The sequence below is a fragment of the Hoplias malabaricus genome, chromosome X2 (genome assembly GCF_029633855.1).
Source record: "Hoplias malabaricus isolate fHopMal1 chromosome X2, fHopMal1.hap1, whole genome shotgun sequence".
Lineage (NCBI taxonomy): Eukaryota > Metazoa > Chordata > Actinopteri > Characiformes > Erythrinidae > Hoplias > Hoplias malabaricus.
Window position 1 is genome coordinate 9,245,630 of NC_089819.1, and position 61,350 is coordinate 9,306,979.

General features: G+C 38.1%; 3 protein-coding genes across 5 annotated transcripts; 1 reads left to right on the forward strand and 2 right to left on the reverse strand.

The window, feature by feature from the left end:
* Positions 1-14,684: 14,684 nt before the first annotated feature.
* On the forward strand, positions 14,685-36,741 carry LOC136677538 (sperm flagellar protein 2-like). 2 transcript variants are annotated; one of them, XM_066655112.1, is made up of 36 exons: positions 14,685-14,836; positions 15,000-15,102; positions 15,746-15,998; positions 16,299-16,448; positions 17,154-17,282; positions 17,999-18,078; positions 19,270-19,438; positions 19,706-19,894; positions 20,243-20,430; positions 20,739-20,913; positions 21,026-21,248; positions 21,392-21,495; positions 21,785-21,857; positions 22,097-22,140; positions 22,293-22,396; positions 22,526-22,779; positions 22,915-23,014; positions 23,272-23,426; positions 23,905-24,015; positions 24,363-24,475; positions 24,990-25,117; positions 25,424-25,562; positions 26,631-26,768; positions 27,066-27,217; positions 27,963-28,056; positions 28,207-28,348; positions 29,607-29,735; positions 29,874-30,012; positions 30,459-30,688; positions 30,947-31,053; positions 31,472-31,654; positions 31,781-31,876; positions 32,229-32,402; positions 32,808-32,978; positions 33,573-33,695; positions 34,093-36,741. In XM_066655112.1, the coding sequence occupies exons 1-36, from the start codon at positions 14,779-14,781 to the stop codon at positions 34,153-34,155; spliced, it is 4,983 nt and encodes a 1,660-aa protein (XP_066511209.1). In that variant the 5' UTR covers positions 14,685-14,778; the 3' UTR covers positions 34,156-36,741. The 2 variants fall into 2 exon arrangements, with proteins under 2 accessions (XP_066511209.1, XP_066511210.1); XM_066655113.1 differs by having other exon boundaries at positions 32,229-32,354.
* Positions 36,742-37,395: 654 nt separating this feature from the next.
* On the reverse strand, positions 37,396-41,533 carry LOC136677057 (serine protease FAM111A-like). The gene is made up of 4 exons (XM_066654433.1): positions 41,458-41,533; positions 41,056-41,168; positions 40,345-40,398; positions 37,396-40,253 (listed from the first exon to the last, which is right to left on the reverse strand). The coding sequence occupies exons 2-4, from the start codon at positions 41,107-41,109 to the stop codon at positions 38,472-38,474; spliced, it is 1,890 nt and encodes a 629-aa protein (XP_066510530.1). The 5' UTR covers positions 41,110-41,168; positions 41,458-41,533; the 3' UTR covers positions 37,396-38,471.
* A 2,812-nt stretch (positions 41,534-44,345) lies between these two features.
* Positions 44,346-59,169, reverse strand: LOC136677096 (G-protein coupled receptor-associated protein LMBRD2B-like). Of its 2 annotated transcripts, none has more exons than XM_066654502.1 (18): positions 59,133-59,169; positions 57,986-58,184; positions 57,256-57,356; positions 56,614-56,712; positions 54,567-54,734; positions 54,233-54,443; positions 53,925-53,999; positions 53,595-53,708; positions 53,090-53,273; positions 51,627-51,808; positions 51,324-51,457; positions 51,022-51,127; positions 50,445-50,542; positions 50,093-50,196; positions 49,805-49,851; positions 49,539-49,614; positions 47,706-47,805; positions 44,346-47,572 (listed from the first exon to the last, which is right to left on the reverse strand). In XM_066654502.1, the coding sequence occupies exons 2-18, from the start codon at positions 58,157-58,159 to the stop codon at positions 47,509-47,511; spliced, it is 2,037 nt and encodes a 678-aa protein (XP_066510599.1). In that variant the 5' UTR covers positions 58,160-58,184; positions 59,133-59,169; the 3' UTR covers positions 44,346-47,508. The 2 variants fall into 2 exon arrangements, with proteins under 2 accessions (XP_066510599.1, XP_066510600.1); XM_066654503.1 differs by lacking the exon at positions 59,133-59,169 and adding an exon at positions 59,030-59,110.
* Positions 59,170-61,350: the final 2,181 nt, after the last annotated feature.

Consider the following 61,350-nt stretch of genomic DNA (forward strand, 5'->3'; position numbering starts at 1 on the left):
ACAGGGAGGCAGTTCTCCTGCATCAAAGGACTCTACATATACAGCTAAAAGAAATTGAGAAATTGTGTCCTTAAAGAATTTATAAAATTCAAAGGTTAACCCATCATTCACAGGTGATTTATTGTTCTTTATCTTGTTAATTAATTAATTCATTCATTATCTGTTGGTGGCACGGTGGCGCAGCAGGTAGTGTCGCAGTCACACAGCTCCAGGGGCCTGGAGGTTGTGGGTTCGATTCCTGCTCCGGGTGACTGTCTGTGAGGAGTTGGTGTGTTGTCCGCGTGGGTTTCCTCCGGGTGCTCTGGTTTCCTCCCTACACGTTGGTAGGTGGATTGGCGATTCAAAAAGTGTGTGTGTTGCCCTGTGAAGGACTGGCTCCCCCTCCTTGCGCCCAATGATTCCAGGTAGGCTCTGGACCCACTGCAACCCTGAATTGGATAAGCGGTTACAGATAATGAATGAATGAATCCATTATTAAACATCCATCCATTATCTGTAACCGCTTATCCAATTTAGGGGCGCGGGGGGTCCAGAGCCTACCTGGAATCATTGGGCGCAAGGCGGGAATACACCCTGGAGGGGACGCCAGTCCTTCACAGGGCAACACACACACACATTCACTCACACCTACGAGTCGTATATGTTATCGTATCTTACACTTTCGAGTCGCCAATCCACCTGCAACGTGTGTTTTTTGGACTGTCGGAGGAAACCGGAGCACCCGGAGGAAACCCACGCGGACACGGGGAAAACACACCAACTCCTCACAGACAGTCACTCGGAGCGGGAATCGAACCCACAACCAGGCCCCTGGAGCTATGTGACTGCGACACTACCTGCTGCGCCACCGTGCCCATGAATTATATAATTAATTCATTACCTGTAACCGCTTATCCAGTTCAGGGTCACAGTGGGTCCAGGGCCTACCTGGAGTCATATCTTGTTAATGCTATCTTTAATTTCTTTGACTGTTAATGGTTTTTAAACACTGAGTAACTCTGCATTATTATGTGGAGTACCACAGTTGTACAAATTACTAAAAAAAACTGTACAATTTTAAGGTTTTTTTATCAGAGATTTGCAAATCTTATTTTTTTCCAGGCCAAAAACGTACTTACTGTTTTTTCATCAGATTTCAACCATTTTTGCATTGATCTAGCATTGATCTAGCAAATGCACTTTTGGCTTTTTCTTTATGTATAAGTTGAAGTTCCATTTGTAGTGCTCTGTACCATGAGAGGGAAAAAATGAAGGGTTTTGCTGAATAGATAAGATTCTTTGAACAATACTTTGTATTTTGACCTTTTTCTTAACAGCTAGTTCTTTCCCTTACAACTTGCTGTACGTCTAATTTTGTATTTTAGTAACTCCCAATATAGACTAAATTTATTGGTTCTATTTGTATTTTCCCAATACTGATAAATTAGGTTATTAATACTGGAGAGCAGCTCTGAGTTAGCTAATAAGAGGTTATTTAGTTTCCAATAGGTTCTTAATTTTGCCCTAAATTCCCCATTATCCAAATAATTCTGAAGTTTTATCATTTTATGATCAGTAAATATAGTTGGGCAAAATTCATTAATTCATTATTTGTAACTGCTTATGCAGTTCAGGGTCAAGGTGGGTCCAGAGCCTACCTGGAATCATGGGGTGCAAAGCAGGAATGCACCCAGGAGGGGCCACCAGTCAAACACACATTCACTCACACCTACGGACACTTTTGAGTCGCCAATCCACCTACCACCATGGGTGGAAACCGGAGCACCCGGAGGACACGGAGAACACCCCAATCTCCTCACAGACAGTCAACTGGAGTGGGACTCGAACCCAAAACCTCCAAGTCCCTAGAGCTGTGTGAATGCAACACTACCTGCTGCGCCACAGTGCCACCTAATTTTAGAATCTAATTCAGACTATATAAGCCACATATCGATCCTCAACTGAAACCTAAAATCTTTATTGTTCCAGGTAAACTGATTAAGAGACGGATGCTTAATTCTCCAAACATTTTTTCAAACCCATTTTTTGATAAAACTGAAGTAAGGGGTTATTAGAATACCAGGGTCTGGGAGGATTTTTACCTTGAAGATTATCCATGACCATATTATAATCTCTGCCCGTTATTAATTTGATCAGTGGGTACAATATTAAGATCTGTCCGATATGTTTTCCAGTGTCCTTGTATAAAGCAGTATTAGCAGATTTTGTGTTATAACCATGATCATTTCAGAATGACATTCTTGAAAGAAAATAAAGTCTGATTTAGTGTCTTTGCAAAGCAGAAAAAACGCTTTTCATTTCAGAATCATGCAAATGTCTGGCATTAATAGAAATCAAAAGTAAGTCTGAGTCACTCAGTTAAACAAAAAAAAAAAAACTAAAATTCGTTATAAACTCGCAACAGCTTCAACTAGGTACTATAAAAACATTGCCATTAAATCGACCTTATATTTTCTTATTTGCCCATACCATACATTACATTTCTTTTTCAAGGTGATATCTTCATTAAGAAGACAGACTTCTTCATGTACAAATTCCAGCGAAGTTGTTATATCTCGTATCCTCAGTTGTGTAGGTATGGTCCAGCAACAAGCCTGTTTTGTTTTTCCCATTTTTATTTCTTTTTGTTATTACTTTAGAGCTGCTCATCTTCCTGGAGGTTAGCAGGCTAGCTAGTAAACAGGATCAAAATGGACTAGTAGATCCATTGCACAAGCATTGGTGGTCAAAACAGCAAAAAAACTAGTCCATAGATACTCTACATCAGAACAGAAAATAGAGATTACTTTTTTGACATCTAGTAACAGAGTTTGGCGACGAATCCCTTAGTGAGGGGTTAAAGCACAACTGCACCAGTAGCCATCCTGAAAAACCCCCTGTGACCGAGGGCCGTCTCACCGATCCCGCTGCTCCAAGCCATGCCAGCCACAGGCCTCTAACACCCGCTGTTTTGGACAGCCAACGGCCGCATGGTCCTGGGGGCCGGGTGAGAAACCACCCGCGGCTGGTGGCTGATGAGCCCAGCTGCTCCTACTTCCGGAGGTTGAAGCAGCGGCATTAAAAACCGCAAGGAAACCTCAGTCTTTTGTTGATAACCCCTTATTTTGAACAATAAAACGTAATGGCTGAGAGCTATCTCTGACTACCTTTCTCCTGTGGTCCCTTGCCACCCTCTAAAGTCCCACACCCCCTTATCCACTTGTTAAGTCATGACGTTTCAACCTTGTGAAACATGACATCTGGGTCCAAACCGCTGCTCATCATGGCCAACTTAGTGATTTGCCGTTATATTTAGCGACTTTTCAGAGCTCCTGCTGAATTATTAAAAATATAATAATAATGACAGACTAGCACCAAATCTATTGACTTTCTGCACAAATCTTAGCAATTGCTTATAGAGGATTATTGCCAGTAAAACAACTCGTTACAAAACACAGCTCACTCCGTGGCTCCTGTGCTCTCAGAGACAGAGCAGCCCAATCAGTCCGCACAGCAGCTCACACTCATCAGAATGAGCAGTGAATGTACAAATTGTGTGGCCAAAGACACGTTTGCTTCTGTTTGTCCTGAACAGAGATCACAGAATTGATTGAGATATTCAGCTTTATTCAAACAGTAAACACATGTCTTATGAATGTATGACATGGGGCCTTAGGCGCAATTGGACCCGGAAATGGCAAAACGTCACATATGGCATCACATTTAACAAGCTGATAGAGTTGCCCCAAAGGAAGTGTGGGCCTCCCACAAACAGGGGGCGACCACATCTCAGGAACCGTGTTAATCAGCCCGATTGACAACAGCTGGGGTTTACCCTTTATTAAGCCTTCAGTCTGTGTCTTCAGAGCATAGTCTTGAGTTTGTATAAGACAGACCTTGCTGGTAATTTGGTATTTCTCTACGAAAGGAGTCTTTTGATCTTCTTTTGTATTTTTCAATCCTTGGAGTTAATTCTACTCACAAGCCCTTTTCTTTCTATCCTCCAGGAGTCTGGAGAGCATTTTCCTGTTGGGACTTATTGTCTCGCTGATTTGTGTTCTCCTGTACTTTTTCTAAAAAAAAAAAAACTATTTTTCTCTCTTCTCTCCTTTTCTTTTACATGTTATCCTCCTCTTTTGGTTCCCTGGTAGTACCAAGCCCCAATATGTATTTAAGTTAATCTATTTGCTTTTGGGTTCTTCACAATCAGTCAACAACTATCTGCATCCGGATAGCTGTCCCACTACAGGAAGTCCAAAATGCTTAGTGGTCACGTGACTCATGCAGGTTTATATGCTTCTTTAGAGGAAATAACTATTACTTTCTGCTGTTTACCCACTACTGATGTTTACCCCTACATACAGTTACACTATTGAAACATTTAGAGATTTTAATTACTAATTTATTGCTTCTGATACTTTTTGCAGTAAGCTCCATGTAGATTGAATGTGCTTTCTTGATCTAGGTTGAATGAAAAAAAAAAAAAAAAACACCCTGGAACCCATGTTAGTAAATGTATGTTCAGAGTAATACTTTCCCTGTAATGACTGAGCATCAGTGGTAATGAGTGAAGTTTCTAATTGTATCAGATAAAGCTGGAAGTGGTTCATTGTGTTTAAGGATGCTTTGTGTTGAAGTGATTGTTCATAATTTATTGCTGCAATGAGGGAAACTCTAACAATCCCCACAACAACTCAATCACAAAGAGCTCTGCAGCTGTTACCTAAAGTCAGAGTCATGTGAGTCCCAAAAGCCTCGTAGAGTCAGATTTTCTATGGCACTGATCACATAATGATAAATATTACATCAACACTTTTACACAGAGCTCAGCATTGGAGATGAAGAAGCTTTGTACTTTAATTTAAAACATGTCACATACACAAAAATATTTAACGATGAAAAAAAACAGCATCCTGTTTGTTTGGATGTGTGATGTATTTCACAAACACTGAAGAATCCTTGGTGCTGTAAAGATAAAAGCTTCATGTGTGGGGGGTATGTTACTGAACTGGAACAGATGAATGTTTTCTCTAAAACACCACCAGTGGAACCACAGTCTAAGTCTGTATACACCAAATGTGTCTGACATTCCTCTCCCTAATACTGATTTCCAAATGGAATAAAAGAGGTGCATTGATGAATCTCAGTGTAGAGGGCTCTATTTCATATGTTAGGTATCTCTTACAATGTCATTTTTTCCTAACTAATCTACTGTGAATATTATAAGTCACTACCTCCATTGTGAGTGTGTGTCACCTCGCTGAGAACTGGCACCCACCTCCAAGGCCCAGTGATTCAGTGTATGTTCCGGACCCACCATGACCCTGAACTGGATAAATGGTTAGAGACTATGAATTAATGAAGGAATGAACTATCTCCGTTGTTGTTTAAGTTGTATTTAACCTCGTTCTGTTTTCATACCCTCCTGTTTCTTCACATTACCGATGCTCAACCACGTGTGAATTACTTCATTAGGACTATGTTTAACACATGAGCTCAAAGTGAGAGAGGAACCTTCTCAGAGAACTAACAGGATGCTGCAGTGTGCTTATTACAAGTGTTGTCTTTATTATCAGCTTTAGCTCCAGCATCATGTTCCTATTAAAAGGACACTGTTCTCTATCATCTCTAGGAGGAAAATACCCACATGATGTAGTGAAGCTCTCAGAAAACAGGGCTGTGAAGCTTATTAGCTTGTTTGACCTTAGCTGTTAGCATTAAGCCAGTGCTACTGTTTTGTTGAGTAAATCACTGATCCCATTTAAAAAAGCTACTACTGCTTTGGCCAAACCTTTGTTCTCTATTGAGTTTGTGTTCAAATAGGAAACATGTCTTTCTTCAAATTTAAGCTAAATGTGTTCATCTCTGCTGTTATTAATGTAGTGTTGGTAGTGGTTTTTTTTCTCGAAATCAACACAAGGGGGAGCCACTTTTACTGCTTCTGCTCTAAACCTGTATATACCGACTGTATTTGGCTTTCCTCTGTCTGTGATAACACTGATTTATATCATTTAAAACCTATAATATACACACTCCAAGTTGATTGTTTCTGTAAAGCAATTTTGAGAAACTGTGGAAGATTATTTAGTATGATTTAATACTGACCCAACACTGATCCACAACTAGAAAGCTGAAACTTGGTCTCCAGAAGGAAGATCATCCTAAGCATTCATCCTAAGTAGTGACAAAATGACCAGGGGGTAACAAGGTGAATGCATTGGAGTGAATAGCACAAAAATCCCGACCTGAATCCCATGTAAAAATGTGGAGGGCTAAAAAGATAAAGCATGTCTGAGCACGGAGGCCAAAAAAATTGGACTGAAATACAACATTTCTGTCAGGAGGAATGAGATACATGTGGAAGAGAATTGTCAGAAGCTTGTGCTATGCTTCCCCAAGCTTAAATTTGGAATACAGCAAATACTAACAGTGTGTGGCAACACATGACCCACTGAAAATCTGATACAGCAAATAAATATCTGAGTTTATCTATTATTTTTAAATGAATCCTTGTGAAAAAGCAGAAATGACTGTTTGCCTGTTGAAGTTTCCTAAAAACCAAAGGGAGTATGACACACAATCAAAGGCAGTGTGGTAGAAGGTGTGTGTTATGTATGTTATTTTCTTATTCATATGTAAAGATAAGAGCCCTTCTTTGTGTTTGTGCAGGCTGCACTCTCTCAGGTGAAAAGAAGTTAAAAGAAATCATGGGAAACATTGGTGGAGTATTGTTGCCCTGCTCCTGGGCTCGCTGACCCAGAGACCAAACCTCAGATGTTAACCCGGAGAGTTAAGGAAACTGGGAGAACCTGGACTGATGCATTTCCTGATGGTCACTACAGAGACAGCCTACATACCGTGGTCTAATGAGGATTCTCCTAATCTCTCTTTCTGCTCATATCTAACCTGAGCACTGAAGATGGATTCTACAGGTGTGGGACAGAGAATGGCATCAGATATATCAGACTGAATGTTAAAAATCAAGTTTAAAATCTAAAAGTATAATGAATGAATATATGATTCCACTGATATGAGTCTGCTGAGCGAAGGTTTCATGAAGGTTAAAAAAAACGCCACTTCCAAACAAAAGGACAACACACTGCAGACACTAAAGGCAGGATTTTAAACCTCTTTGTAGAGTGTATAAAATGCATCCCTTTTTGCATTTACTGTAGCAAAATGTCAATTATGCACACTGTTATAATTGCCCTGTAGTGTCTGTGAGCTGTTGATGAGTGAAGTTTCTGAATGTTACAGATAAAGCTGAAAGTGGTTTATTGTGTTTGTATTTTTAGCAAAATGCTCAGAAGTGATGTTATATATAACAGAAACTTAAAATATATTAAACATATTAACATAGCCTTATATCCAAATTATAATTTATAATGTATGAAATCAATTGTTATGAGTGATTATTATTATGATTATTATCATTTTGTTATTGTTATGTTGATGTTGTTTTGCTATTACTAATATAATCTCGTATATCATGGTGATGACAATTATATGATTATATTACTGTAATATTACTGTTATTACTATTTTTCATTAATGATAATATAAATATACTGAATAAAATTGCAAAAATATCTTTCAAATAATATTTTAATATTTACTATTATATATACACAAAATACTATATATTATAAATACCATATATGTAAAATGGGGCGGCACAGTGGCGCAGGTAGTGTCGCAGTCGCACAGCTCCGGGTGACTGTCTGTTAGGAGTTGGTGTGTTCTCCCCGTGTCTGCGTGGGTTTCCTCCGGGTGCTCCGGTTTCCTCCCACAGTCCAAAAACACACGTTGGTAGGTGGATTGGCGACTCAAAAGTGTCCGTAGGTGTGAGTGTGAGTGAATGTGTGTGTGTGTGTGTGTGTGTGTGTGTGTTGCCCTGTGAAGGACTGGCGCCCCCTCCAGGGTGTATTCCTGCCTTGCGCCCAATGATTCCAGGTAGGCTCTGGACCCACCGCGACCCTGAATTGGATAAGCACTTACAGATAATGAATGAACATATGTAAAATGTATATTATATATATTATAATATTACACATTATATATTTCATTTATTATATTTTTCTTATTATTAATAAAATAAATAAATAAATATGCTAATTAGCAGTTTTATTAATAATAGTAATATTACTGAACATTTAATCTAAATTATATTTTATTTAATGATGACTATAAATAATTTTCGTGTTATTGCTTCTATTATTCATTAAAGGTTGTTATCGCTATTATCATTATTAATAGTAGTGATATTAATTTTTGGAATTTAATGAGATAAAAAAAATAAAATGATGTTGTTTTGTGGTGGTTTGTAAATAAACAGCTCCGCTGAAATTACATCATCAGCTTTTCATCACAGAAATCAAACAAAAACCAACACGATCTCCAACTTCTCTCCAACTTCTTCATCAAACTCTTACCTCACCTCTCAGCATCTCTCTGAACCTACAGAAACCCGCTCATCACACCCTCTCTCACAACTTCCAGCATCTTTCTGAACCGACAGGTGAGTGTTTTAACAACCAATTTATTCACTTAAACGGTACCTGCTGATTTAAAGGAGCGAAACCGCCCTGTGAACGAACATTCATTTGAATTTAAACAACTGGCTAATAATGCTTCTAAAGTTAAACCACTGTAACTAGCTGTTCGTTGTTATTTTTAAAGTTAACTAAGTGCATAATATAGCGTATAATTGGTTAATGTTTGTGGTAAGTTAAAACATATAAATAAGATTTTATTTAACAGATTGTTAATGCTTACTTGGACGTCAAAGTATTTTAAACAGTTACTAAAACAGGGTATTGCTAAGTGGTTGCTATGGTATTTTAGTTGGTTAGTGTTGCTTAGTGGTTAAGTATGGCTGCTGTTGCTGTGGAATTTTTCAAGTGGTTGCCTTAAGTTTTCACTGTTTTTTTACTACATCATTCCTTTGATGCGACCCTACATAAATCCCATGTGCGATATTGTGGTTGCTAATGTGTTGTTTGACTATGTTAAGATAAAACCTGGTTGCTAAAATGTTGCTGTACTTTTTCTCTATGGCGTTATTTTTGTGCCACAATTCTGCACGCGCGCGCTCGCTCCACACTTATAGTTATTACAAAGTGCCTCAGTTTCAGCCAATCAAAAACGGCAAATGACAAAGGTAATTTATGATTGGAGGGCTTGACCGCCAAGTGGGCGAGACATATAGGCTGGAGACCAGTAAATAGTGGGACACCGGTTACAGGTTATGGTTGGGGCGAAATCTGAAAATGTCCTCCGAACGGCAACAGACCAGTGCACCACAGCCAGTATTTTTATTTTATATCCATTTAATTGGCCACATGGTAGAGCTAGAGAGCGCCTGCAGAAAAAATAACGCCATATTCCTCTGGTAACCTTGCGGTTGGCTTGACTAGGCTATTACTGTGGTATCCAATGTGGTTGCTAAGGTGTTATCAGCCCGTTGCTGTTGTATACACAGTAGCTTCTAAGGTGTTGGTATGTGGTGTCCAGGGTATCTAAGTTGGTTGCTAAGATGTTGCCATGCTGTTGCAGTGGTATGTAAGATGGTTGCTGAGGTGTTGCTAGGCATCTGACATCCCTTTTCTGGTAGTTGCTAAGGCATTGCTAGGTGAGTACTATGGGATTCAGTGTACTTGCCCTGGTGTTGTTAGATAATTACTATTGAATCCTAAGTTGGTGCTATGGTGTTGCTAGGTGGTTTTATCCATGGTCTTAGCTACAAAATAGCAGTCACCCAGAATAGAGCATCAAACAGTAAGAAGAAAACAAATAAATGTAATTTAGACCTGTAAAGACAAATCAGCAACAACAACAAGAATTATATTTGTTGTAGTAGAATTGTTAATGTTGTTATTACTATATATGTTACTATTTTAATTAATGATGATGATTAATATTATGATTTTTATCACTGATACTATTAATATTAAAATGTACTATTATATATTACATAAATAAAAATCAAAAAGGCAAACATTGTTTAGTGGATGACAGTATTCATATGTGAGGGTTTGTCTCCACAGGAGCTAATTCCAGTCTCCAATAACGAAGGACCATGGGCTGCTGTTACTCGTGTTTCCCTAGCAGAGGGAAGGAGGAAAAGGGGCTGAGAGGCATCGAGCGCTCCATCCACCATCTCTCGCCAGCTGTTCTTCCAGATACAAGGAAGATCGTCTCTGCGTATGACGTCGAAATCCAGGACCTGGAGGAACCATGGGATAGCCCTTCTACAGCTCTGGATTTAGGGAGTATTTATCCGGCTGTATCTGCAGATGATCTGATCAAGTTTTTTTGGGATTTACCTGTGTCATAGGTGCAGATCTCAGCCCTAAAGACCAGAGATGTGGCTCCGTTCTGTGGATATTTGCCTCGTTTTGTATGAGTGGCACCTAGAACATTTCATCACTCCGGGCAGCGTGGTGTTCCTCTACATGCTGTGTCAGGATGTCTTCTCAGCGGAGTTGAGCAGTTTGGAGGAGCTGCAGGCCGTCCTGCTCACCTCTCTTTTCATCTCATACGGCTACATCTGCGAGGAGAATCAAATCCCACTGAGCCCCTTTGTAGTGACGGACACCAAGGAGGCCTTTTGGAGACGCACTCTGGGCATCATCAACCGCATGGGTGCCAAGATGATGAGGACCCATTAATACTGACCCAGATTACTATGCAGAGGCCTTCGCTGAGCTGCTGGACCAGAAGGACAACTGAAAAAGCTGGTGTAGGTATGTGCTGAGAGGGGATAGCAGGGCACTGGAGGTGGTGCATAGATTAACCTCATTTTAACCCAATTTTTCAAAATTATTCGTGCAGTTTAATGTGTGAGTATACTCTGAAATAAAGCATAGAACAAATATACAACTACAGACTAAAGATATTTGATTTTTTTAACAATTGTTTTTTCACAGAAAGATTGGAACCCTTCCTCCTCATCCTCCTCCTCCTTTTCTACAGTACCTCCATATGGAGAGTACTTAGAGATGGCTTCCCATCTTTGATCATCAGGCTTTGATGACTTTTATCAGTTATAGATGATCAGACATCAGACCAGTGTGTATAACCTTGTCTCCTCAAAAGTTTGGTTTGTTTTTAATGTGTAAAAAAAAAACTATCAGTACTTTTAAAATTCTGTTGAAGCATTATTTAACTGAAAAAAGCACAGAGAGAAGATTTCCAGTGACCAATGTGATTGTATTTTTTAAACAATACAAATATAAACAATAAACATTTGTATCTGCATCACACTTCCAAAAAGTTGGAATCATGTTTACCATTGTGTTGCATCATCTTTCACTGTAACTAGTGTTGCATTTTCTTTCACTGTTTAGTCATTTGGGAACTGATAATACTAGTTGCTGCAGGTTTGTTAGAGGAATTCTTGCCCGTTCTTCAATTAAAACCTTTTATAGCTCTAATCTTATATCGAGCATGTACGGGACAACATTCATCTTGCAAAACTTCAACATTTGTACTTTCAGTTTTCAATGTCAGTGTTCACAAATGAAAGGTGGTGTAATGTAGTGGCAAATAGGCCTTTGTCCCAAGTTTTCGGAGTGTAATGCAGGAGTTAACATTGTTTATAGTTACAAAATACAATTAAATTTATCTGTGAAAACTTTTTTTTTTTTTTTTGCCATTGTCAGTAACATAAAGCTTCAGTAGAATAAACAAATTATAGTTTCTTGGTTTTATTTAAAATGTCCCAGCTTTTCTGGAAGGGTTTTTGTAAATACTCTACATACTGTAAATATTATAATAATTTTTTTGAATCCTAATATTATAGAATTAACTAAAACTAATATAATAGGCTTAACTACAACTATAACTAATATTAATAATAATAATAATTTGGAAATAATTAACTAATGTTAACACATTCAAGTAATGAATTATGCCAATAATCAAAGAATTAAATGAGATTGTGCAACAAAGTACCTAACAATGTCTAGCCATAAAAATAAACTGACCACCTTGTATCTACACTCACTGCCCATTTTCTCAGCTCCACTGTCCATACAGGAGCACTTTAGTTCTACAATTACAGAAAGTTTCTTGACTTTCTTAATACCCATTTCACCCAGTTCGTCATTGGTAAGGACCCCCACAGAACACCCACAGAGCAGGTATGATTCAGGTGGTGGATCATTGTCAGCGCTGCAGTGACATTAGTGAGTTGGTGTTTGTTTCGCTGGTACAAATGGATCAGACACAGTAGTGCTGCAGAAATATTTAAATACATCTACTCACTGGTCACCCAATTAGACACACCTACAATGCTGGTACATGTAAAGTCAGAGACTTTTTTTTGGTTGGTGGGCTACTCTCAGTGACACTGATGGGTATAAAAACTCCAGCAGCACTGCTGTTTCTGATCCGCTCATCCCAGTTTAACAAACACTAACATAGCACCACTGCTATGCATACCACTGCACACAACAAGGACCGAATTTGCCAATTATTATTCTAGAATTAAAAAAAAAACTATAATTTCACATTATAAACTTTGACTAAATTATGTATTTAATTCCATCCATCCATCCATTATCTGTAACCGCTTATCCAATTTAGGGTCGCGGGGGGTCCAGAGTCTACCTGGAATCATCGGGCGCAAGGCGGGAATACACCCTGGAGGGGACGCCAGTCCTTCACAGGGCAACACAGACACACACACACACACACATTCACACCTACGGACACTTTTGAGTCGCCAATCCACCTGCAACGTGTGTTTTTGGACTGTGGGAGGAAACCGGAGCACCCGGAGGAAACCCACGCGGACACGGGGAGAACACACCAACTCCTCACAGACAGTCACCCGGAGCTGGAATCGAACCCACAACCTCCAGGCACGTAGTGTGACTGCGACACTACCTGCTGCGCCACCGTGCCGCCCATGTATTTAATTATTGTTTAAAAATTGATTAAGTTTGTATAAACCCTAAACTGTTATAAAACTTTATTCAGCAATTTTGTGATATGTGTAATTATATATCATATGAGTTTAACTATATAAAGTAGTGAACAGTTTATTTGCAATAAAGCAAAAAGAGGCATTATAATTGACTGCCCTAGTCTTTGATATTATTAGTAAAATTAAATATTATGATATAAGTATATAATATAATATTATATAATATAGTATAGAATAAAATTAATTAAAAATAGTAGAATGGACTGTGTTAGTATTAATGGTAATTGTATTGTAACTAATAAAAGTCTTTAAAACCTGTTTGCTGGTGTGAATATTCTTCAGTATTCTCAAGTGTTTACTAAGATTCATTCTTTCATTTTCTATAAATGTTTCATCCAGTTCAGTGTCCAAAGCCTACCCTGGAACACACCCTAGACAAGTTGGTTGTCCATCAAAGGACGTTTTGGGTAGCCAGGTAATCTACCAGCATGTGTTTTTGGCCAATGGGAGCAAACCAGAACACCCAGAGGAAACCCAGACAGATATAAAATACTCCTCAGACAGTCGCCCGAGACAGGATCCTGCAGCTGTACGGCAGTGATATTACATGTTTCACAAATGTGCCACTTTCTTTACTAACATATCTTTCCAAAACATCATTCAAAACCCAGTCGTGAATCTTAGCAGGATTGATTCCTTAGAAATATGAAATAAGAAACCCTGGCTGTCTGAATCCATCCATGTGACTGTTTCTTTGGGACACAGGTGTTTTTATGGGGAAATGCTCAGCCACGTTTCTCATTGCTTATTTCACTAAGGATGTATGTTCTAGTATAAAAAAAAACTACACCACATAGACATATTAAAGGGTTTAACGTTTGATTCACTCTGCAGGGGGACTTTTAAAAACCTCAAAATTGCTGTCAAATAGAGTTGAGACCTGAAGCGCAGAAGGTCTGTTTTGGAAAAAAGAAATGTATGAGTGAAGGAGGAATTTCAGGCTTTTTGAAATAAAATCCAATCTGGAATCCAAACTGGAACTGGGTATATCACAGAAAGTATGAGAGGGGGCCGAGTGCGTTGTTTTTTTTCTATAAAACACCACCAGGAGGAGCCACATTGCTGTAACTTCCTGCGGTGATCTGGAATGCTAAGTAATAATAATACCGCATATTTCCTGTTTCTAACGTAGAGTGCAGATACTATACAATTCTCTACAGAAAAGAGTGCTGTTTCTCTCTCTATTTTTTTTAGAACTTTCTGTTCCATGTATTTGAAGTGATCAACCACCAATGTCAGGTTATTCCAACATATGAGCTCAGAATTAGACAGAAATCTTGACTTAAACAGGGTGCTGTACTGCTTCTCTGCGGCTGCCATAATCAGGAGAACAGAAAAGATAAAGAGAAAAAACGGTTAGTAATATAAAAGAAGTGGTCACAATTAAATTAAATTAAATTAAATTGGATTTCATGACTTGTACAGCTTTTGTTTGTTGGTTGGTTGCTTGCTTTTTTTTTTTTTAGAAGACCAAATTACAAGGTGATTACATCATTTTCATTGTTTGATTTTGTAAGTCTTTCATCAACAACAATTATTCTGTGGCTTATGTATGATTTGTTTATTTGCTAAGACGTATAAAACTGAGAATATCTAAGTAGGAATTCCATAATTTTTTCAGAGGATGTTGCGTTTTATCCAGTGATTTCCTGCGAGAGAGATGGTTGGACCTAAGGTGTTGGGCGTATTGCGTTGCTATGGGAACGGTCCGCTGGGGCCAGTAACTATGAGACTAGAGAGAAACAAACGAAGCTTCGAGGTTTACAGCGGATTAAAATATGAAAAATGAAGCATAAAAGTTTGTGACAATGTCGGATATTCTGTGTCGGTGGCTGAATTTAGAGATTCGCCTATCTAAAGTCGTCGGTAAGACCTTAAAACCTGAATTTAACGAGGCTATTCAGTAGCTTCTTGGGCGACCTTTCCGTTCCACCTTAAATAGTACAGCAGCCTCAGGTGCTCAGGGTTTTTTGTGTTATTTAAGGTCAATTACTTAATAAAAACTTTAAATTGTTGTTTATTTTTTCAGAGCCTCACTCTTTATCCAAAGATTTCTCCAACGGTTATCTTCTCGGAGAAGTGCTCAACAAGTACCAGCTCCAGGATGATTTCCAGTACTTCTCAAAAAACAGGTTTATACACCTTAAATTACCTTTATATTAGTTTAACAACTAATATTCAAGAAATATATGTATTCATATGCAGATGTGCCTTTAGTATATGTATTTTTACTGTAAATCCCATAAGATTAAGTTTAAAAATTAATATTGTTAAAAGAAATACAATACAGTTTCTTACAGGTACAATTGTAATCTATGAAAAATATTTTATTTCTGATTAAGTGCTACATAAACGTTAAATATTAAAATATTTTAGATTTAAAAATTGCTGATGCAACTTTTTGAAACACCATGGCAACCACCTCGCAACCCCTGCACACAGAACCACATCTACACTCAGGGACTGCACACACAACCACATCAACACTCAGGTACTGCACACAGAACTGCATCTGCACTCAGGAACTGCTCACACATCCACAACAACCAAATACAACATATGACATGACAACTACTTCAGACACTAGCACCCACCTAACCACTAATCCTGGCATCCATCTAGAACACCACAGTAAAACCAAACAGGCACCAGAGATATCATAATTACCAACTATCAACACTCTAACAACCACCAGATGTAACAATGACAGTAACACTATATCGTTGACCTTGAAATCTACAGCAACAAAGGAGTGTGTGTGTGTTTGTGTTTCAGCACGGCCAATGCAAAGCTTAATAACTTCACAAGGCTAGAACCCACTCTGCAGCTGTTGGGTGTGCCCTTTGACCTGAGCATGGCTAAAGGAGTAATGCAGGGCCAGCAAGGGGCTGTATCTCGCCTCCTGTACCAGCTCTACATTCTCCTGCAGAAGAAGAAAAAATCAGGTCTAACAAGTTCTGCTCTGGATACCTTGCATCCCCCAGTAACCACCAGATTGCATCGTATGGAGAATCACGTCTACACTCAGGTACTGCACACAGAACCACATCTGCATTCAGGTACTGCACACAGATATACATTTGCACTTAGGTACCACATACAGATCTACAGCCAACATAGATACCACAGCAAAATCTTAGCAACAACCTTGGAAACCCTAGTAGAAGCATAGTAACTAAATGGAACATCATAACAATTAACTGGGACACCATGGCAACACCCTAGCAACAACATTGAAAATCATAGCTGGACCCTAGCAGACTGCAACATGTACAGAACCCTTCTGAGTTCACCTTACTAACTATGCAGTTTCTTGCCATGTGTGTAGCGTGAGGCAGACCAGAAGATGCAGAAAGTAACGCAGCGTTTTGATAAAAAAGGCCAAGACACATACGGCCTCTCTTTGATGGCTGAACCGGAACAGGAGGAGAAACGGCGCCACCTTCAAGAGGACAGGAGACAGCAGGACATGGAGAAGGTAAACTAAAAACACTTTATCCCAAATTACACTGCAGCTCGAGGAACTGTGATCAACTTCAGGCAAAAGTGAAGACTGTCAAACAGAACCTCTTCATTCTTGAACTCTTTTAAAGTAATAATCATTTATTTTATCACCAAAAAGTAGCAAACAGTAGCCATGAAAGGGTTTATTCATTATTTTAACTTTTTTTCTGTAGGTTGTAAATCACATGTGGTGAGAAGTCAAATTCCGTTATAGTCCCTGAATAAACTAGTTTACGTTTCATAAAGCAGGTCCCCTATATGGTGGTGGCAGTAAAACAGCAGTTTCATAAAGTGAAGAAACACTGGAGAAAGTCACTAAATGCTCCAGGAAAAAACCTTATTGTGGAAAACAACATTTCTCCTTCCATTTGAAAGAAATCATGAATCAGTGAATGAAACAAAGCTTTTTTCATGTCAGTTTGAAGCTTTTCTCTTTATTGTTTTGAAATGTTCACAAAATATTTATATAGGACATTGCATATTTCCAATGATATACAAAAATGAAAAACAAAACAAATGGAGAGGTTTTGGACGGAGAGTGAAGATGTGTTTATCAAACTGAAATATATGCTGCTTCATGAAATACGCTAGTGTTTCAGATGTTTTGTCATCTTTTTTGCTTCTCTGTCATGTCTGTGGTTTTGGTTTGACAACTCTAAGTTTATGTCTATATTTATAGCACCGGCAAATCCGAAGGAAACAGCAGGAGATAATGGAGTGTGTACAAACAGCGACAGTTCGAATCCCAAAACCTCCGCTCAGCCACTCGCTCAGAGCTCCACAAAAACAGAAGCAGCATGAGGCTCAGGTAAAACATGTACACCACTGTAACCTCAAAACACCTGCATCATTTTCATCTAAAAAATGCATTTATATTTAAATCTTATCTAAATTCTTGAAGTCTTACAATTCATACAGCTTATTTTAAGAATCTCAGTATGGCATATGCAATTTGGAACAAAAGCATTGATTTGTTTTTTATATAAAATCAGTTAACAATGCTTCCAACACAATAAGTAGCAAACAATATTTAAGTGATGGTTTATTCATTCATTCATTCATTATCTGTAACCGCTTATCCAGTTCAGGGCCGCGGTGGGTCCAGAGCCTGCCTGGAATCATTGAGCCCAAGGCGGGAATACACCCTGGAGGGGGCGCCAGTCCTTCACAGGGCGTGATGGTTTATTACTTAAAAAAATATTTTCTATGAGGTGCAACTTACATAAGATGTGAAATGATATTGCTTTGTAGTTCCTAAATAAATCTTTTCCATGCCACTCCATGATTTCAATGTTTAAAATGGGTTTAGTGCCAAATATGAGGCACATAAAGGCCACTAGTTGCCAGTACAATGACTTTTTTATTTGTATTTGCCAGTACAATGACTTTTTTACAATGAATTTTTTTTTTTAACTTGAAGATTTTAGGAGGAATTTTGAGACAGATTGTACATAATTGGTAATTGTTTGGCTGCATGTGAGTATGTAACGTTTTGAAATAAATCTGGATTTTTTTATTTTACAGAACGTACATCAGCAGATTGCTCAGTTTGAGAAGAACCGGAAAAAAATGTCGCCTGCTTCTAGTGGATACATCTCTTTGAGGTAAAAATCACTATAAAATGTCCAGTTATAAACATACAGGTTTAATCTGGTGGTTTAATTGCTATCATTGCTATGTATTAAAATGCCACTTATCTGTCCTCCTACTACTTTGAGCTGATATTATCTGGCTATGTGTATAATGCAAGCTGTTTTGCATATTGTACATACTGCAAACTGTTTGGTAATGTGTATAATATAAAATGTGTATGGTAGTCTATATAATATGAGCTGTGTGGTAGTGTATATAATGACCAGTATGGTGGTTTATATAATGAGACCTGTAGAGTAAATTGTAAGCTGTGTGTAGTAGAGTGTATAATGTGAGCTGTCTAGTAGAGTGTATACCATATGAACAGTATGATAGTTGGTAGTGAAAAAGGTAAGCAGCAAATGGTGAACTGTAAGTTAACTGTGTGCTATTGGTGGCACAGTGGCGAAACGGGTAGTGTCGCAATCACACAGCTCCAGGGACCTGGAGGTTGTGGGTTCGATTCCTGCTCCGGATGACTGTCTGTGAGGAGTTCTCCCCGTGTCCGCGTGTCTTTCCTTCGGGTGCTTCCGTTTCCTCCCACGGTCCAAAAACACACGTTGGTAGGTGGATTGGTGACACAAAAGTGTCCATAGGTGTGAGTGAATGTGTGTTTGTTACCCTGTGACTACAAATGTCACACAATGGCACTCTGTTAGCATATATAGTATGATCTGTGTGCGGTAGTGTGTATAACGTGAATGGTGTGTGGTAGTTTCCATCCATCTATTATCTGTAACCGCTTATCCAGTTCACAGTGGGTCCAGAGCCTACATGGAAACATTGGGCACAAGGCAGGAATACACCCTGGAGGGTGCGCCAGTCCTTCACAGGGCAACACACACACTTATGGACACATTTGAGTCACCAATCCACCTATTGGTGTTTTTGGACTGTGGAAGGAAACCAGAGCACCCGTAGGAAACCCACGTGGACACCGGGAGAACACACCAAACTCCTCACAGACAGTCACCCAGAGTGGGAATCTAACCCACAACCTCCAGGTCCCTGGAGCTGTGTGACAGCGACACTACCAGCTGTGCCACTGTGCCGTAGTTTGTATTATGTGAACTGAACTTTTAGGTGGTGATATTATGTGGTTTATATCAAAACTCTGCAAACCATGTGTGACAGTGTATATAATGCAAAATATGTGTGGACAGTGTGCAGGTGACTCATGCTTTGAATGAGGATGAAATGGTTCAGTGGAACAGTGACTATGTGCAGAAGATCCGTCAGCGGCTAGAAGAGGATGCTAATGCCCGGGAACAGCGAGAAAAACGCAGAAGACGGGCACTAATACAGCAGCTACACACACACCATGCACATGAGGTCTGAAACCAGATACACCACATGCAAACACTGCATATGTTCACAAACAACAAGAACAAAGCCACACACTATCACTAATACATTAGCCACACACACCTCACACACATTCTCAGAATACACACACACACACACACACACACACACACACACACACAAAAGGCCAAAACTATTTCTTGCATATTAAACTGGAACTCACACACCTGTTTAAGAGTTTGTGTATTCTGTGTAGTAATGAGATGAGCAAATGAGCCATGTGTTCCTGTGTAGGAGCTGATGAGAGAGGAACAGCTGATTGGTCGATTGATGCGTCAATCACAGCAGGAGAAACGAATTGCAGTGCAGCTGATGCAGATCCGACAGCAGAAGGAGATTCTGAGACAGAACCGTATTTTCAGACAAAAGCAGCATCAAGAGCAGAGGCTTACAGACTTCCAACAAGCCCTGGATCGAGAGGCGGTACACTTACACACACACACACACACACACACACACACACACACACACAATAAATATATATATACAGGCAGCTTACCAGGGTGTGTCTAATTAACCTTAATCGGAAGAATTGTAGCATCAATTTTGTCTCTACAAAGAAGCCTTTAATTTCAGCATGGTCTGTCTAACCTAATAATTAACAACAAAAACATAATTTTTAATAACCTATTTTAATATAATGTGATTTTGAATTCTATCACATTTTATTGGTATTTAGAAAAGTGTCCTCACTTTTAGTGAAAAGTGTCCTCACTTGTTATTTTATAACATTTGTTTATATGTGATAATTGCTTTGTATGTGCTTTTTAGGCTTTGCTGCACAATGCTCGCTTGGAGCGACAGGAGGAAATATGTAAAGAGAGTGAGCTTCACTTTCGTCTGGCTGCTGAACGAGCTCACGCTAAACACCAAAAACACTTAAACATTTGCCGAGAGATTCTGGAGCAGATCGTAGACCTGGCAACTAAGAGTGGAGAATACCGCATGCTCATGGCCAAGTAAGACTTAATTACTTAGGGTTGGTTTCTCAAACAGGAATGATGATTTCCCATTGAAAGGAGGATATAGTCCAGGAATAGGCTTCATCTCTGTTAAACTCATTTTAAGGATCAGTCTCAGAAGCACTGCCTCAGGGAACTTGGAATGGTTTTGCCCTCGTTCATTCACCACAAAGGCAGTGTTCAATCAACTGTTCAGTGTTTTCCCATGTTAATCTGAGATGTAGCTGTCCAATCTTAATTTAACTTTACATTAACATAATTATTTTTTATCTTTCTCACCCTTACTCCCACACTCGTCTATGTAGTGTTATTCCTCTGAAGTTGCAGAGGGAGTGGAAGGAGCTGTATTTCACTGGTAAGCCGCTGTATGAAGTGTCTGAACGGGAGTTGGGGACAGAGCCTGCAGAGCCTAGCCCAGAGCAGGCAGTTGAGCTTGAGAAACTAAACATCCTCAACCAACAAGACTACAATGAATACACGGTCAGTAAAATTCAACCGAGAGGACAGTTGAGCAGGGAACTGACAGACTGTTGAGCATAGTTTGTGACAGACCCCATAGTTCATGGTGAGGTTTTTTTTGTGTTTTTGACAGAATATGATGGGTGAATGGGCATGGCCTGACAAAGAAGGAGAGTGCAGGGCACAGCCCACCAACAATGATATACTGGGTCATATTGTCACTCGTGTACAGAACATTGTGAATCCGCCTGGCCCCAGTGACCTGTCACCACAATTCCCAAATTTCACACTCAGGGCATGTGTGCTGGGAAAAATTTGCTCTGGCAAGACTACCTGCCTCAATAAGATCAAAGAAGGTATTTTTACATACACTCATTGTCCATTTTAGAGTGTAGAGTGTAGAAAGGTAACTTTAACCTTTTGGCTGATTAGTATAAACCCTAAAGACACCAGTGTGACTGCTTCAGTATTACAGACGTAAAATATGTCTCTTATACAGTGCATGGTGTCCACGTGCTGTCGACTGATTCTTTGATCCAGGAGGCTTTGGCTGCCCATCAAACTGGAGAACATACCCCCAGTGACCACAGCATTGATCCTGAGGTAGAGACATGCTGACTAAAGCAATCTGATTTACAGTTTTGATAATCTGACTTTCCTTCATTTGTGTGATTTCTACAAATAATATGAACAAATTTAACACTTCAAAATGATTACTATAGTTTTAATTTTACAAACAGACACTCTTCTTCAAAACAGTTAGCAATTTTTACTCTAACTGCTTGCCCAGAAATTTAATTTTGCAGTAATGTTACACTGTGCTAAATTGTTCTACAGTCTCTGTAATATGTCTGAGCTGTGGTGAATGACTGTGTTCTGTGTGTTGTTGAAGAATTCAGAAAATTGTGGGTCTAATCTAAAGGATGCTGAGCAGAGAGAGGAGGAATCTACTGCTGCAGAATCAGGTGTGTATATACTCTCTCTGTGTGGCCAGCTTTTGTTAGGCTCAGTATTCTATTCAATGTTTTTCTCTGAGGATTATACAAAGATAATCCATAGTGGGTTCTCTTTAAAGTAACTGAATTCACTCATTATAAGGAGAGTTTAAGAGTGTTTGGACTTTCAGAGCACATTTGCAATAATAAGCCATTTGCAGAAGGTTGATGCTAATCCGTAACTCATCTGACCCTTGTTTCTTCTCTAGGACCTGCACAAGCAGACCTGCCTAAAAAAGATGGGGAAAGTAAAGTAAGCGTTTTTTAAATTACTTTTTTCTGACTAAGTTTAGTCAGAATCTCTGACATATCCAGGCCACTACGTGTCAGTATAACAACTGTTATATAATGTGAAGGACATTGGTTGGAGAAAATGAGTAACTGTATGTGTTGATGTGTATCCAGAAATCTTTGAGGGCACGGTATGGTGCAGCAGTGGAGAAAGCTCTTAAAAGAGGTGGAGCTGTACCTGATGAACTGCTTGTTGACATCTTGATACATGGCATCAGGTACACACCTGGACACTGACCTATATACCTGATACACTTCACACACTTTTCTCATCAGTTACATACCTGAGCTGAGTATATTTCTGATGACTGCTATATCTATGTGACACACCTGGTGTGGTTGTGCAGGCAAGTTCCAGAGGGTTGTGGCTGGGTTTTGGACGGATTCCCAGTGACGGTGTCTCAGGCTCGGCTGCTGGAGAAGTCTCTGAGTGGAACTGATCCAGACCTGGCTGAAAGGAAGAGGAAAAACAAGAGGCCAAGCCTAGTAGAAGACAGGAATGCTCCTAAGCCCCCACCCCCTCCTTTGCCTGTGCTGCATGTGGCTGTGCTGTTGGATGTGTCGGACCAACAGGTTCTGGACCGGGCTGTCCAGCAGAACCGTGAGCACATTCTTGTTCTTTACACAAAAAAAGAAAAATGATCATGGACCACATTTTAACAACAGTTTTTTGTTATTTTCTGCAGCTGCAACTACTAAATGAAAATGCTTTTGAAATATTTATATTCCCCTATAGAGCAAATAAGAGAGAAGACTATTAATGAGAGCAGTGACAAGCTCCTAGACACTCAGCAGAGAGAGAATCTTGCAGAAGAGCACACACACATTCAGCACCGGTATGGAATAATCAAAAATCATCTCGTTTATTTAATGTTGTTTAATGGTATACACTCTCCAGTCACATGCAGTTGTTTTGTTGATATCTGAAAGTGCAAAGATTAACATGTCGGTCAGAAGGAAAATAACATTAAATACATAAGAGAACCAGCACACTTAACATAAAGTGGGAGGCCAAAGGACAAACACTGTGTACTTGAGGGTGTGGAGGCAGAATTTCTGTGGCTGAGACTTACCTGCATCTGTGATGTCTTAGATTGGCTGCTTTTCAAAATGCTTGGCCCAAGCTGGAGAAATGGTTTGGAGAGAAACAGAAGATATTGGTGAAGGTGGGGGCAGAAGTGGAAGAGAGCACACTCTTCAGGAATGTGGAGAATGTTCTGTTTAACGCCATCACTACTGCACTGAAAGGTCCTATATTCCTTTGCCAGATAATTTATTGATAAACTGGTTATTTTCTCCAATGATTCTTACTCATGTTATGAAACTTTTATACTGACAACTATTGGCATGGATGTGTCAGAGATTCTTTAATAATCATATTTTAAACCTAGCCATGTGTTTGTGTGTGTGTGTGTGGGGGGGATTCTCATGGACCATGAAGAATCTTAATTTCTGTAAAACAAATAGCTGCACTTTACAGAAAAAAATTGAAAAAAATAATAAATACCTAATTTTATAAATAATGTTTAAAACTATTTGATTGGAAAAATTACTGACTGCTTCTTTAAGTTTGCACCTGATACATTTAATTTATTTTTTAATGTGTATTCAGTGTCTAGTATTGTTAATATATCATTTATTCTGCTGTTTAAAATAATCTGTGAGTTAATGTAGGTGAATAAATCAAAAAAGTGAATGTAAGTGAATTTATAAATGAATGTTGCAGGTGATGAAGTTGCTCTGGACAGTTTGAATGTTACTGTTGGCTCTGCTTCCTTGTCCCCACCTCAGCCAATAAAGTCGCCCGACTTTTCACCCAGATCATATTCTCCTAAAGGTCTGATTTAGTATATGATATGATATATGATAAAAGTTTTTAAGTAAGATAATAATTAATGCAAAAGGAAATTGTAGATTTGTTCTAATATAAATTAATGTTACATTGAAAAGTAAAAAAAAAATATTACACATTTATATTTAAAGGCAGACTAGGGCCCCTTTTACACTAAGATCGTAATTATATTCCTGTCATAGCCATTTCATAACATCAGTGGAAAAAATGACAGATTAAACCTTTAAATGTAAAGTTAAAAAATCATGGGTGTGTTTCAGCACTTTCAGTGCCACAGGACTTTAAGCCAAGTTTTACAAGCACTTAAATAACCATGTCCTTCTGGCTGCTAGAGGGTGCTGCAGACAGCTCTAGACAAGCCTCTGAGCCTTCAGAATGCACTGTGGATGACTCCTTCGCGCCAAGATCCACACACTGGGATTATGTTGATGAGCCACTATCACAGGTAATTAACTCACCACAGTATCCACCCTGTGCATATATTCTACAGATCACCATCTCATTAAGCACCAGTAGTAGACTAGACTTTGAAAGAATGCAATGTTTAGTTGGTCAAAGTGCAATATTAATACCTTCATTCATTAACTTCTCACTGTAGATATTTGTTTAATGACAGAAAGCTTATGAACAGATATTCTTTCAAGGCTCAAAAGTTTAAACAATGAATGTAATTGATCTTTAAAAAAAAAACAATATGGACTTCATAGAAATAAAATCAATTAATAAAATACAATTGGATATTTTCCCCAAATACATTTGCTATTGATTATAATTATACAGTAACTACAACCAATATAACCTTAGGAAAATATTTCTTATAATAATATGAATAATAATTAAGTAGCCTTTCAATTACATAGTGTCAAAGTGCAACAAAATTGCAAACAATATATAAATGATATGTAAATAATAGCATTATTTGTGTGTTTGTGTTCATTTGTGTATGTGTTTGTGTGCAGGAAATTGCAGAGTATTTAGTGCCATATTGGGACACAGTGTGCAGTTCGTACATGTCTAATGTTCAAATTGTGATGCAGAACCTGCGCAATGAACGCAACCTGATTATCCACCACATCTACAACACCAGGTCAGCAGAGACACTTGTGTGTTTGTATATACTACAGGTCAGGTGTGAGCTAAAGGGTTATAAAGCCCCTCAGTTGGATAACAAGAAATGAAATGGGACAATCTGGAGCAGCTGCAGGCAAGCCTAAAGTCACTATGCTCTATGATAAGAAGGGTATAATATCACCCAAACATGATTTCTGTGGAGCGCTGGAGCTCAATTCTTAGGAGATCAATAAATTATGGTAAAGCTGGAGTGGTGTTTGTTGTCCAGAATTAATTATCAAAATTTCATGAAATGCTAAGTGTTTGTATGCATGTATTTTAGGGAGGATTTTAAGCAGTATCTACAGAAGCCTGATCTAAAGCAGGAGTTTGTTTGCGTGTGGCAGCAGGACTATAACAGCATTCCTGATGACATGAGACAAGATGAGGAAACCAAAGCTGAGCTTCACCAAAGACTAGCTGTGAGGAATAACACTGTTGTAACACAGAGAGTATGCTGACACAACATTCATATAAAACTTATATGACATAACATAACTCTACATAACACTGACATAAACCTGACACAACACTGACAAACACTGGCACAACAAAGTCATAACATCAGCACAACACTGATATATCACTGGCAAAACACATACGGAATGCTGATGTTACACTTACACACAATGACCAATCTTAGTTTTTCTAGTAGTTTTCTGCTGCTTTTGTTATATGTGCAACCAATGAGAGGAACCTATACAGGAGAACCCATCATTCTCTCTTTTACACGGGAACAAAACTATATACAACCCCAATTCCAATGAAGTTGGGACATTGTGTAAAACATAAATAAAAACATAAGATGATTCGCAAATTCTTTTCAACCTATATTTAATAGAATACACTACAAATATGAGATATGTAATGTTCAAATGGATAAACTTTATTGGTTTTTTTTTGTTTGTTTTTTTTTTGGTTTTTTTGCAAATATTCACTCATTTTGAATTTGAGGCCTGCAACATGTTCCAAAAGAGTTTGGACAGGGGAACAACAGAGTGGAAAAGTTGAGGAATGCCCAAAAAACACCTGTTTGGAACATTCCACAGGTGAACAAGTTATTTGGAACAGGTGAGTGTCATGATTGAGTATAAAGGGAGCATTCCCGTAGGGCTCAGTCATTCACAAGCAAGAATGGGGTGAGGTTCACCAGTTTGTGAACAACTGCGTGAGCAAATCGTCCAACAGTTTATAAACAACGTGTCTCAATGTACAAGGAATATATGGATTTCATCTTCTACAGTCTATGATATCATCAAAAGTTTCAGAGAACATGGAGAAATCTCTGCAAGTAAGTGGCAAGGCCAAAAGTCCATCAGGCAGCACTGCATTAAAAATTGACATCATTCTGTAACAGATACTACCACATGGGCTCAGGAACACTTCAGAAAACCATTGTCATCAAACACAGTTCTTCACTCCATCTACAAGTTAGAACTCTACCATGCAAAGAGGAATCTGATGAGACTGTCTGTTGCTACTGTGCTTAGGATCTTCGTGAGCGTCTGTGGGATATCTGTGATAAGAGGAAAGAGGAGGCCATGGAGGAAAGAGCTGGAGTTATAGCAGATGCCTGGCTGGAGGACCATACTGCTCTACTAATCAACCATTACAGCACTCTAATGCAGGTCAAACATACACATTGAGTGGCCATTTGTTTGTGGACCTTTGATCATCCAACCCTTTCTTCCACAATAAGCTTGTACCTTCTGGAAAGGCTTTACATGAGAAGTTGAAACATTTCTTATGATATAGTTTGCACACATTGCCCACACACATACACAAACACACACACACACACATTATATATATAAAATACAAACCTTTGAGGAATTATGTAATCGTGTGTGTGTGTTTATGTGTAAATGTAAAAAAGTATTATTTATGTGTTTTGTGTGTGTGTGTATGTATGTTTGTATGTGTAGGTTGAAGTAGACAGATTTCAGGACACTCTGCGTGTGTTGAGAGACTATTACACAGGCATGTACAGTAGTGTGTTGCCCGAAGCAACACCAGACCTCACCTGCATCCCACTGCTGGACATTACCAATGGCAACCATGCTGACAAAAACAGAAGGTAAAAAATACTATACATCTCACAACATACTGCATATTACAGAATTCTACATGACACATCCAATACTGTAATAATACATATCCCATAATACCAAAACATCCCATTCATTCTAACGTGAAAACATTTCTAATTTTATAGTTTATAATTACATAATGAATATCTGACCATTAAGGCTTGTGTAGTGGCATATATAGAGTTTATATAGATTATTTAAGCTATGGCACACAAAAGGGAGTAGTGTTCCAAAAATGATCAGGGCCATGATGATATTCGGTATAACAGCACAACTTCAAGTTACAGCATTTCTTCAAGCACTTTTTATTAATCAGCAGTAACAAGGGACAACAGATTATTTGTTTTTGTTTATTTAATTGGGCTTGACCCACACAAACACACCTGGACCAAGACTTGACTGTTGTCAAGAAACATATAAACATTACTCTGCGTGCTAATTTGCTAGGTTTATAGGTCTATTTTACTGCAGACCAGATGCTTTGTATCATGTCTGTGAAAATATTTAAACCAGGTAGCTGTTGATGCTGTAGAGCTCGCTTTACGTCTCCCTCTCATGAGAAGACTCCTGTAAAGTGGAGTGATATATTTATATTTAAAATCCCAGTGCTGTTATACTCTTTATCAGCACATAATAAATGTCTCTTGTTCAATCAAATTATTGGGTCCAAATGAAGTGCTGTACAATAAAATTTGAAATGTGATATATGTGATCTTTTTTGTGGATGAACAGAATTCCTCTGATAGGATACAGATCACCCTCTACTGACCCTTCTGGATTACTGCAGGAGGCTCATCACACTGCCCTCACTTCCATCACAAACATGGTAACATGTTGTTTGTGTGTCTGCATATGCACGTGTTTGTGTAAATGATATCCACAAACATCCATCACCAGTATAACCAGAAAATATCTGTATTTATGTAGAAACGTGTACAGTTGCAAATGTGTGTTTGTATGTTTGGATGTGTGTTAGGCCTCACTGGAGGTTCAGCAGGTGTACTCTGAGGTTAATGAGGAAATGCAGCAGCAGATAGAGAGAGAGAAGTTACATTCGCATTCTCAGGCCTCAGCCATTCACTCCACTAAGGACACGAAAAGATCTGCTAAGAGAAAAGGTATACACACACATACTATATACACTATAGACTGAAAACAGTATACTATATATGTAAGAGGCTATATTATAAAACACAGGAATTTGCACCAGATTTCAATGATTCAGAATGCCATGATATTAATAATGCATGTTTCTTAGCCTACAACAGGGGCTGTGAATGGAAGAAGTGAGTATCTAAAAGCAATACAGGGGGTTACAGAAAGCTACATCTGTGACAGACCATTAATTAATAAATTCACACTGCTGTATGCAAAACGTAAACATTTTAGAGGACACTGACAGCAACATTTTTTTCAATGCAAGTCTTTCACAATTTATCACACATAGTATTGTGAAAAGATTCAGGGAAGATCTCTGCTTCACAGCCATGGGTGGAAACTGCTGCTGATTGTGTGTGACATAGAGCCAACCTGGTGCCATTGTTTGAGAAACTGTCATGCTACAATTATGGACATAGCCACATGGGCTCGTAGTGTTATGTAGTCATGTAAGATGGATCAAAGGTGAACTGCATATATGTGAAGGTACACTGATGGCTTTATGTTGATAATTTATATTGGGATTACCAGGCTTCATTCTCCATGAGTTACAACAGTATGGCTTCTTAAACACATCGTGTGTGTGCTTGACTGATCTGCATGCTGACTGATCTGTCTCTTATTGAAAAAATATGGTGCATCAGGAAGATGCGAATCAGACAACAGTGGCCACAGAGTGTCCACAGAAGTTGTTTATACAGAAAAAATCGCCAAAAACTCAATTTGCCAATCTGCAAAGATTATTATCTTAAATTTCCAGAAAGTACAATTAAAAAAAGTGATGTGACCCAGTGGTAAACATGCCTCTATCCCAGCCCTGATCAGAAGGACCGGTTTCAGTGACTGTTCTCTCAACAGACAATGAGCCACAGTTGAATTCAGCATGAGAGCCAAGGAATCAGAAGCAAGGCTCTTGTCTAGGTTTACTTTTTTCATAATCATAACCATTTCATACAATTTTCATAAACAGTACTCGTATTTTTGCACTTTGATTGGAGAGACTCAACGGTGAGGTGGGAATGTCTTTGAGACCAGGCAAGAAGAAAAAATATTAATTTTATCCCATGTATTCTGACTTGGGTAGGCCTAAAAAAATAACAAACAAATAAATAAACCTTCCATGATTGAAAAAATATGATTTTTATAATAGTTTCCTTTAATTGTATGTTGTGTCAAATTAACTGTGATGAGATTTTTATAATGTATTGTTGATTTCAGTCGTCCCACCCAGCCCCACACAGGAGCCCACTCCTCTCCCTCAAACAGAAGAGAACCCAAAGGAAATACAGAGGAGAGCAGTGAGGAGTAAAATCAGACAAGAGTACAGCACTGCACTACAGCATGAAGGTACACAAACACTGTTTTGGTCTATTGATTACCATTTGCTGTGGCAATATCAATTCACAATGTTTTTAAATATTTTAAATAGTGTTGTGTGTGTATATTAAATAGTGTTTCTGTTTATCTGTGTGTGTGTGTGTGCAGAGAATGCAGTAAAGCAGCGTTTAGAGCTGGTGAAGCTTCATGCCTTGTCCACGGTACACAGCATACAGCAACGAACTGAACAAATCCACAATGATCTTCAGCAGTGGCTGGACAATCGCTTCAGCTCTGAAATGAATAGGTACCACACAGCAGACCAAAGTGAATCCCAGACATTTCCTCCAGTAATGATACCTTGTAGACATTGACGTATAAAATCAGCCATAACTATTGACTTCATAAAAACAAAAACTCTAGCAGCACAGCTATGCCTGATCCACTCGTTCCAGCGAAACAATGACACACCACCTCCACGTCAGTGTCACTGACTAGCCCTTTGAGGACCCTGAGCATTGAAGAACAGGGGGCAGAGCAACAGGCAGACCAGTCTGTACAACAAAACTAAGTACAAAGTACAAAGTTCTGTGTGGTCAGGAGAGCTGAGAGAATGGATAGTGAGTGTAGGAACAAGGAGGTGGTCATAATGTAATGGCTGATCCATGTACTCTTGCATTACATGTGTCTCCATTATAGATCAGTAACCTGCAGTGTTTCAGCTTCAGAGTGTGTGTGTGTGTGTGTCTCCAGTATAGATCAGTTATGTGCGGTGGTCCAAGTACACATTGAGAATGGAGAGAAGATCAAAAATGAACTGGTGCTGGAGTTGAACGACTTCTTCATAGATGCAGAAACACGTGTGTTATCAACTCCACCTCCACAGCCCCACCCACCATTACAAGAACCTACCCATCACAACTACTTCTCTATTCTGCAGCTCCACACTCTCCACACTCAGCTAATGAAGATTGCTCCCACAGGTCTGGAGGAGTCAATGAGAATAAACTGTTTTAAAAACTTCAAATGTACACATGAATATACAATGTTCTTATGAACTGGTGTTAAAATGCATTAGAGATCATATAATAATGAACTAATTTCTCTTGTTCTATAAAGTGTTATTAATGCAATAATATGTACCTGCTTAAGGGCAGTTGTGCATGTATTATATCTGCAATATAGTAACTTATATGTGCAATTATAAAGCATTTTCTTTGTGTGTGTGTGTGTGTCTGTAGGTCTAGTGTCCAGTAACGATCTGTGTAAGGTTCTGCAGGGCCTGATCGCTCTGAATTTGGGTTCTGATGATTTTCCCAAAGCCTGGATGAACATTACAGAATCACAGGTTCAGTACATAGTTGCTTTACAACTAAACACATTAATCCTAACAATCCTAACACATTCATTCATTCATTCATTATCTGTAACCGCTTATCCAGTTCAGGGTCGCGGTGGGTCCAGAGCCTATTTAAAACACAAAATAACCCTTTCAAACTCAGCATATTAACCTGCTAAAACCCTAAAGATTAGCATTTTAAGACCAAAGACAAACACAAATCTTTAACCTTGAAAAATCCAAAAACCATTTAAAACACATGGTGTTCACATTATGTTGTGTGTAAAATTAAAAAACAAATCTAAAAATCTTCATTAAATTAGTGACAGGGAGCTTTTGAACAATGGTTTATGTGTGATATGTGAGGCCCCTTGTGTGATTATTTAGGCTTGATTCTAAATGCATGTGTGTGTTGTTGTGTGTAAAGATTCAGGAGTTGGTGTGTGAGTTGGCACAGGACAGTGAGATGGTGGATTGGCGTCAGTTTTTACTGAGTGCTGCTCAGCCATGGCCATTACCCTCTCAGAGTCAGCTTCTGAAAACTCTGAAACGCTTCAGAGAGAGAGATACTGAGGCCAAAGGAGTCCTTATATTGGAGGAATACACCAAGGTACACACATACACACACACAAAAATAGAAAGAGAGGTAAGAGGAGTCCTCACATTGCAGGAATGCATACAGGTTTCTCATTTTATGAATTGTTGTGCTTGTGGTGTTTGTGTGTTTACTGTGTAGGTAGAGCTGTGGTTCTCCAGTGAAAGAGATCCTGTTTCTGTTCCTGATGATCCAACTGAACCTCGGCCTTATGATAGACTCACCGACCTCAAGAAGGTACTGCAGAGTGATCCTTATTCATAACGGTTGTGTAGAACAAAGCACGGATTTGACCATGCTAATTGACGTATGAACAATTCATCGTCTGTTTCATGAAACTTTATGACACAGAAAAAAGTGCAGTAGGTGAATCAGGTTTAATGCATGAAATCAAGAATCAAATATGTAAATAAAAGAAAAACATCTGACAAAAATATTTTTCTGTTTTCACTCACTAACTTGGTTGCACTTTGTAAATATATTGTAATAAAAAAGTAATACTGATTGAACTACTGAAGAGAGTAAGAATGTTTTATGTATTTCATTGTCCTGTGTTTGTTGGTGTGTGTGTGTGTGTGTGTGTGTGTAGTTTTTCTTTGTACTTTTTGCAGACCCCAGCTCTTCTCCTTTAGTTGTGGATTATATGAAAATGTTGCTGTATTTCTGCTCTTCGCCACACCATCCAACACACGGATTTATCAGAGCACTGAGCACAGTGACGCAATATAAACATGTATACAAATATACCGGCTCTCTTCTAGAGGTACACACAAACACACATCTTGTTATGCCTTTTGTTTTCAGGCCATACTGCTGCAATTATAATGTGCTCTGCCCGTTCCACAATTTGCATCGATGTGATTAAAACTTGCTCTATGAACCACACTCTTGCAATTAAATTTAGCTTGGTAAGCTTCACAAGCTACACTGGTGTGATTAAATCTCACTCAGCAAGCTCCACAAGTTTCTGTGGTGTGATTTAAACAACCCCAGCCTGCTAGCTGAGCTACTGGGCTGCAGTTGAAGCAGTTGAGCTCCATAAGGTGCAACAGCTTGATTAAAACTCAATGGGCAAGCTACAGCAGTTTGATTAAAAATCATTCTGTCAGCTCAGCGGGCCTCTTAATCTGTGAGCTGCTCTTGGATGTGTCTTTGTTTGTGTTTGTAGTCTCTGTCCTATATGGACAGTGCTGAGGAGGGTGAACCCGAGGAAGAGGATGGTTTTGTGCGTGATGAAGATGGCGTTTCTGTTGACGAGTTACTGATGGTCCTGAGACATGGAGGGAGACTGAGATCAAAGAATCGCATAAACACAGACAGCAGAGATGAGTTACAGCAGGTACACACACAAATACACTCCCACACCACATGCAGAGTCAGGTAAGAAATGACATCTCAACATTGCATCATCAGAAAAACCAGCAACATCACAATGCTCCATATACACAGAGCTGAGAGGAGGTACAGTAGATACCCCCATGGAAATGCAGAATCACATAACCCCACACACAGAATCACACACACACACCTGAGAGGAGCTACAGCATTAGGGAAACTAGTGACATTACAAGTTTGTATTATAAATACACAGCAGTTACACACACACCGGCATCACTCTACACCCCCAAACACATACTCAGAAAGAAAAGAAAAACATTAAAATACAGCTTTAGGAAAACCAGCAACATCACAATATTGCATAAATCCACGGGAGAGAGGAGATACACAAACACCAAATAAGCAATACAGCTTTAGGAAGGGCTGTGACATCACAAAATGGCATTCACACACAGCAGAAAAGACATAAATCAGATACACACACACACACACACCAGATTGAGAGGTAGCATTAGGAAAACCAGTGATATCAGTTTTGCATATACGCACAGCAGGGGTTATGGGGTTTATATCTTTTATATCTATACCTGTTTAGGATCTGGTGAATGTGTATAAGGAGCTGGGTTTCGAAGCTAAGGAGAAGATCCCATTCTCTGTGCTTTCCCAGCATCCATTTTTACAGGATCTGATGGAGAACTCTTTAAATTATCTGCTAATAGTGAGTATCCTACACATAACTAATCAAACATTCCTCTGATTAAAGAAACTAAAACGGAACATTTTGTGTGCTATTAAAGGATGTTTAAATGGTAATAGCAAGCAGTATTTATATAGTGAAGATTTGTTATGTTTTAGTACAAAATCTGTGACGCATCCAGGCCACTAGGTGTCATGTGCTCTAACTGCTTTTTCTTATGAAGAAATAAAAATATAATGTGAAACCATGAATATGAAAACATAAATATAACATTTAGAAATTATTTCCTATATTAAATGTTATATAATTCATAGGAAGTGTTATCCATTCATGTTACTCATGTTATTCATGTTTTTGTGCTTGGTTTGATCCAACGTTAGTTTTTATTTTAAATCATTCTCTTCTACTTTTCATGCAGGATATTTACAGAGTTCTAAACATCCTCAAGCCTGATGGAGAAAATTCAAGCTTTATATCATAAACAAACATGCACACACACACACACACACACACACACACACACACACTGTTTAAATGTAAAGAAAGGAATAAATAAATCACTTATTAAGTTCAGAAACACAATAATTTATATAAAGTTGATACAAATATATAACTAAGAGGTTATACCACTAAGACCTTTTACCCCTAGAAAGTAGCAAATATAATTTAGGAAAGCAATTGTTTCATTTAAAAGTTGCTCTATAAATTACAACTGAGACTGCTCTGTAGCCGCTGAATTAACCCGTTTATGTTTTATCAAGCAATTCCTCACATGGGGGCCATGTTCAAAATGGCTGTATGTCTAATACATCCAGACCACTAGTTGTCAATGTAACGATTTTATTATAATCTGAATAATAGTTTTTGAGAAAATACCTGATTGCGCCTTTAAAATTACAAAAAGTTACATGTAGAATTGAATAGATTTCTCTGTGCTACTCCATTTCCATGTTATCAGATATAATATCAGCTATGAAACCTCTGTTCATACTTCTCAAACAAAACTTTAAATGTAAACTGTGCTGACTTAAAATAAAGTGTACAGACACATTAGTTATCATTAATGTAATCGAAACATCTGCTCAGTAATTTTTCTCTGTTTTTGTAAAGGACACCGAGTCCATTTATCCACTGCTAGAGTGTGTTATCAAATCATAAAACCAGGAAAAATCAGAAGTGAACAGAATGTGAACAAATAAAAGTCCTTGAGTAAAACAGTAAATGCAGGCCACATCAGAGCTGGTGGCTCAGGTTACATTATCATGTATGGTAATGTAATGGTAATTTTAGTTATTTTTAAAGTGTGCTTGGTAACATTTTCTATGAGTCCTCTTTTTTGGATGGGATTTGGTAGATAAATCTGTACAAACTCAACAAAGATATTAGGGATTGTTATTTGGATAAACCGTCAAATTTTAATTATTTTGTTTCATATGACCAGACCACAAATTTGGAGTGCTGAACATGCATTGCATCTATTGTAGGATAGAAATGTGTTTAGCTGTGAACAGTTTTCAAACTACAAATCAACTGAATTTAATTTCTGGGTGGAGGATTTGCTTACATTTCACCTGAAGGACAGTAACATCACAGTCCTACAGCAAAGGTAAGCTGGCTGTGTACAAATGCATAGCTTGTGTTGAGCCACTTCTGAAGAAAGACAATTTGGACACATCAAACTGTAATAATTCTAGGCCTAAAATTATTGAAAAACTTTGCTAGATTGTGGAGAAAGCCGTCTCAGCTCAGCTGGCACATTTCTTTGAAGAAAATAGCCCTTTTGAAAAAGCTTTCAATTGGGGTTTTGTGCAAAACATAGCACTGATACAGCCTTCCTAAACCTTTTAAATGACCTCTTATTGTATGCTGATGCAGATGAAGTTTCTGTTTTAACCCTAACTGTAGGCACTTTGCAAAAAATCTGGGCGTGACCTTTGACGCTCACCTTAACTTTACACTTCATATTAGGAAGCTTCGTCAATCATGCTTTCTTCACCTCAGAAATTTCACTATGTTTAGAAATTGTCTGCCATTTTTGGACACTGAAAAACATTCATGCTTTTATCTCCTCCTGGTTGGACTACTGTAATGTCCTGTTCACCTGTTTGTGTCAGAGGGACATGGCTCATCTGCAGCTTGTTTAAAATGCAGAAGCCCGTCTTCTCACTAGAACAAGACTTAGGGCGCATATTACACCAGTTCTAGCCTCCCTTCATTGGCTGCCTGTGAGTTTTAGGGTTGATTTTAAAATATTAGTGCTGACTTACCAGGCTCTACATAATAAGGGCCCAGCTCCTGTGCCCACTTGAGAGGGTGAGACCCTTAAGATCCTCTAACCAGGGGCTTCTAGCAATGCCCAGAACTAAACTCTAGACAAAGGGGGATAGGGATAGGGCATTTGCAATGTATGTTCCTAAACCGTTGAATAATCTTCACACTAACATTAGACATTCAGTCTCAGTACAGAAACGTTTAAAGACTTACTTTTATTCTGTTGCTTTTAGTAACTCTTGACGTTGGTTGTCTGTTTAATTATGTTGTATTGTGAAGCACTTTGTGGCTTGCTTTAGAAAAGTGCTATATAAACATAGATTTACTTATTTACTAGTTTTTATTTCATTAAAGCAAGAGTGTCCACACTAATCCACAAAGGGTCAGTGTGGATGCAGGATTTTCATTGTGCAAGTGATCTGTTGTTTAAAGACTGAGACCAATTAAACACTATCCCTTTAGAATAAGACTACACTTATAATAGTTTATAAATGGTTTACAGTCTGCTTATTACTGTTATTAATTAGTTTGTAAATGCATTAAAAGTCATTAATAATCATTTATAATGCAGATAAAATGTGTAACTCTGACCTGCCAAATAGTGAACCCACATCCATCTACACTCTTACACTGCAGATCTCTGGGTACTTTCCTTACTTTGTCTACATTAACTCTGTCAGCTTCAGCACATATTTGTTAACAAGTTTAACTACTTAACAATCAAACTTTATTTTTTTAGATTTTGGTAATAATGTGCTACACCTTAACGTGTGAAATCAATAAATTCACATTATTAAGTCTCAGCTTATTCTTTGACATTTTCAGTAAATCCTGACACTTTCACTTTTTTAAAAAAAAAAGAGGTCACCGTTTCCCATTTTATTTGTGGTAAATATAATTATTGATGACCTTTAAGACATTTCAAACCTAATTAATAACCATGTAGTAATCAGATATATAAATCCTTTATAAATCTTCATAAGCGGAATTTAAAGAATTATTATATATTTTGTCAGATAAAGACACTACTTATCTGTACTCTATACAAAACACTTTATATTAACAATCTTATTTCATAATCTCACTATGTTTAGAAATACTTACTTTTCCCAACATGTGAAGTAGTAGGAAACTGTATGGGGTGTGCTCTTTTGTGCAGAGTTGAGCCTGCTCATCATTAATAAAAAAAATTATTATTGTTATGGCTCATTTTATTTTTTATCTGACTGTCTTTAATGTTATATGAAATATAAAAATAAAATCTATCAAACCATGACAGTAATGGTTAAAAATTGAGACTTTTCACACAAGTAACACTGATAAAGCAAATAAACTTAGATTAGATTTGCCAGTTAACAGTCCACTGTCATAATCAGACAGACTCAGGTTTTAGGAATTGAGCTGATTAGTTTATTGAGGATAAAATGAAAAAGAAATATCAAACGCACAAATACAAGATGCAGATAAGAATATTTAAAAATAAAACTTAAAAAATAGATATTAGGAGAAAAATGCTTATGAAATGAACAGGCCCAAGTATTTATATTAGGATTAATCAAGCATGAAATAAACGAACAGTTAAAATGGGCAAAGTTAAATGTTTCTAAAATCTAATAATCACAGAATGTGTGGAATAAGTCTTTACAGCTGTTTATGTATGTCTACACCTGTGTTAATGAAAGTCTTATTTAGGTGTTACAAATATTATGAATCACATATGATCTACAGTAAGTGGAAATGAGTACCTGATTAACATATAAAATGAACAGTACTATACTGTATATATGAGTAAAAAAATGAAATATAGACCAGTCCAACATTAAAGAGCTATTCAGTAACACAGTCCTTGCTGTTGCATGATTAAACTTTGAAAAAATGAAGAATAACATGAAAACCATTCCTATCTCCTTTTTGAAATGTCTTGAATTGAACTAATTAAGAGTGATTAACTATGGCAGAAAGTGAAACTAGGGATGAAAGAAAACCAAGTGAAAATGGTTAAAAACTTCAGTTCCTTGGTCCTCACTCCTGTGCACCTTGTGATGAACTGAGCTGTGGCTCATTCTCATTTAAAGGAACAGTAGCGGAAAACAGTCGTTTTTAACAGATAGAAAGGGCGAGAGCTATGCTGTGTTGTTTAATCCTTAATCCTTGTGATATTTTGACCGAAGTATCAAAGATGTTTCATTGAGACCCCAGGGAACTGGGTTAACTTGTGGGAAAAGTGTATAATATGTTCCCTTTAAAATGTCAAGAACAACCAAAAATATTCCAGAACTACTTGATTTTGTTACATTACACTGTAGCATAGAAAACCTTTTCCATCTGTAAAGTTAGTTTTAGAGATGTTGGGTTTCAGCGGTGATCATATGCTACACAATAATATCCAATTCCACTAATGTACGGTCTTGTCGAACAGTGATTTTTCAGTTTGGGTGGTGCCTCAGTCTGTTGTGGCCATCACAAATGAAAGCATTGATTGGAGCACATAGGATGATAGAGTTTGTAAAATCTGATTATCACTCATTAAACAACCTTAGGATTTCCCTGGTTCTGTTGATCTGCTTCCTCAAACACCAATTTCATGTTGTTTTGAGCTTTGAGCAGCTCAACAACATCAGATCTGTTCCTCTCTCTGCACTGTGTGATGATGTACACTAGGATGGGTAACATGGGTAAAGCATACTCCATCACACTCCTACATCCTCTTTCTCTTTGGTAAACATAGCCACCAGTGTGAACACCAATCAGCTGGCAGTACTCATTAAAGACTGGAGATCCTGAGGCTCCATGGAAGAAACAGCTATTATAACTGATCTGAGAAGGACAGTAAGAAAGACCCAGACACTGCTGGGTTATGATGTGAACGAAGTCCTTGTTCTCAGCAAGGTGTCTTTTATATGCTGCAGGAATATCCTCAATGATGAAACATGGATCCATTTTCTTGATTCCTCCCCCAGGATGTCCAATTATGCAGATTCCACCATGGATGGGAGAGGGATGGTAGTTTTTAAGCAATTCAGGAACAGCAGGGTCTTCATCATCACTCAATTCCAGCAGAGCAAAGTCCAGATGTTGTCCCGAGTTGTTCTTACCTTTATGGCCAGCAACAATTTCATCTTTCACTTTCATTTCCTTTCCTATGTCCAAGTCCTCAAAGCCAAATGCAACTGTTACTTTCTGGCACAGCTTTAGTGTCTCTGGAAACACTACATCTTCAATGACATGTGCATTAGTGAGGATGAACCGGTGGAACAGCAGAAACCCAGTCCCTTTGGCAGAACCTTCTACACAGATTACACAGACTGAGTCACAAAGTGGCATCAACTTCTTTAGCATCCTCACCTCAGAGAAACTTTGAGCTTTTTTATCATATTCTTCTCTGAAGAGTTTTCTCACCTCTGCAGGTTTACTGAGTCTCTCTCGCTCTTTCACCTGCTCCAACAAACCCTGAAACTGATCTCGCAGAAGCTTCAGGATCTCATCTGTGTCTGGGATTTCCTTCACTTTGATCCTTACTGGGACTGATTTTGATCTTGTCTCTTTGGTTGTGGACTGAGCAGTTTGTTGTTGTTGTTGTTGAACATTATCAGAGTCCTGGAGCAGGTCAGTGGTTTCTGATTGGGGCCTGACGGAATTAGAGGAAGCTTCGCCATATTCTTCTTCACCTGTGCCCATCATGTCAAGTTCCTGACTGGACTCCTGGCTATCTGGCTGATTGCCCCTAACAATGATTTTAAAATAGTTTCCATCCAGATGGTCGACAGTGTTTGACATGTTAATGTGGACATTAGTTGTCTGCTCTATAAGTGTGCACCGTTTCTCGAAAATCACACTGGAAAATCGTCCATCGCGCTTCAGAGCCCGCTTCACTTTTTCTCCTTTCAGAGCATACACACAGACATTGTCCACGACTTTCTTCAGTTCCAGGTTCTTCATCAGCCTTTTAATTTTCTCGCCTCCCGTTGTTTTAACATTAAAAACAATGAAATCTTCAGCGCTACGGTTCTGCAAGTCTTGGTTGTCTGGTTTCTTTTGATTGCCACTATTCGTTACAGGTTGAATAAATTTAACCTCCAGAAGCTCATCTTTATGGATCAGGAAGCAGGGGAATTCTGTGGAAATGGCTGCTTTTAGCACATCATTTCTTTGGATCACTATATCCTTCCCTTTGTTTTTCTTGTGAATTTGTCTAAAATCTGAGTTTGAGACAAGTGCCTCCAGCACAGTGGAAGATCTGCTACAAGTCACTTGATACTCTGTTTTTTGATAAAAGAATTTGAAAGCATGTCCAGTGCTTTCAGTTGTCTGTTGATATATAAAAAGAACAAAATTCAGAACCATGCAAATATAATAAAACACAGAGCCTTTTTCTTTATATAGTGGAATAATGAGGTACCTGCGTAGCTGTGCCCTCTCCCTGTCTTTGCTCCCCTTCCACCTTAATATTTTTCTGGAAGAAAGAGATCAATCTTTATATTACGTTACATCATCTACTTTGTATTTAATGTTCTGTAAAGCCTGGGAATCAACTCTGCATTATTGAATTATGTCACATTTCCACAGGAAGTTGTTTGTGATGCAGAGTTAATGGTGTAAATGTGTAACAGTAGACTTTGTTTAAGTGTAACATTTCAGTGTTATGCTTCCTGTAGCATGTAGCATTATTCATATTTAACTCTTTAATGATCTTGTGATTCAGAAATAACTTTATGGAAATACACACACAACAAATACAGATTTAGGCTGGGTTTCCTAAAAGCATCTTAAAAAACTGAAGATTAAGTGGTAGAGTGAACATCACACTGGACACTCTCTCCCTGTTAAGATGATCTTATAACTAAGATTATTTTTTTTTTGGAAACTGGGCACATTAGCAGAGATTTTCATTTCTGCCATTAGTATGTTCACTTTATTAGACACAGAATTGCTTATTTGGATATGACAACACAACACAGTGACCACAGAGCTTCAGAGGTAGTGAAAGCTGTGTCCTTTATATTTTTACCTTTACACAGTTTGCATGTTTCAAACAAAAAATCCAGTGTATAAAGCGTCTGTGATATTAATCAGTAAATCTGCAGTAGTACACATTCACATGTAGACCTACCGTTTTCCTTTGAAAGTAATCAGCAATGCACGGATTTTTCCTCTTGTTATTCATTCTTCTATAGTCCTGTTGTCTGTTCTGCTGATGAGTAGTTACTAACACGTAAAGCAGATCTGCGGACACACAAGTGGCGATATGACACAAAGGAAGGCAGGTCCGATTTGAGTTTATTTCTAAAGCATTTCGGGAACTATAAACGATAATACACAATGAATGCTTTTACTAGTTGGTAACATCAGTTTATTGACGTATTATTAATCAGTGAGTGGTTTTATTTTCAGTGAACTGTGCCTGCCGTCAGAATTATCACTGCAATATCATTAATATTTCCTGCCTTCAGAAACTGAACATAGACTTTAGAAAAAACACGTAACAGAATAGTGACGGGGAAAACGCGCTTACCTCAGAACTCGGTCCTCTGAACTTACAGGAGAAAGGAAGTTTCAGTTTCTCCGATAACTGCTCATCAGCGAAGAACGGTTCCGCTTTCTGATTGGATTTGAACACAAAACGACTGACTCACTCTGTGATCTGATTGGTTCGTGTTAAGTTTCGATTTCCCAGACATCTGTGATTTGTTACCTGCCCGATTTGAACTGTATTACCGGCGTGTCCATGGATAGATCATTTATTCTCTCATAATTTTGAAAAGATACAGGCCTTTTTGTTTGAACAGCATGTGTATCTAACTGCATTTACTCTTATGATACTTTTGTGATAGCCGCTCTTTCTTTGCACCTCTTAAAGACGGCCAGGTTGTGTTCGGAAAAATGCGTCGGACACCGTCTCACCGCGGTCACGCCATCCGACACGCAATTTTTTTTGGTCTCGCTATTCATTCATTCTTTCATTCATTATCTGTAACCGCTTATCCAGTTCAGGGTCGCGGTGGGTCCAGAGCCTACCTGGAATCATTGAGCGCAAGGCGGGAATACACCCTGGAGGGGATGCCAGTCCTTCACAGGGCAACACAGACACACTTCACTTTTTGAGTCGCCAGTCCACCTACTAACGTGTGTTTTTGGACTGTGGGAGGAAACCGGAGCACCCGGAGGAAACCCACGCGCACAAGGGGAGAACACACCAACTCTTCACAGACAGTCACCCGGAGCGGGAATCGAACCCACAACCTCCAGGTCCCTGGAGCTGTGTGACTGTGACACTACCTGCTGCGTCACCGTGTCGCTGGTCTCGCTATCAGACGCTAAAAAACAGTCAGCTCTCTCAGGCTAAAAATATTACTTACACGTCTATAAATGCTACAATATGATGCTGACAGGCCTTAAATAGTTCACATTTTTCTACAATGTGAAACTAGACTGCTTATGTTGTCACTTTTGCCGCACACTACACTAAGGAAGACGTTCTCTGTTAGACGGCGATTGCCGCTATGGAAGGCCAACGAGATCAAAAGAGTTGATAAAAAAAAGGCAATTGTCCTCCACTGATTTTTATATTGTATATTTTCTGTATTTTACTACTGTTATATTTCTGTTTGCTTACTGAATTGTTTTTAAATGCTTTAAAAATGGCGGATTTATTTTGTTTCTACATAAAAAAAAACATGTTTTTCAAATTGTAAATGTTTGTCCTTTTTTCATATTTTTATTCCACCTTGGATTTGGTCTGAAAGCCCACATCCCATATATCAATAACTATCATAAAATAGCTGTAGTAGTTTTTAAAGTCCCTCATTTTCTACCTATTATATAATTTTCTAGACATTAATTTCTATAAACTTTCTTTTTTAATTTCACTTTGAAATGTGTCATTATGTCAATATCATACATTACAGTAGCTTTTTTAAATGGCTGTATTTTTTTAAATATCCATAATTCCCGAAAACAACCACCACCATCTTATTCAGGGAGGTCAGCCAAGTCTATACACTTAGTACCAGAAATTTTTACTGTCAGGTTTTTTTTTTATTTCACTTTGAACTTTGTCATTATGTCAGTATCATACTCTACAGTAGCTACATTTAAATGGCTGTAATTTTAAAATGAAATGTAAAGTGTATGTAAATTAGTTGAAATGTAAAGTGCATTACAGACAAAACATATTATTATTATCATTATTTTTATTACTATTCTTTTAAAATGTTCCATTATTTTCATATGAAATTAGCACCGTGCTATTCAAGAATGTGAGTCTAGCATATACACTTACCATCAGATATTTTTACTGTCAACTCTTAACTCCACTATGAACAGCATATTTTTTAACAAGGTCAGCATAGCCAACACACTATAATATAATAATTAAACCCCACAAGGACAGGATGTATAGGAAAATTACAAATATGTTTTATTACAAAAACGTGCAGGTCTTGGCACCATTGTTTTTTCTTTCAATTTAATTTACAATGGTGGTAATCTTTGCTATGGAAAGATTCAATTCAGCCTGAGTTGATTTATACTACTCTTATGCAGATGTTACTCAGATTAGCACCAGTTCTATTATTAATGGATGATCTGGATGTTATCCACTTCTTATATAGAAAACTGCAAAGATATACAACTTGTTAATTTTAGGTTTCTTGTAATAGTTTGATGTATCTCTGTAACTGTTGAACCTGTACTGTTTGTGTGTTTAATGTTTCTGTACCAATGATTATAAGCATCTTTGGGTTTTAAAAAGCGCTATATAAGAATAAAGTATTATTAGAGTCAATGAGTCTGTTTAAAAAAATCATTCATGAATTCATTACTCCTATCATTCAGAAAAATGCAGTTAATCAGTTTTGATTAAAGTACTACATCCTAAGACATTTTTCATTAACAACCATATTGTTTTGCTTTGTAATTATGAAACATTTTAATAATTATAGTCTTACTTAAAATTTGAAAATGTAATTTAAAAAATATATCAAAACATAGCAGTCATTTCAGCCTCTGCAGCTCACCTCTGAGGTCACTTCTGGTATAGGCATGACATGTAGCCATACAGAGGTACAATGAAACATAAAGTGCTCAGGCCCTAAAGACACCCTCCTCATGACACACTTCAGCCGTGGATGTCGAGGATGAAACAGTTCTGTTCCCTCACTCCCCCCTTCTCGTTTTCCAGTTTTAATTTAGTTCAGAATAAAAACACTTTCTTGTCCAGAAAAGAAGCTAGCGTTCCCAAGAGCACTGAACAACTTCTTATCAATAGGAATGCTGCTCCTGAGTGTCTCATATCATTTCACGCTTTTTCAAGAACTTATACATACTGTCTGTAACGGGTGTTGTTTACAAACATTTGGACATGTAGCTTATGATAATAAAGAGGACAGATCTTATGCAGATGTGTTTATTTGAGGTATGTAAGGGTTTTCCACAAACAGAACAAGACAATCCCTAAACTAAGAAAAAGAACCAATACATCAGAGAAAGTCCAAAATGTAAGAAAACCAGAACACCACACATAATTTATTTAGCAAGGCACCAACGTCCCTTAAAACAAATAAAACAACATAAACAACAAATGAAAACAAACAATAACAACAACATACTGGTGCTATAGCTGCAGGGGGTCTTCAGAGAGTATACAATGCTTTTTGATATTATAAACAGTTTTAAGTTCATGAAAATTGAGCAGCTTACTCTTTGATCAGATGAAAATGTAAATGATCATGTATTCCCTTCATTTATATTAAAAAAGCTTTATAAATATCCTCCAGTTCATTCTGCATTTTAAATATGAGCATTATTTAAAAACAAAAATATAAAAAATTTCTGGGCTCTGTTACAATTGTAATGTCCAGTTTACAGGATTACTATAATCTATATATGATATATATGATAACTTTTTTTTATCAGATTATTATAATCTCCACCTTATGATCAGATTATAATAATGTCAGCTTCATAAACTAATTATAACTTTTAATAATTGCTGCTTCATGATCAGATTATAATAGATTATTAAACAGGTGATTAGAATCTGATTATAAATTAAAATCAGGATTTAATATGTCCATATAATCTCAAATTTAGGATCAGATTATAATACTCTCTAGTTTCTCTGAGGGTGCAGTAGATGAAATACTGTCTGATTGATTGATTGATCTTCTTTTTTATGTTTATATTATTTATGCAGCATTTTGTTCTAAAGCCCAAATAAAATTAATATAAAGTCTCCCACGTCACCAACTGGCCACAACTTAAAAGGTTAAATCACAAGTTAAAACGCAACAGAGAAAAATGGTGAATGAATAAACTATGATTATATTATTTTATTTTATATTTATTTAAAAGTATATTAAATGTAAGAAAAATCATCAAGGGAAGTGTCACATTACATCACTGAATAAAAAAGTTGCACCTTTTAAAGTGGAATGGAGAATTCTACTGTGGCAAGAGAAATTTCAGCTGTTTATGGTTGAATGTGGGTGTAGTGATAAACTCAGCCAATCAGATCAATGTATGGGTGGAGCTTCAGTGTAAACATGGAGAAAAAGTGCGTTTGAGATTGATTAGTGGTGGCAGCTCCTTCAGATGAGCTAGTAAGCTAACGCTAACACTACAGTGATGGATGAGCAACACATCCTTAGCTACTCTCAGGTTAAGACACTGGTGTCTACGGGGTATACGCTTCCTTCCTTGATGTCAGTTTAGAGTCCAGACTGAGTTTTTCAGAATTTCTTTCTTAAATCACTGTAACGGACGGCACGCCTCCATTCCCTTCCATTTTATTGAAATGCAGCCATGCATGTTACCAATTGGCAACCAGTCAGCGCAGTACAGACCAGAGGCTTAGACAGATATGTCTCCTCCCTAGAGAAAAACTTCCTTATTCACAGAGCTCAAAGTGTCTCATGCTGGAAGTTTTATAGACCGCAAACAACCGTTCTCATTTTCCTTCTTTCAAACTGCATGTGCTCTTCTTATTAGAATTCTCATTTCCACCTTAAGAGATGCGGACATCACTTGCATTTACCAAATTTACTTTCCAACTTAAAAGGGTCAGCAATACCATTCCGGCACATACAGAACTTTCCAATTCACTTTATAAGAAGCCGAAATGACTGTGGCCATGGTAAAATGTTTTGTTAAACCTTAAACAGTGCTGCATCACACACACACACAATATACACAAAGAATACTGCATTACCAAATAAAAAAATTTTGCCTTTTAAAGTGGAATGGAGAATTCTACTGTGGCTAGAGTAATTTCAGCTCAGTTTATGGTAGAATGAAAATGTAACTGTTATAATGTGGAGAGAAATATTCTGCTGAGGCTAGAATGCCATTGCTGTCCTGTTTATGTTGGAAGGTAAATTTGCTATATGGCAGTAACTACTGCAGCTTCTAAGGTGAAAACGAGAGCTCTAATAAGAAGTTAACTTCACTCATTGTCTGAAACTGCTGTGTATGAGGATGGCACAGGATCTGTTAGTGCAATCCACAGCAGAACACTGCGTGACTTTTTAGGTTTGACAGTTGTAATAAATGATAAATAACAGTATCCTGTAAATAACAATTTCATAGATAGCTGCATGACAGCTCCACAACAAATATTTTGCTCAATGTAATGAACAGGTCTGTGAGAACAGGCAGGTCTTATAGGCGTTCTTAGACCAGTCAAGGCTGTCAATCTCTTAACTCTGGGGAAAACTAAAAATCTGCTAATATTAGCAGAAGGAAAACAAATCTGCTGGGATTAAATTAGCTGGAAATGGAAAGGTCATTTAGAGGAGAAGAATGAGAATGAAAAAGGGCTGCTTTGCCATATGAGTGTAGGCAAGTTACAAATCAACCAGCAGGGGCACTAAATCTGTGCTGGACCCACTTTGAAAGATTATGTGCTTTAACTTATGTGTTTTCCACAGACATTTACTGTGTACCAAATGAGTAATGATGGCTGCCCCTTCAGATAATTAATCTGACATACTGAAAATACAGCTGGTGTGGTGTTGTGGTGATAGATCGGACATTGCAGTAGTGCTGATCATTCTGTCTTATTTTGGGGAAAGTCCCACTCTTCAGTAAACACAGATAATCAGGCCGAAAATAACCATTATTTCTGCACATTCTGAGCCAAACAACAAACCACTATAGTGATAATAGTGACTGTAAAATCTGTTTATGAATGCTTAGCTTGTCAAATCTCTCCTCATTCAGAATGAGAGCAGCCTGGAGTACAAGTAGAAACAATTAAACAGGGACAGGGATAGAATGGACACAGAGTGAGCAGACTTTCAAAAAATCTATACAGCTAGCTAGCTATGCTAGAAAACATTAGCCACAAGCTTGATAGCTGTTAAAAAGACAGTAGATTTACAATTAGGATGCTGTTGTTGTTTGGAGATAGAGACTGTGTAATCCTGCATTAGCGACCTCTAACCCCTACACCACTAAACTACAACCTTCAGAAAAATATAAGTGCGACGACACCAGAAAAAGGACCAGGAGAAAAGTGCAAATTCTGTCATTTTCTGTTGTTTTCTTCACAATACTTCACTTTCTCTCACACATCATCGAAGATTCGAGTCCGCGATGCTGATGTGGACAAATAACGTCCACCAATATATCTGTACAGGGAATACAGAGAGAATTTTGTCTACACCTCTATATTAATAATCAGAAAACTGCTAAAACCCATAATAATTGTAATATTAGTGTCCAGTGATACACACAGTTTCTGAGTAATGCTGTAACACTCACCTCCTGTCGTCCACTTCCTGTTGACTGTCTTCATTAAAGTCCAGTGGCTCCACATCCTGCAGCAGCTCACACTGATCACTATGCCCCCTACTGGACTGAACTACACATACACAGACAGGCACACACACACACAAAATGACCTTGTTGTTTCTACATTAATTTTATCATCATTTTATCAGCTCCACTGAGACGTGTGTGGTTCTACAATTACAGACTGTAATTCATCTGTTGTTCTGCATGCTTCTTTAAACACATGGTCAATGCCCCAAAATATTATCAAAAAGCAGGTATGATTTGGCTGGTGTATCCTTTTCAGCACTGCTGAGGTTGGGGTGTTAGTGTGTGTAGAACTACAAAGTGCACTGGGGTAGGTGGGTGTTAAGCTTTACTGACTCAGAGTTCAGTTTGTATGGCATTATTCTTTCTTAAATTGTAAAATATGTTTTACAAGGTTAAGCATATAAACCATAAACAAGACAGTTGGTAATGTAAAAGTAAACTGGAGGCAGCAATGCAGGGTCAGAACTTCAAGCAGTCAGGACGTACAGATAAAAGTTGTTAAATGTACAATTGATTTCAATGTCCCTGGTGAGTCAAGCCAAAAATCACATATACACTCACACACACACACATTATATATATATATATATATATATATATATATATATATATATATATACACACACACACACACAGTGGGGCATTTATATGGGTACACCTTAATAAAATGGGAATGGTTTGTGATATTAACTTCATGTTTGTGGCACATTAGTATATGGGAGGGGGGAAACTTTTCAAAATGGGTGGTGACAATTTTGGGTCCAACTTTTGTTTTTTCAATGGGAAGAGGGTCATGTGACACTTCAAACCTATTGGCAATAACTTCATTCTTTCATGAGTTATTTACAAGTTTCTGACCACTTATAAAATGTGTTCAAAATGCTGCCCATTGTGTTGGATGGTCAATGCAACCCTCTTCTCTCACTCTTCACACACTGATAGCAACATCGCAGTAGAAATGCTAGCACAGGCTTCCAGTATCCATAGTTTCAGGTGCTGCACATCTTGATGGTATGGTGTGGTATATGGGGTACAAAGATAGTGGGGCCATTCTTCATCAATGGAAACCTCAAGGCCACTGGATATGCGAAATTGCTACATAACGATGTGTTTTCCTCTTTATGCACTGAAGCTGGCACGTTCCCTGAGTTTTTCCAGCAAGATGTTGCACCACCACATTATGGGTGTCAGGTCAGAGCATTCCTAGATGAACAGTTTCCTGGAAAGTGGATTGGTCGTCATGGGCCAATTGAATGGCCCCCAAGGTCTCCCGATCTGACCCCCTTAGACTTTTATCTTTGGGGTCATCTGAAGGCAATTGTTTATGCTGTGAAGATACGAGATGTGCATACGCCATTGTTTTTCTTATGAAATTCCCAATATGTCTGATGTATCACATGACCCTCTTCCCATTGAAAAAACAAAAGTTGGATCCAAAATGGCCGACTTCAAAATGGCCACCATGGTCACCACCCATCTTGAAAAGTTTTTCCACTCCCATATACTAATGTGCCACAAACAGGAAGTTAATATCACCAACCATTCCCATTTTATTAGGGTGTATCCATATAAATGGACCACCCTGTATATACGTTATATAATAATAACAATAATAGTATAAAATAATAATAATAAAATAACATTCAAACAGCTGTTTTTTTGAGCTGTGATTAGAATAGTAAAACAAGATGAAATACTAATAAAAGAAATACAGAAATATATATTTATTTAACTACTTAATATAATAATACTTATAATAACAGCAGGACTGACCCTGTGTTCTTCTGTGGTCAGAACTGAGTTCAGAATACGAGTTTCGGCTCCGAGATGAATACTTCTCTCTCCACTCCTAAAACACACGCACACGCGCGCGCACACACACACACACACACACACACACACACACACACACACACACACACACACACAGTACTGAGCATCATAATACATTACTGAAACATACAGACATACATAACATACATAAACTTAAAACAATTTCCCTGAATGTAGGGAAAGAACAGAGAGAGACAATGATTTACCTTCTGCCTGTTCTCTCCATCTTCACTCCTCTGTCTCTTCCTCCTTTCTGCAGAAACATTACATTTTTATTAAAACATGATTAAAATACTGCACTGTAAGAAAGAGTGATAAACAGAGAGTCAGTGACAGAGAGAGAGACTGATGAGGAGAAGAATTAGACTGAGTAGGAATACAGAGGGCAATAAAATGAAAGAGGAAGATAAAGATTTGTTTTAGAAGAATAAGGGATTAGGGGATGAAGCAGAGGAAAGAGAAGAAATTGGATAGATTCTGATATCTATCAGTACCTCTACGGATGAGTTCTTTTCCTTCATCCACAAGATCAGACGTCATATCACTCTCTCCCATAAACTGTTGAAAACCTAGCAGATTCAGACATCTCGTTCCTAAGCTAGAGATAGTTAGAGAAAGAGAAAGAAATATAGGGAATTTATGTTTGTAGAGTGGAAGTGTGGCTGAGATAAAGTAGATACTTTACAACTGTAAAATCCAGAAATGTTAGAGTGTGTTTTTGGAAGTAGAACTGTTCTCAAACGTCTTCATATTAAATTCATATTTAAACCAGATTTTAAAATTAATACTAATCTTAAACCTGGGTTACTGTAGGGTTGTTCTTGTGTAGTAGAATGTGTCTATTACCTGAAGTAGGTGGCAATACAGAGCAGCACTATCAGCATCGGGTAGTAGATATAAAACCCATCAGCAATGAATGACAGAACCTTCATAGAGCCCATAATCTGAAAGAATAATGAGAGAGAGATTGGTTTGCTAACCAGAAACATTTGATCCCAGCTGGAACCAAAGAAAAACCACAGAGCCTCAAATAGTTATTGGGAAGTGGAACTGGACGGGTCTTAAAAAACATTTTCTCATTAGGGCAGCTCAGGTGTATCATATTTCACTCTGATCTGATATTGCTGTAAACCGTGGATTTACCATGAATCTGTTGTAACTCTGTTTATTAATTTTATCTGATATTCATTTAACTGGTGTTGAAATCAGCCATGGCAACACCGGAACAGGGCAACCTCACAATAACCCCCACTGAGGGTCACTGGAAAGCACCAAGCTTTCAAGAATCCAGAATGAAACCGGTTCAAGAACCAGAGTTCTTTTGGTGGAAAGGGGCTACCTGTGACCAAATACCTCAGTGGCACAGACATTATGTTGGTGTTTCCTGTGTGTGTGTGTGTGTGTGTTTGTAAACACAACTCACTGATGTGTAGCTTGTTTGCTGTCTCTCCTCGTGGGAGATGGCGGAGTCCATATGAATCAAACCCAGAAAATTCAAACAAAGAGGTGGAGTCAAACGGCAGAATAACCTAAAAACATCCACACAAATAATTAACATCATGACAAAAATAAAGAAAACTGTCCCTTATTAATGACGTTTTGTGTGCATGTGTGGTGTGTAAGCGTGTGTGTTAGAGGTAGTATGTGTATGCATGTGTGTGACTGTATAGTGTGTGTGTGTGTGTGAGAGAGAAGTGTGTTTAGATGTAAATGTGTGTATCCTACATGCCACTGAATTGTAGGCTGTAAGCATCTGTTTGATGATGTGGAGCAAGGTAATAATAGTTAAAAACCCTGATCCGGAACACAGTGGAGTACACGCAGTAACACAGGAAGATTACGATGATAAAACATGCCACCTGTTGGATAAACACAGCACAAGCTTCATTACGCCATGTAATAATATACATAAATCACAAACACAGAAAATAAGACATTACATAATTTTATTTTTATGATGCAAATTATATATTTATTAATTTAGATCAATATTATTTCATCTGCTGTGTGTGTGTATGTGTGTGTTACCTGTATGTAGAGGTAGTTGTACTGTCTCTCTGCGAGCTGGATGAATATGGCGAAGAGAGAGAGAACTGGCTTAGTGCTGAAGAACGTACATTCGGACCACACCACGGCTACAGACAACACGCACAGCAGCAGAGAAAACAGGCGGTAACACCACCTCCGACATACACACTCCCAAAACCACTCTGGAAGAGGTGGGGTGGAGAGAGAGAAAGAGAGAGACAAGAGAAATGTGATTAAAAGTAAAGAGAAAAGGGAGGGATGGTGTATAGAGAAAGCGGTGTAGCAAAGAAAGAGAGGGAGAGGTGAAAAGAGTGAGAAAATTAACAGATGTTTAATAAATGCAAGACATGTATTAATTACAGTTCAAAATAGTTCATAGGCTTCACTATTCAAAAGTGAAATTACTTAGAATGCTCCCTGAGATCTCTCCAACATACAGCAAATGTAAAATTGAAGAAGGAACATTGATGTTTGGACATGCTCTAAAATTTTGGACATGCTGAGGTTTTTATTAAATATGGCATCCAACACTGGACCATATCTAGAAAATATAACTGTCGCCCCAACCCAATTGAGTAATTCTTTCTAAAACAGTTTAACTTTAAGTGCTGTGTTTACTGCAATCATATTTAAAGAAGGTTGCTGAGCAGAAGTCATGTCCACGCAATTGTCCTCTACATTAGTTATTCATTTTTATTTATGTATTTGTTTTCTTTCTTTCTTTCCGTATCACAATTTGTGCTTAATTATAACATATACACAATCTCTTTGTATTGTATTCTGTAAAACAAATAAAACATATTTTTGAAAAAAAGAAAGTGAGAGATGTGTGACATTAATTCATTATAAATACATGTTTGTAGACAATGTAAGTGTCAACATTAAAAATAAAATCTATAGTTATTTTTAATGTTAGTAGTGTTTATTACATCTTGTTGAAAAACTCCAAACCAACACCAAATCTTCTATTTATACCTTAGTAATAATGATAATAATAATATTGTATTTATAAGGTGAGTTTCAAGACCCCAAAGACCTTAAAAATATAGAACAAAGACCAAAGGACAAACAAGAAATTCAGCAAGTTGATAGAAGTGGTGATATTATGTAGCCCAAACAGTGAACATGACAGAGCCACAGGCTCATTCAATTGATAGTTACTGTAAACACAAGCAGTTTTAGCAGGCTGGAGTCGGGCCCCCACTGACATTAAAATCAGAGTTAGCAGTCTTGTCTTTCTGAGTTAGACATGGACAGAAGCAGCAGTCAAACAGGACACCAGCATGTTCTTGATATGAACTGACGTCAGACAGACAGAACAGGAAAGTGCTTTGTGTTAAAAGGGCTACACCTTACATTTTTTTCTTTTATGCTGCAAGTTAGATTCTGATGCTATACAAAGCTAAGTCATTAAATGCTACAACCCATTTGATGATATAAGGCATAGTAAATGTGTGTATTACCTGCAGTGGGAGTGTAAATGTATTTACTGAAGACACTCGAAGGGTGAGATGCAGCAAAGCTGTGGACAAACCGGTGGGTAGAACTTGTTTCGTTTTTAGCAACGTCTTCCAGGTGAAAAGCCTCATCTAATAGGATCTGCCACTGTACTTGAGTCCGGTTGTGTCTCTGAACAGCGTAAATCACCTGATCCACAAAAAATACACAAGACTCTGAATATGATTTCAACCGTTCAAACATCTGACACACTCACTACAACCTGTGTTAATGAAGATATCTTCCCCTTCACTTCTGATTTAGCTTTATGCTGTTTTAACATGCGAGAGGGGTAAATTATTTTATGCTTATTATTGTGTGTGGAATTGACCTGAGAAAATCTTTAGTACAACAGTCCTGAACATAACAGTGGAACTGTGGCAGTGTATGATATTCAGTGTCAGTATCATGTGTGATCATGTCTGTATTTAATCAGTAGAATATTCCTTCACTGTGGACCAGGTTTTGGACCTTTTTATGGAGTTTGACCAGACTGTTCTTGCTGGGATAAGGGTTCTTCTTATCATCAAAATCCTCATAATCATCCATGTTTCTCCCCAACTTCTCCTGATATTCCACAGGACACTGAGAGAGAGAGAGAGAGAGAGATTTAGACTTAATTGACTACAAAACTGAGATATTTTCTGTATCTCAATATTAGTTCATAGAGACACACTTTAATTTATTTGTCAGTATAATGTTGTTTTTCTACTCTTAATTAATTGTAATAAAGGTGACCCTGTGTCATTACCATTGAAAGTGAAAAATATTTAGTCGATGAATCAAAGTTGTAAGACTAACCTTTTTCAAAATGGTGTCCACGCACTTCCTCAGGGGATGGTTGTATTTGATGGTTTCACTCACAGCTCGAACGCCCTACACAACAATAACATCAAATCAACAACAACACACAGAAATGTGGCTCACACAGATACTTCTCAGTAACAGGTCACTTAAGGCACTCACTCGATTTGTTAATCAACCTATCCAATATCTGTCTATCCATTTATTCTTCCACCCACTCATTCATCTACTCATCCATCCACCTATCCATTATCCATACACCCTTCCACCCACTCATCCAACCACTCTTCCATCAACTCCGCCACCTCTATGACATCCTCCAGATTTTCCTCTGCATCAGTTTTCTCCGTCATCAGTTTGGCTGCTTTAAAGTATGTCTTTGCCAGCAGGTGTCCATGACAGGATGCTAGCCAATAGGAGCGTGGGATTTCCACCAGCCCATATCCTAGCAACAGCACAAGCAGGAACAACCCCCAGGTGTTTGCCGCTGTGATGCCGATGGTTCGCAGGTCTTGCCTGAGAGAAACCAACCAAAAACAGCAGAGGCATGTCACTTACAGAGAGTGTGGTACATAAGGGAGGTTGGTTCAGAAGTGCAATAAATGTGTAATAATGTCATGTCATAGCCTGAAGACTGACCATGAGAGGTGCCATTGAGGGCTGACAGCGACGTAGATGAGCAGAGAGCAGAATATGAACAGATATGTGCCATAGTAGATGGCGTTTTCTATCAGAGCTGTTTTCATCTTCCCAGAAATGGAGAATGCTCCAGAACGAGCATATGACTGCATGAAGGGGATCAGGAGCCTAAACACATATAAACAGATACCACCTTAAACATATTCAGATACCACCATATAAACATTCAGCTACCACATTAATAAGCCTAGATACGGTGGAACAAAATTTGGAATAAGCTAGTGATCACATTTAAGATGGAACTTATTTATGTTTGAAAGGAATCTTTCATTTCATGCATTTATAGTTGTTCAATAATCTATAATCTCTCTTAGAGGTATTTAGTTCATTTTAGAATTATCATTTTTTCCTCATACATGCTAAATACCCTGCTATATCCTGTATAGCCTTTCACACTTGCTGTGTGCATTACAACTGCAGTGCAAAAATATAATGTGAGTCTATTCTTAACGCATGCCACTGGTCAAATCTAGCAGTTTCTATGCAGAAACAGTATGAAAGTCAGTAATCTTGCTGAGTGTACAATCTAGACCAGGGGTTCTCAAACTTTTTAGACCAAGTACCACCTAATATCAAATCAAACCCTCCAAGTACCTCCTATCAATCCCTTCTTATCAATCAATCTATTGCTTGAATATTTGTAATTTGCATGCATTAGACAGAGTTGTTCAAAAATAATTAGTAAAAATTATAGAGGTACTATTTAATAATTAGGCTTAAACTGAATGTTTAAGCACAGTTATACATTTATGAGAACATATAGAATTTTGAGGAAATAAGCATTCTGAAAGAAATAAAAACGAGAAGAGAGAACAATTTAATATGTGCTTTAATAGACTTTAGGTGAAAAAAGCACAGCTCACAGCACTTGTTTCAGTAGGTGAAGGAGCAGCGGTGCTGTTAAACTCTAATGATTCACAGATCGGCCACATCCTTTTCCTTCAGCTAAGCGTTATCTCTATTTATGCCTCTAGATTACTCCTTCTGGGCTTAGGTATATTTCGCAGGGTTGGTCTCAGTTTGTTTTTCTCGTTTCCACTTTGCCATTTTTACAATAAAAAGCAAATTACTCATGTCTATCTCTAGCTTTTATTTACATTTAGTAAGAAGTTGAAACTGGGCTTTGTTTACATGGATTGTGCAAAATACTGTTTCCTCTCTGGAAATTAGAAGCTGGGGAATGCTGCACTAGCCCCTCTCTTTTACAGAAGTACTGAATACCGTTTCTTCGTAGCTCATTCTGTATTTTTTTTAATCAAACTACATTTACACAAACTAAGCTTAATTATGAAAACCATGAAACATTATGTAGTTTACACATGAACATTTTTCAGTTATTAATTATTTTTTTTTAAATAAGTAGTAATTTTTACGAAGTGACCTGGCGTACCACCGCTTCCTGCTTCATGTATACACGTACCACAGTTTGAGAACCACTGATCTAGGCCAATAAACATATCAATAAACATTCCTTCATTGTCTGTAACCGCTTATCCAGTTCAGAGTCGGGGTGGGTCTGGAGCCTACCCGGAATCACTGTGCTCAAGGTGGGAACATACCCTGGAGGGGGTGCCAATCCTTTACAGGGCAACACACACTCACACATTCACATCTATGGACACTTTTGAGTCGCCAATCCACATGCAACGTGCATTTTTGGTGGGAGGAAACCAGAGCACCCAGAGGAAACCCATGCAGACACGGGGAGAACACACCAAAAGCCTCACCAAAGTCTGACCTTGTACAAGTAAGCTGAGAGTCTGATGCGGCAGCAAGTCGGGTTTATACGGTTATGTATTTTTAAAATAAAAACTGTGCTTATATTTACTCAACATAAAGTTTATTGAAGCAATATACAAATAATAAAGACTTATGTAGAGTAAAATGCAAAGAAAACAGAAACTGATTTTGCATATATTTGGTGTCCTGTGAGAAATAAAAAGTGTGCCACTATGTTTCTGGTGTGAAATGGGCATGAGACTCTCACCATGTGAGGAACTGAGAGGTCCAGTACACCACTCTCCAGAACACTGGTAGAATTCCACTCGGAATATAACTCCAGGGTTTCTCACACACCTTAGACACACTGTGCGCACACACAAACTGTTATAAACATATATACCTATAAAGACATCATTCTTTTAATATGTAGACATGTAGACAAATGTAAACATTTCTAAATTCCAAGACATGTCTGTGAATAAATGTCTGATGGATAAGGGAACTAAATATAAATGAAGATGGGAATACAGTAATTCATCACAAACACTTTAGGGCAGAAAGAATTAACTTCTGTATTGTTTAAGCTTTTGGTGTTGGTTTAAATTAAAGAACCTTGAGAACTCAATGTAACGTTAGTAAAAGCTCCATTAACTACAGGAGTCTTTATAATTTATGAACATTACCACCTGAAATTGACTGTTTTATCTCCTTATACAAAAAAGTTGATAAAATGTTAACAGGTGTTTAGATATACATCTAAACAGTGTGGCAGGTATGTAAGCAAATAGACAACAGAAAAAAGTAAAGTGGTAAACAAATAAACAATTATACATATGTACACGTGAACATGTAAACAGTATTACAGGAGAATAGGTGAGCAGATGTTCAGGTGTACAGGTGTGATTACCTCTGTGTGGGAAACACTGTTGTCTTGTCTGTCTGATTGAAGTGGCTTGCGGTTGTATTGACCACATGGTAATTATCAATCACACACTGGTTATAGATTGTCTACAGAAATATGCACAGAGAGAGAGAGAGAGAGAGAGAGAGAGAGAGAGAGAGAGAGAGAGAAATTAATTGACTACAAAACTGTGCAAATGCAGGGTCTAACACAGGTCAGAAAGGATGTATAATCATTTATTAGCTCTTATAAACCCTTACAAAAGATTAATTCAGTCTGTATCGAGCGAGACCAGGTGAATGGGAACAAACAAATTTAGAATAGCAGTTTCAGACCAAGACCACATCTACATTGTGTTCCTGCTGGAAACACACCTGAGTGAGGTCAGGAGGAGATAGTGCTCACCTGGCTCAGATGTGTTAAAAAGAGGAATAGGAAAAGGCCTGACAAGATGAATAGGAACCCTAGGTTTACTTTGTGTTTCTTAATCCTGCGGCTTTATTCTTCACTTGTCTACCTCTGTTCAGACTGTGCTAACCTCAACTTGACCCTCCTGAATTCCGTACACACCTGAGAAGTTTAATCAGTGATGTGATTAAACACCTTACTGTGCAGATGCAAACACATACACATGATTAAACACCTGTGTTTGGGTGATTTATAGTTCATTTGGAACCTTAAAAGAGGTTCTGTTTTCTCAGTTGTGAGGAGCCTCAGTTGTGTGGCAGGTTCTTACTGTGCTGACATCGAGAGGGATGGTGAAGACAATGATAAAGCATAGACTCCAGGCTAGCAGTGTGGCTAGAAGGACCATGCGATGTTGCTTAGCCAGGTCACCATAGCGACTCAGCAGCAGGAACGCTAAAGCTGCACATCCACACACATCCAACGCCAGAATCCATGCACCCATACTGCACACCTGGGGAGGAGGGTATCTAAAAACACAAAACACAAGGACAACTATGCTGAACTAAGTATGCTTATGCGACCACTATTTCATTATCCCACAATCTTTACTTTACTACAACTAATCAAGAAGTGGTAAGGAAATTGTGGTATAGTAATATGTGGGAACAAGATAATTACATTGTGTTGTGTCAAATTGTGGTAACAGTATAGTAAAGCTTAAATTAGTAACTAACAGGAGATCATACAGTTGCAGCCATGAATTCATTTGTAATAATATTATATAAGTCGTTTTAGCCATTTATTGTTTTGTATTAAAAAGTGATGTCACCGTCGTGGATCATAATGGACTCAAGTGAATCCCGACTCCTGACATTACGGTTCAACTGAATCAAATTACTAAGTCTGGGGTTCACGGACAAAACGACAATAAACAGCTATATATGACATGTCAGGCGCTTTCAGGGAACATACAAAGTAAACACACTACGGGATACAAAACGAATCAGGAAATCAGACCCTCAACATGACTAAAAAGGACAGATCGAGTGAATCGGTTCAGTGTAGTGGGTCAAAGCAGCTGTCATTCAGGAGTCAGGTCTGAATTAATGCTAAAGTGAAACCCTACTGGGCTCTGGGCTTTATTAAACTCGAGTTCAGGGACGTTACGGAACCATGTGAGAAACTTACGTACAGAAAAATAGCTTTAAATCAATAAATACACCAAATAAATGTACGATTTTGTAAAAAAGTTGAGCTGGTGTCAGAGACTCGTAGCAGAGTTCTACATCGGTGCTCAAAAATGACCTCAGAAACAACAGAAACAATACTTCACCTTCTATAAATATACGACGTAATCTTATAATGCGTTTACCAGCATCCTTCTGTGGTAAATGAAGGAGAAAACTCCGGTTTTAGCCTCAAACGGCACAGAAAACGCTCCGCAAACATTTACCAACAGATCTGTGTGTACGTACCCCTTAGTGCGCTGACGTCAGCAGCCGGGATTCTCTGTGGGCTTATGGGAAATATAGTTCCGATCATATTACCTGTTTTTATTGATTGTGAGCCACAAGCCACGTGTTTAAAGCTTTGTAAATACTGTAATGGATTTTTTTTTTTGGAATTTATATACATGTGTGTATGTGTCTGTCTGTCTGTGAGATGGTTAAAGTCCCTATCAGCGTGATTGAGGACTTTGTACTTTATTCTAACCTCCACACATCAGCCTTTACAAATAAATATATAAATTATAAATAAAATTAAAATAATAAAAAAAACACCCTTTAGGATTATATTATGGGTTAAATCTCTGTTTATTGACTGATATTTAACAGCAAATGTCTTTACCAGACGTGCACATACATACGTTTATTAACCAATAAACAGTGCACAAAAGATTGTGTACAACTGCTACTCCAGATGTATTTTAAAATTCAATCATATTATTTGTTTTTTACTGCACCACACTAACGTTTGAAACACTGCTGTAGGCATTTGATGGCACTCAACCTCAGAACTTAGATACTTATGTTGGATGATTAGCTCTGTATCACAAATACCTCTCCAACTCTTCTAAAAAGTGGTAGATGGACTTCCATCACTCCAGAGAACAAGTTTTCACTTCTTCACAACCCAGTACCAGGGGGATTATGCCCATTCCAAACAAACACTTGGTACTGAGCATGGATGATTTAGGCGTTTAGGCTTAGCTCATGTGAAGCTGCTCCAAAGTGCCTCATTTAATTTCATAGTTTATATATAGATTGTCCACAATGAGTAAAGCAAAATTTTCACTCATTACTTTAGTGTTATGTGAATTGATTACAGATCAGTGGAGAGATAAACAGAGGGGTTTTAAAGAGAGAAATGAGGTCTGATGTGAAGTGCCAAGTGTCAACTCCTCATCACACTGATATTCAATGTGAATTGCAAATTTATGGAGCTTTTCTGGCCCAGGTGTCCAGTCAAGGTCAGAGTTGTTCAGGAATACTCCAAAGTAAGATGGTATTTCTACAGATGAAATCTAGGTTCTGATGTGTTTTAATCTGTGATTGTGATTGGAAATCAAAAATGTAACCATGTTTAAAATCTAATGCTAATGTAACATTACAAGTTTGTTTGGATGAATCTGGCGCTGTACGTGAAATCCTTAACTGTAAATTATACACATTCTTCTCAAATGAACAGAAGAGCACCTGAAGAAAAACACATCCTTAATCTCATACATCTGCTGTGAATCTGTCTTTCCATGATTTTCCATCCAGGGTTTTCTTGGACTTTCCTCACGTGTGCAGACCTTCTGAATATGGCTATGTTCCATGAAGAACCTGCAAAGAGAGTCAAAGAGAGATATTCAGTAGACCTCAGAATATCCAATTCCCAGTTTTTAAAATCAGCTGAGACATTGTCAGTGTCTAATGTTTACCACAGTAAATATAGCACTGGAGGTATGTAACTACAGTATTTCTTCTGAAATTAAGTGTATTTATCACAAGTTTGTGCTTCTCTGTTGCTGTAATCTTCTCATTATAGCTCACTGCTGTGAGGATTTGATAGCATTAAGCCACATAAATATTACTGAGATCAGGCACTGATGTTGTATTATTAATTCTGGATCACAAACAATCATGCTAGAGAACACAGTTCCAACGTTCCGCAGACCAATGCTGAGGAAATCTGCACGAATTCTTTACATAATGGAGCTATGAGGTTAAATGTAACCCATTTGAATAGAATCGATGGTGCTAATTTATAATTAAGGGCGGAACGGTGGCGCAGCAGGTAGTGTCGCAATCACACAGCTCCAGGGAGGAGCTTTGGTGTGTTCTCCCTGTGTCCGCGTGGGTTTCCTCCGGGTACTCCGGTTTCCTCCCACTGTCCAAAAACACGTTGGTAGGTGGATGGGCGACTCAAAAGTGTCCGTAGGTGTGAGTGTGTGTGTTGCCCTGTGAAGGACTGGCGCCCCCTCCAGGGTGTATTCCCGCCTTGCGCCCAATGATTCCAGGTAGGCTCTGGACCCACCGCGACCCTGAACTGGATAAGCGCTTACAGATAATGAATGAATGAATAATTTATAATTAAAGATCGTGTGTGTGTGTGTGTTTATACCTATGGTGTATATCAGTAGTTGAGGAAGGCCCAGACTGAGTGGTCCTGAGCCCACAGCGCCCCCAGCAAGTGAACACACACGCC

Excerpts from the sequence above, each read along its gene's own strand:
- LOC136677057 (XM_066654433.1), bottom strand. The coding sequence starts at position 41,109 with ATGAATAACAAGAGGAAAAATCCGTGCATTGCTGATTACTTTCAAAGG. Across the intron at positions 40,399-41,055 it reads ATTACTTTCAAAGGAAAACG|AAAAATATTAAGGTGGAAGG; the intron begins GTAGGTCTACAT and ends TCTTTCTTCCAG. Across the intron at positions 40,254-40,344 it reads GAGAGGGCACAGCTACGCAG|ACAACTGAAAGCACTGGACA; the intron begins GTACCTCATTAT and ends ATATATCAACAG.
- LOC136677096 (XM_066654502.1), bottom strand. The coding sequence starts at position 58,159 with ATGGGTGCATGGATTCTGGCGTTGGATGTGTGTGGATGTGCAGCTTTA. Across the intron at positions 54,444-54,566 it reads CCTCAATGGCACCTCTCATG|GCAAGACCTGCGAACCATCG; the intron begins GTCAGTCTTCAG and ends GGTTTCTCTCAG. Across the intron at positions 49,615-49,804 it reads ATGGAGAGAACAGGCAGAAG|GAGTGGAGAGAGAAGTATTC; the intron begins GTAAATCATTGT and ends CGTGTGTTTTAG.
- LOC136677538 (XM_066655112.1), top strand. The coding sequence starts at position 14,779 with ATGTCGGATATTCTGTGTCGGTGGCTGAATTTAGAGATTCGCCTATCT. Across the intron at positions 22,397-22,525 it reads ATCTTGATACATGGCATCAG|GCAAGTTCCAGAGGGTTGTG; the intron begins GTACACACCTGG and ends GTGGTTGTGCAG. Across the intron at positions 32,979-33,572 it reads GCAGAGATGAGTTACAGCAG|GATCTGGTGAATGTGTATAA; the intron begins GTACACACACAA and ends ATACCTGTTTAG.